Source organism: Acinonyx jubatus, chromosome B3 (assembly GCF_027475565.1).
Source record: "Acinonyx jubatus isolate Ajub_Pintada_27869175 chromosome B3, VMU_Ajub_asm_v1.0, whole genome shotgun sequence".
Classification (NCBI taxonomy): domain Eukaryota; kingdom Metazoa; phylum Chordata; class Mammalia; order Carnivora; family Felidae; genus Acinonyx; species Acinonyx jubatus.
Genome location: NC_069386.1, coordinates 143061086 through 143129675, shown reverse-complemented (window position 1 = coordinate 143129675; position 68590 = coordinate 143061086). Strand labels below are relative to the sequence as shown.

Below are 68590 nucleotides of genomic sequence, written 5' to 3'. Positions count from 1 at the left end.
ACCTCTGTTCCCCCGCCTTTGCCTTCAGAGAGGCTGTCGAGGGTCTGGGCCGATCTGCCCAAGACTCTAGACAAGGAGGCCCCCCTTCCCCTCTCATGGCCTGGCTGGGTGCCAGCTTACGGACAGTAGCGGCCACTGGAAGCTTCTAAAAGAAAATACTTGTGCTAAAGTCCAGGCTCCTTCAAGGGAGACTCCAATGCAGTCAGGCCCAAGGCCCTGAGCCAGACCCTCAGATCCCTAAATCCCCCCAGCCTCGGATCACATAGATCCTCAATGCTTCAGGCCCCCAGACCCTCGTAGTCCCCCAGACCCCGCCCGAGCACAGACCTCACACACACACAGGGGGAAAGTGACATGACTGCAGCTCAGGGCCGGGCCCCCAGGGCCCACTGCGGAATAGCTGGGACAGGAGTTGAGGGCTTGAACAGAGCTTGGGGTGAAAGCCTTAGAGCAGATGAAAAGCTTCTGGAAGCTTCCATCACCCACCCAAAGGAATAGCCCCCTCGCTCATGCCTCACTCAGGCCTCACCTACAGCCCTCCTCCTGCTGAGGCAGCCTGTCCCAACCGCAGCGCTGGGGTTGGGGACACAGAGGGCAGGAGACACAGTTCAGAAGGGGCTCTGATGAGGGTCCAGGCGGTGGGGGAAGCCAGAGCCAGGCAGACAGCTGTGGCAGGAAGCTGGTTCTGAGAGAGGCGGGGAGAGAGAGCCCCCCCCCCACTGCCCCCACCCTGCCTCCTGCCCCAGTTCCCCGGCCACCTGGGAAAGCCACCTGGCGAGAAGCCATCTTGTGATGTAAATGCCAGCACCATGCCTGGAAACCAGGCATGCCAGGGAATGCCAGGGACCAGGGTCCCTGGTCCTCACCCATGGCACCCCGGTCAGGCACGGGGACAGGTGACCGAGGCTTATGGCCGTCGGTGAGGGACACAGAAAGACCGCGGTTAGAGGTCCAGGCCTGACCCACCTGACTGCTCAGGAGGACTCAGCTGTGCCCCCGCCATCCTGCGCCTCAGTTTCCCCCTCCTCGCCCAAGGAGGCTACGCAGCCTCTGTGGTTTGGAGCTGACATTGGTGCCCGCCCCGCAGGCCCCAGGAAAGGAGCAGGGATAGCAGGAACGGGGCGGGGGCACCCGCGACACAGCGTCGCCGCAGGCACATGACCGGAGGCCTGGCAAAGGGCTCCTCCCACGCTGCCTGTCCCCACCTGATGGGCCACCGGTGGCTCCGGTCCAAGCACAGCCGTGTGTTTACTCAGCTTCTGTCTTGCCCTCCCCCCCAACCGTGTCTGCCACCCTGCCCTCGGCTCCCAGGGCCAGGCGCACAGCAGGGGACCTCAGCCAAGAAGGGCTTTGGCTTCTCCAAAACGCTGAGGCCCGCAAGAAGGCGGGTCCAGCACGGCCCAGCTGAGGGCTGACCCCGGGGTGGGGGGGGCTGTCAGCCAGGGGCCGGGCCGGGCCGACCCCCCAGCACTAGCCCGCACCCTGCGCTCTCCAGGGTCAGGCACCAATCTGCCCATAGCGCCGCAGGGGCCTCCGGAAAGGATCGTTCCTGGAGAAACAAACCAACCGGAGAAAGAATATGGAAATAGCCATTTTTTAAAAGGTGAGTGCCTTCAAAACGGCATCCACCAGGCCCATCAGATAGCTGCTCTCCCCCTGGCGGGTCCTGGTGCCTGAGTGCTCCCTCCACACGTCTCCTGCAGCCTCCCTACCCCTGCTCCTCCCAGCCCCGACGGCGGTGGGAGGAGGTGGGGGGGACCCTCAGAAAGGAAGGGTCTCCGGCCTCAGTATTCCCGCTGCCTCGGCCAAGGGCACCATCCCTTTGGAGCCGCCGCCGCAGCACAGAGCCCCGCCCCCAGCCTCCCTCCTCCCACCAGCTGCTCAGGGGCCGGCGGGCCGCTGCCCTGTTGGTCTGGAATGCGGACTTTTCGAGCAGACAGCCAGGTGTCCGGCAATGCCCGGTTTGGGATGCCCAGCCCGCCCATCCTCTGATCACATGTGGCACGCTCACTGCTCGGGAAATCACCTCTCTTGCCACTGAGCCCCTGAGTCTGCTGTCCCGCCAGGACCAGGGGATGTGGGGAAAGAGGCCGGGACCCGGGCTCTGGCTCTGCACCCGCTCTGGGCAGCAGGGGGCGGGCCCACCGGTCTTGGGGCCCAAATCTGCGGGCACCAACGCCAGGGTCCTCCCCACAGACTGGCCAGAAAGAACGGGCTGGAGGGAGGGCGGGAGGCTGGAGAAAGGATCCCCGGCCGGCCAGGACTCCAAGAATTCCGACACGACGAGCACGGAGCGTGGGGCGGCAAGTCCCACACGTGTGTGAGCGCGAGTGTGTGCATGAATGCACGCCCGTTCATAAGTCCGGCCTTCGGGGGGAGGCACGCTTCCCGCAGAGATCCATTTTCCTCCGCGGCTTATTAACAAATTGCATGGCCTGCCACGCACTCCCCCGGGACTCCACCTCCCCGTCAGATCAGCACAACTTGAAATAAGTGAACAGTGGGATACACAAGCCCCCCGCCACTCAGCCAGCCCCTCCTCGTCTTGACCCCGTGCCCTGCCTGGTCCCCTGGGTCCTGCCACGGGACTGGCTGAGTCGTCACCAGCTCTCCCCCGAACCGAGGGCTCAAAGCATGCCAGGTTCCCAGACCGAGCTGTCTGTCAGGGTCCTGGGGACTGTCCCCGGGGCCTCCTGGGTCCTCTCACACAGCTGCCAGACCAGGGACCTGCACCCACCTAGGCCCTCAGCCACTTCCCTGGGTAAGGCTAACTGTAGGGGTGGGGGGTGGTCCTTAGAGGCAGTCCCAGGGCCACTGAGATGTTTGCGAGGAAATAATGAGCTAAGAAAGGCCCCGCCCACTGCTGAGGCAGGGACCGCCCACCAGAACCCCAGCTACGGTTGGGGGGGGGAGGGCCCAACCTTGCTCTCCCAGCCCAGAGCACCTCCTGCTGCCACCCCTCCCAGATTCCCGTGCCCCTCCGTCTGATGGCAGAGGATAACTGACTGTCGTCTCTCCCTGCTAAGCAAGGTGGTCGCAGTAGGGAGACCCGACAGTGGGTGCTCCCTGACGCCTGGGACTCGGAGAAGGGGTCCGCCCAGCTCAGAACCTTCTGTTCTGCTGCTCCAAGGACCCCAGAGCCTGGGGGCCAGGATGTGCAGTTTGGGGGCCACCCTCAGGCTGGGGATTCCAAGCCCAAAAGCCCTGAGGAGGGGAGACTCCAGCTGGAGCTTGCCAGGCGGGGGGCATTCTCGGCATTCCCCCAGCACACGACGGAGCCTGGAATGTTCCGTCCTTGGGAAATCCTGGGCCTTTGGATACCCTCTGAGTGGACCAGTGGGGGTGGCCCTCGAGGGCACTGACTTAAGACATACGAACATACAAGCACCGTGTCCCTGAGTCACTCCTGCTCAGCCTCCAGAAAGCCCTGGAAACCCCCAGAAGGCTCCAGAAGCCTGAGCCCAGAAGCCACTGCGGGGGACATGGGTGCGTGCGGTGGCTGGCCAGCAGGGGCGGCTTGGGCTGCAGACTGTCCCCCCACCCCCCACACACACCGCCCAGGGTTCTCAGCCGAGGCTCATCCCGCCTCATAAAGACACCGGCGTGCCCCGCACCGGCGCAGACAGGCCCACAAATCAGGGCTGGGTTCTAGATTTAGAACTTCACCACTCTGCTCGGCGGATCAGCTTCCCCGGACGGCCACCGAGGCTGCAAGAAATACGGCCGATGTCTCCGCTGCTGGAGAAACAGGAGAGATTTATTCCAAACCACGGCGACCTATGCTCAACGTCTGGGGCGACTCGGACACAGCCAGGCGGCACCTCCCCCTGCAGGAGGGGAGCTGAAGGCACGGGAGAGGAGGACCTGCCCGGGGCCCACGGTGCAGCAGCCGTTCTGGGCCCCACACCCGGGGGTCCGGCCTCGAGCCAACTCATCCCAGAAACCCTGGTCCCTGCCTCCGAGCTGTGTGGGGCTCCCTTCAAAGGGCCCCGACTTGGGAGCTCTCTCTCCGTGGGGCACACGGTCCTCTTCAAGGAACAGGTAAAGGCATTTTATTCACCTAGGCCATGGCTTCCCGAATGGCCGTGCCTAGAGACTACGGGAGCAGGGCGGACCAGCTGACCTCGCATTCGCCACGCGGTGACGGCGTGAAGGCAGGTACGGGGTGACCTCACCCTGGAGCCGCCCTGCGGGTTCTCGGAGACGTCACTGCCTCTTCTCCAGCCGCCGGGCCCACCTGGGCCATTAGACAATTAGACGGACACCGTGGGCACCATGGCCGCGGTCCTGCGCCCACGCGGTCCTGCGCCCTACGCAGCCCGGCACCAACCAGCCAGCAGGCGCCTCCCGCACACCCCTGCCCCGTGGTCAGACACTGTGAGGGAGCCCCAGACGACGGCCCAGGCTTGCTGCGTTCCCCTCCGCCTGGACACAGACAGCACCCCTGGGGCCTCGCAGCTGTCATCTCAGAGCGCCAGGGCCTGCGGGCGCCAGTGCCGGTGGGTACCCGGCGAGGAGTCAGCAGAGAGACCGGGCCAGGCAGGGACCTTGTGCCAGAGGACACCCATCCCGGACCGCGCCACCCTGGTAGGCACAGGGGCCTCCGCGCGGCGGGCGAGGGCTCTAAAAATGGCTCTGGCCCGATGCAAGGCTCCCAGTGCCCAAAGCTGGAAGAAAATTAGGCGGTATTGGATTATAACCCCGAGTGTGAAATCGGTGTCCCCAGCAGCGAGGGACTAATTAACAAAGGGGAGAGAAGAGACGGGCCTCTCGCGGGAGTGAGTCCAAATAATCTGGGGAGGTGCCCTGCTTTGGTGTGCTGTCCTGGGGGAGGGTGGATCCCGGACCAGAAAGACACGCGGGGAAATGTGAACAAATACTGGCTTTAGCTCCTGAAAACGTATCAACACTCGCTCCATTACACTCTGTAAGACGTTAGCGTCAGGGAAGCTGAGTGTGGGGCGTATGGGAATTTGTACTGTCTTCAGAAATCTCCTGTAAACCTAAGATAAAATGTGTTTACTTATTTGCTTATTTCTTTATCTGAGAGAGAGTGCGCGCGGGCAAGCAGGGGAGAGGGGCAGAGAGACAGGGAGAGAACCTCGAGCTCCACCGTCAGCGCGGAGCCCGACGCAGGGCTCAGTCCCACGCCCCTGGGATCGTGACCTGAGCAGGAACCAAGAATTTGACACTCAACTGACCGAGCCACCCAGTCGGCCCCAAGATAAAATCTATTTTTAAAAGGTGATTCTGAAACAGATAGAGGCAAAAGACTGAGGTTGGATGGGGCTGGGCGGCAGGTGCATATGACATTCTGTGCTTGTCACTGGGGGTCTGTTTCACAAGGTGGGAAAGAAGGAGGGATCAGGGAAGGGAGAGGAGGGGAAGGGAGAAGAAGAGGGAGGGGGAGGGAAAGAAGGGCGGGGAGGGAGGGGGAGGGGAGGGAGAGGAGGGGAGAGAGGGGAAGGGAGGAGGAAGGGGAAGGGGACCGAGGGGAAAGGAAGGGAGGGAGGAGAGGAGGGGAAGGGAGGAGGAGGAAGGGCAGGGGAGGAGAGGGGAGAAACGGATGGGGGAGGAGAGGCGGGACAGGACGACGGGAGGGGAGAAGGGGGGCGGGGAGGGGAGGGGAGAAGCACATTCTTGGAAGGCTCCAGGACCCAGCTCAGCAGCCCACATCTGTTCCGAAGGCATTTGTGGTTGTCAGTCTGGGACGGGGTGACCTGGTCAGGAGGGGATTTGGGGAGGACGGTGAGGCTACGGCTGGGCCTGAAGCCCGGTGACCCTGGGGCAGGGCAGGGGGGCAAGGAGGGAGGGCCCATGGCTGCTCCAGGTACAGACACCGGTGGGCCCACCCCTCCCAGAAGGCCCCTCCCCTCCCAGAGGGCCCCTCCCCTGAGACCTCGGTGTCCCTGCACTCCGGCCAGCCCCCCTGGGCCAGGCCACGCTGGGGACACCATGCCCCTCGGCCCTGGCCCTGTCTAACTGCCTAATGGGGTCTCGGGGTCCCCAACCACAACACGGGCCGGGGTCACCAGGACGTCCGGGGCCCCCTGCCCTGGGTTCTGGGCCGGGAGGCTTCTGTCGGGGCTGAGGGCTGCGCCCCCCGCCCCCACGAGGCAGACCCAGCCCGCGGGAAGCCAGCTCCTCCGTGGCCCCCGCCCAGCCTCCCAGGCTTCCTGTGTGGAAACGGGGCCTGGATCCCGCCTTGGTAAACACGTTATCGGGAGGGAGAAGTCACCCTTCGGGCTTCCTGTTTGCTGCGGCCGACTCCAGGGCCAGGCCCCAGCCCCCCAGGGCCCTCGGGGACCCTGTCCGCCTCCGTCCCCCTAGCTCCTGTCCCAGTGGAGCCGCTGAGACAGGCCCTCCCCCACCCAGGGCTGCAGGGCGGCCCCATGGGAGGGGGGTGCTCAGACTCCCCGGGACAGTGGGGCCGAGGCGGGCCAGGGGTGAGCGCCGGGGGGGGCCCCGAGGCGAAGCAATGCCCAGCCGGGCGGGCGCTCTTGAAGCGCGAGGAAGACTGAGGCACCCAGACCTCGAGCAAGAGCCCAGGGCCCTGACAGACGGCGGCCCCATCACCTCAGGCTGCAGTGTGGACTCACCCCCATTCCCCCCACCACCCCAGGACACGGGCCAGGAAGGGTCGAGGCCCCATAGCTGGCCTCACGGGGCCAGGACCCGGCAGAAGCACAGCCCCTGCAGACACAGTGTGCTGCTCGGAGCTCCGGAAGGCCAGGCTCCCCCACCTCTGCCACCGCCATCCCCAGGATCACAGCTGCCACTGTGATGGCCCTACCCTGCCACCATGGCTATCACCGCAGCGGTCACACGGCCCTCCCCGCCGCCATCGTTGTGTGAGGTGACGGGAAGAGAAGCTCAGAGACCCAGCCACTCCCAAAGCTTCAGGCCGTCCCCCTGGCTCCTGAAATGCCCCCCGGGTGGCAGGCGGGGGCGGGGGGGGGGGAGTGGGGGGCATCATGCCCCTCTGCCCAGATTAAGGCCCAGGAAGGAGACGGCAGGCTCTGAACCCTGGTGGGGCTGCAGGCCAGGTACCCAGCTCCTGCCCACACACCTGCCCCCACCTTGGTTCCCAGCCACCACAGGTCCCTGTGAGCCCCCTGCCGTGGTCATCCAGCCCAGCCTGACCTCCACCTGGCCTCACCTTCCCGAGCGGCCCCCCAGTGCCCGGGGCCACGGTGGGCAGGGCGGGCAGAGCAGGCCTGGACTCGTGGAGTGAGTCAGGCGGGCACCTCACCCCCGGGAGTGGGCTGGCCAGGTGCCAGGCCGGCCTCGGAGGCAGAGACGCCCGCCGGGGCTGGCTCCTGTCCTTGTCCCCAGATGGCCCAGGCAGGCATCTCACCAGCTCTCAGGGCACCATCACTCCCACCCCTGGGGTTGGCTGACCCTGGCCCCCCGACACAGGAAACCCCCTCCCCCCGGCCCTGAGTGTTCTAAATCCGTGCCTCCTCCAAGAAGAAAGTCCAGAGGAGGAGCCTGAGGTAGCCCGGCTCACTGTGGGTCTCTGTGTCCCCACACATCCCATAAACAGGATGCCCACAGACCCCTTATAGGTGGCATCACACGAGGACCGCCTCAGCGTTGGTCCGAGAGCTGGGTCCCAGGCAGCTGCGGCTTTCCCATCCATGAAATGGGCACTCCCCAGCTCGGTTCCCAGCCTGTAATGACAGGGCTGAAGGCTTTGATGTCCCAGATGAAAGGCGGCCCCAGGCTCCAGCTGCCCCCAGAACAGGGGGTTCCCATCCAGAAAAGCAGGCGCCACCCTCCCAGAGCCTCCCCTGGACTGTGGGAAGGAGGCTCCCCTAGCTGGCCCCAAAGGTCAGCCACCCCCAGCAGTAGCTGGCGGTGGGGGGCAGGGGGGTCGGAGAGGGTCAAGGGCATCAAGGGCTTGTCTTCAAGGAGCAGGCTCTGGGCCCCTCCAGTGGCTGAGGGGTAGGAGAGGGAGGAAGGGGTGTTCTCTGCAGGAGGAAGGGACCCACACAGCACCCCCAAGTGCAGTCCACCCCCCACAACAGCTCTGGCCAGATGGTCAGGACACTGTGGCCTTGGCTCTCAGGCAGGCCTCCCCCAGTCTCCTGTGTGACCACCCCAGCCCCAACCCCGCCCTGTTCTCTGATGTGGGGGTGGCCCTGACCCCACCCAGGCCCCAACACTGTGCTGGTCCCTCAGGATGGAGGAGGGCGCCCAGCACCCCTGCATGGCAAGGTCAGACCATGGGTCACAGCCAACTGGGCCTGGCTCACCGGAGTCCCAGACCAGGTGGGCTTCTCAGCTCGTCCCCTCAGATATCAGGTCCTGAAAGCCTGTCTCCCATCCCACCCAGAGCCCCACCACAGCCACCTGGACCCCTCAGCGCCTCCCAAATTCGGTGGCAGACAAGCAGGCTTGGTGGCTAGGCCTGAGCCGGGAACCAGATCTGGCCTCCGAATAGAAAGGGAGAGCCCGGGGGTGCTCCGGGCTGCCGTTGCCTCTGGCTGACATGGGAGCCCAACCCCAGGGGCTGGGGGCCGTGCCATAGGCAGCAGGGAGCAAGAAGGCAGCCTGGGGCGGTTGGGGGGGGGGGGGGAGGGCTCAGTGCAGAGGCCAGGAGGGGCCGGGGAGGCATTCTGCACGCTGTCAAATGCTGTTGGGTGTGGGCCCTGCTTCTGCCCCCAGCTGGGCCTCCCCCCTGAGGAGAAACCTCGTTCCCTCGTTCTTTCCTCCAGCAAGTATCCCCTGAGGCCCCACTGAGGCCCAGCGCTGCGCCCAATGTGGGGGCACAGCAATGACTCAGACCCCACCCCACCCTTCAGAGGCCCCACGGAGGCGGGGAGTACAGGCAGAGACCACACGAGGTGTGGGGTGCAGGGCGGAACAGCCCCCGTGCCGGAGGGGGAGTCCCAGACCACACTAGGAAGGGCCCAGCCAGCTGGGAGGGGGGCCGGGGGCGCGCAGACGGGGTGGGGGCAGCAGTGGGGCCGCTCAGGACCAGGGTGTGAGCATCGGGCAGGGCCGCCTGAGGCCTGCAGCAGGTGCAGGGTGGGGAGGGCGGCCGTGCCCGGCGGGGGTCCTGCCAGCTCGGGGGTCCTGAGCCTGATGTGTCCTGTGTGTCTGCTCATCTGTCTCCTGGAGAGACAGGCAGGCGGCAAAGGAAAGAGATCAAGGGTCTCCCACTGCAGTACCTGCCTCAATTTCCCCAGCTAGCATGACCCCTGGGAAGGGCCCCGAGCCCGCCAGAAAATGCTGCTTCCCACCAGCCCAGCCCCATCCCGTGGACCCTGACTCAGTCTGTCCCTGCTGTCCCCTCTCGATCTGTCCCTGCTCTGTCCCCTCTTGGTCTGTCCCTCCTGTCCCCTCTCACTCTGTCCCTGCTCTGTCCCCTCTCAGTCTGTCCCTCCTGTCCCCTCTCACTCTGTCCCTGCTCTGTCCCCTCTCAGTCTGTCCCTCTCTGTCCCCTGTCAGTCTGTCCCTGCTCTGTCCCTTCTCGGTCTTTCCCTGCTCTGTCCCCTCTCGGTCTGTCCCTGCTCTGTCCCCTTGGTCTGTCCCTGCTGTCCCCTCTCAGTCTGTCCCTACTCTCCCCTCTCACCTGCAAGGTTGGTCCCTGCAGGGCTGCTGCAGGGCCGACAAGCAGAAGGTAAGTCCCCTGCTGTCCTGGAGATGCATCCTTCAATGCCTTGAGGCCACCTCACCCCAGGACCCTTGCAGGGCAGCTCGCCCAGTGAGCTCAGGAGCCATTTTAACAACCGATGTGTCTTTTATTCACAAAAGCTGCAGCAAGATGTTATCTACACATTTGTACAAAGGTTTGGACGCCCTTAGAAAATGCACAACGGTCAGAAAACAGAGCCCATTGTGCCAGGAACACATGCCTCAGCAAATTCACCCCTGGTCTGCATTTGGCAAGAAGTGCCTCCCAAGGAAGGACCCCTGCCCTGCCCAGGGTGCCCCCCAGAAAGAGCCTGGCCTGAGGAATACCTTCCATAGAAAACCATAAAAACATAGATCATTTGTCTCCAAATTCCCACTGCAAATACTGCATTTATAGGCAAAATGATATAAAAATATGAGCCTAACAGAACCTTTACAAAACCCTTATCCCCCACATTTTCTGTGTGAGTTTTCGTTTGTTTTGTTTTTGCTTGTGGTTTTGGTAAGAATTCCTGCCGTAGAAGAAGGCGCCGTGTGCCTTCAGCTCAGCCCGTGGGTGCTGCCCTCCCTGTGTCCTCGGGACAGAGCAGGTCCTCGGGGAAGGGAAGGTGGGCCGTCCCTGCCCGGAGGACCCCCAGTTCCATCTGCAGAGAGAACTACACGCAGACCCAGGGCCTGGTGGCCACTAGGGCCGGCTCTGCCGAGAGGAGACAGCTGTAAAGGAGAAGTCATCCCGACCCTTGGGCCTGCTGAGCCCAGAGCTGTCCTGCTACATGAATCTGCTTGGCTGGAGAGAGGCTCCTGCTGGGCACTCGGATGGCCACCGCGGCCGCCAGGCCACAGCCTGAGCACACTGTCTGCTGGTGTCTCGAGTCCTTAGCACCAAACGCAAAAAGGAGAGAAGTCCAGTTCAAGGTTAAAGGCACTTGTGTCGTTGTCTGGATGGCGACAGTCTCTGTCTCCGCACGCTCGTTCCCTGTCCGCTCACTGCACTCGGCCAGCCCCTCCCTCACGCTCCCTCGCCTCTGAGACCCCCCCGGTCCTTCAGCCGACCCTCTGCATCCTCCTCCCTCCGACCCCTACCACATCCTTGCTCCCTCCCACGCCCCCTCTGCGCACCCCAGTGCCCAGCCTCAGACGTCCACCTCCTGCGGCCCGGGCGTGGCGGCGGGGGTGGAGACGCTGATGTCAAAGCAGGTGACCATCATGACGTGGGCCTTACACAAGTTCACGCACTGCTCCAAGGCGGCCGTGGCGTGCTCCAGGGCCGCCAGGTACTCTGCTGACTCGGGCTCCAGCTCCGGGTCCACCTCGACTGGGGAGGGACAGCAAGCAGCTGGTCAGGCCAGGGGTTCCCACGGGGCCGAGGAAATGCTTCTCCCCTCCCGGCTTTTGGGTCCCTGTCTGGGCCAAGGTGAAGGTGAGCAACTGGAGTTCTAGAGGGAAGTGGCTGGCTTAGGGGCGCAGCAGGCAAGGGGCACCAGGGCGGTGGGGGCACACTCTAGAGTCCTACAACGCTGCGCCTCCTGGGATGGGGATATCAGTGCTCCTCCCAGCAGAGGGGCGGGGCTCACACTGCCCCTCCCAGCAGAGAGGGGCGGGGCTCACACTACCCCCCAGCAGAGAAGGGCGGGGCCACAGTGCTCCTCCCAGAAGAGGGGCGGGGCTCATACCGCCCCTCCTAGCAGAGAGGGGCGGGCCACACTGCTCCTCCCAGCAGAGGGGCGGGGCTCGCACTGATCCTCCCAGCAGGGGGGCGGGGCCACACGGACCCTCCCAGAAGAGGGGCGGGCCCATATTACTGCTCTCAGCAGAGAGGGGCGGGGCCACACTGCTCCTCCCAGCACCGTGGGGCCGGGGACTCACACTGCTCCAGCCAGCGGCCGGGCTCCACCATCAGCCGGCCCTGGGTCTCGGCCAGCTCCCCGCATAGGTGCTCACGCTTGGCCTGCACCTCTCGTAGCCTCTGCTGCCTGCGCTCAGCCAGCCGCAGCGTGGCACTGTTGCACGCCGGACCCTGGGGGGCAAGGGATGGGCGGGGTGGGGGTGCTCAGGCATGGAGGGCAGCCCACTCCCATGCTCTCCCACCATCCCCAGCTTTGGAAGGAGGGTCTCCCTCTAGCCCCCAGGCCTGGGCCAATGTACGGTGGGGCCTCAGAGGTGGGCAGGGGTCAGACGTGGGCCCCCCACAAGGTGGGGCTCCCACCAGGTGCTCCCAAAGCAGCCTGCCAGTGCCTGGGCCCAGGTTGTGGGAAACAGCTGTGGTAAAAGCTCCATCAGATGCAACTCCAGGGGACAAGAGTGGTGACCTCAGGACCCCTCGGACCACCCACTCTGCCCAAGTGGGCATCAGCGGCCACCACAGGTTCAAGGTTGGCTCCTACCTTCTCCACATCCTGGGAAGGCTGAGGGCAAGAGGGGAAAGTAGGGTCAGCTGGCCGCTGGGCCACACCCTCCAGGGCCCACCCTGCCATCCCAGGACCTCTCACCACCAGCCGCCCAGCCGCCCACTGGCCCTGACCTCTGGCGGATCCTCCCTCGGGAGCGGGCGGTGCCGCTGCAGCCGCTCCACATCGTCGATCTCATACACCTTGATCTCGAAGGGCTCCTTCAGGGAGCCGGCCAGGGGCGGGGGCAGGTCCACCCACTGCCCGGGGAGGCTGGGCTTGCGGCCCAGGGCAGCCGTGTCGGGCATTGGGGCTGGGATCAGCCGTCTCCTCTGCAGACCTGGAACAGAGAGCCGGGCCCTGGATGCGCGGAGACTGGGGGCCCAGGCCCAGGCCCCAGCCCCGGCCCAGCCTGCCCAGGGCCTGAGAGAGAAGACAGCACCGGGGCCAGATCCAGAAATCCCCAGCCTCTCCAGGCCACTTGTCACCTGGACAGCCACTCCAGCTGCCCCTTACAGCCTCCTGGTTGGCCCTCCCCTGAGGGCAGCCCTCAATACCCCAGCCAGCCAGGCTGAGGCCCAACATAACACTCCCTAGCCCAGCTGCCCCAGGACAGACTCCTGAGCCAGGCCTGAGGGGCGCCCCACCCATAGCTCCCAGGATGTCCCTCCCTGCTCCCCACCCCTACCCCCACGCCCCACCCCCACGTCCCAGCCACACACACACACACACACACACACACACAGAGCAAGGAGCTGGCCCTGTCCCCCCAGGTCAGGGTAGGAGGCAGGAGCAGCCATGGCAGGGGGCTCCCATGCAGCTAGGCCCGAGCCCAGGGAAGCACCTGACTGGGAACCCCAAATGCAAGGCCTCCCCTGGCTCCCGGTGCCCCGCAGGGGTGACCCGCACAGACTTGCACTCGTCAGCCTGCTCTAACAGCACAGCCCCAGCCTCGGAGGTGGCAGGGGGTCAGAGGAGGGCACGCGGTAGGTGCCAACAGCGGAGGGCAGCACCCGCACCCACCTGTGGCCCTCTTCTTGGGAGACCTGAGGCTTCGAGAGCGAGCGCCAGGGGAGGCGGCCCCACTGTCGCTCATGGAGTCGGGGGCAGAGGAGGCACTGCCGGTGGCCTCGCTGTCGCGGAGCACGCTCTCATAGCCGCTGCTGCCACCGCTGTGGTAGAACAGGGCGGTGCGGCCCATGGCGGGCGGGAGCTCGCCACTCAGCACGCTGCTGTTGTCGCTGCCGTGGCCGCTGCTGCAGCGCTGGGGCCTCCGTGGGGCAGTCACCTTGCTATAGGGGGAGGGCAGCGCCGGGCCCGCGGGCGGCCGCTCCTCCCCCACGTTCACACCGCTGTCACTGCCGCTGTCCGAGTCCACTGAGCCCCAGGGGGGGCCACCTCTGCCAGGGGCTCCGCTGGCTGCCAGCTCATTGACGCGGCTATGGGCGGCTCGGAGCGCCTGCTTGGTGCCCATGATGGTGCCGCGGCTGGCCTTGGCCCCCATGCCAGGCACTGCCCGTGGGGCCACCCGGGGCGCCATCACGGGGCCACCGGGGGTCCTGCCCACTGCTGGGGTTAGTGGCTTCACGGGAACACCCAGAGCCCTCGACCCACCAGCTGCTAGGCTGCGGCCCTTGCCCCCTGCGGCCGGGGGCTTCGGGGCCCCCACTCCCTTGGCTGGGCTGCCCCTGCAGGCAGGAGCGGGCCCAGGCGTGGGGCTGGTGGACGGTACACCCAGCCTGGGCACGGCCCGGGCTGGCCTGCCGGGAGCTTCCCTGGCCTTGCCGCTGCTGTGCCCCAGGAGCTCACACCGCTCCAGAGAGCCGTGGGTGGTGGGACGGGACACTGCCTCCGCCTTGCCAGCCCTGGCCTTCAGGCTCGACGTGGCCCTGGGGACGGAGTGGTCAGCCCGGCCACCGGGCCTGGCCTCCTCCTCCCCTCGGGGGAGGGCGGCAGCCGCAGATCGCGAGAGGCCCCCGGCCTGGGGAGCGGCCAGAGCTGGGCCACTCTTGTGCTCCAGGCTGGATTTGCGCACTGGAGGGGCTGGGGGGGCCGCCCCGCTGGGTCTCGGGAAGAGGCCTCCCTTGGGGACCACACTTTTCTTGCGGCTGGGGGCATCCTTCGGGCCGCCCAAGCAGGCAGCCGCATCGGCCAGGGCATCCCTGCAGGATGCGGTGGGCGTGCTCACACCCAGTGTGGTGGCTCCCCTCCGCAGCGGTGGGATCTGAGCCACGGCCTCCAGCCTGTGGCCTGCCCTGGCTGCCACCTCACAGCCGTCCACGACCCTGCGGGCACAAGGCAGCGCGGGGGCCGGGCTGGAGGCCCTGCCGGCAGAGACCCCCTGGAGGGCACCACATTCATCTGCCCGAAGCAGCCAAGGGTCCTCGAACAGGCCTCCGGGGCCCGGCGGGCTCGGGGCCAGGCGAGGGCAGCCTGCGCGGCTGGCCGCTGAGGGAGTCCTCGGTTTCCGGGGAAGGCTGGAGTGGATGGTCTGCGCCGGGGCTGCCCCCCATGGGGACACGGCCGGGCACTCCCGGCCAACTCGGGCGGGGGCTGCGGTGGCCGCTTCCCCAGGACGAGGACTCCGGGCTGGGCCAGGACTGTCCGATCGCCCGTGCTCCGGGAACCGACAGCGGCCATCATCCGGGGAGCCGCCCAGGACAGGGGGGCCCGGAGGGTCGGGCCTTGCCGGCGAGTCAGGGCCGGCCCCGAAGGGAGGCTGCGGCGCGGGGCTGTGGCGATCGTCCACGCGCACGCTGACCTCGCTGAGCCGAGAGCTGATAGAGGAGCCCTGGCTGCTCCCGGCCCAGGCTGCGCCCTCTGAGGGCCCGCCGGGCGCCTGGGTGGTGTAGGCATCGAACTCGTCGTTGATACTGCTAATGATGCTCACGGGCCTCGAGCCGGAGGCCAGAGCCTGCAGAGAGCAGTTGCTGCCGAAGCTGGCCAGGCTGGCGGGGCGGCCGGAGCCGGTGAGCCCGCCCAGAGACAGCTCCTCCACCACCGTGAACACCAGCTCGTCCTCGCCATTCAGCTCCACGGGCTGCTGCAGGGTCACCGTGGTGGTCAGCAGGCCCCGCTCCAGACGGCGGCCTCGTGCAGACGGGCGGGGGCGGCCGGTCTGCCCGCTCATGCCCACGGGCGGTGTCCGTGCCGCACCATCCGCGTCAGCGCCCCCGGGGTCCTCGGGGGCCGGGCCGGCTTCTGGCTGCCGAGGAGGCGGAGGGGCCGGGCCGGGCAGTGGCCTCCCGCCTCCGCCCGCGGCGACCTTGTCCGGCCCGGGCGGCGCAGGCCTAACGCTGCCTCCCTCCCTCTGGTCGGCGCTGGCCCTGGAGGGCTCTGGGGCAACCCAGTGCGTGTCCCGGCCGGGGCTGCCTCGAGGTGTGCTGGCCGCCAGCGGGGAGCCCACAGCCTTCCTGGGGGCGGCGGCCTCGGGCGGGGAGGGCCTCCTGGCCCCGCGGGCCGGGCCGGGCTGGGCCCCACTGGTGACGCTCAGGGTTTCGGAGGGGCCCTCGCTGCCGTCAATGCCCTCCAGCCGCTCCTGCAACTCGGCGAAGGTGCTACAACGGAAGTGGTCGGCGTCTCGAGGGCCCTGGGAGGGCCTGCGGCGGCTCAGCGCGGGGATGATGGGCACGAAGTCGGGCGGGCCCTCGTTGTCCGTGAGCTCGCGGTCGGACAGTGCCGTCCCCCCAGGCCCCACGTAGATGACGGTGTCGCAGGACTGCTCACTGCTGGACGAGCACTCGGGGTCTCCGGGTGAGCTGGGGGCCAGGCGGCCAGGGTCAGGGGCCATGGGGCGGCGGAAGGGCCGCAGGTGCGGTGGGCGGCGGGCCCGGCCTTCCTCACAGGAGCTGTCCCCGCCCGAGGAGCTGGACGCGTACTGGGGGCAGAGCAAGCGGGTGAGCGGCCGCCTTACCCACCGCTCACCGCCCCCCCCCCCGCCCCCACGCCCCGGCGACACGTGCCGCTCACCGCCCGGGAGGACGCGATGGCAGCCACGGCACTGGGTGGCCCCTGGGGTGGGGCCGCCGCAAGCACCAAGCACAACCGCGCCTTCTCCGGAGCCCAAGGAAATAGCATTAAGCCGAATCACAGGGACGCAAGGACACGCGGCCACAGCCACACCACCCGTAACTGCGAATCCAGGATTCAGACCCAGGTCCATGTGACCCCGGGGTGGCCCTCACGCCACCCTCCTGCCCCTCCGAGGGCTGCCCGGGAAGTTTTCTGCTGGTTGGCGCCCGGGTGCCACGGGGACCCCGCCGAGTTGCCCGGACCCCAGGCCTACCCCTGTGCCAGAGACACAGAGGCCAAGCAACCCCAAGCCCCCCTCAGGGACAGGCTCCAGCCCTGCGTCAGATGCCCAGGGCTCAGGCCCGGCTCCCTACCTTCTCTGGGCAGAGCCCCACGGGGCCAACCAGAGATGGGCAGCAGGCTCCCCACCCCGCCAGGCAGGGGCCCTCAGAGGACGCAGGACCCCGGGGGGGTCCTCAAGGCGGGAGGGGCAGGAAGGAGGCGGAACAGACCTTGACCTTCTTCCTGCGCAGGCGGTGAATGCGGGCAGCCAGCTGCACGGTGCTGAGCGTTTCGGCATGGCGTGCTGGCGCGTCCGAGACGTGGGCGATCATGGTGGCTCGGCAGCTGGGGGCGGCCAGGGACTCACGCAGCAGCATGGTGAGCCTGTGCTCCCTGGGGGCGAGGGTTGCTCAGAGGCTGAGGGCCTGAGGAGGGGACGTCAGGGTGGGAGGCTGGGCGTGCGGGGTGCTACGGGGAGGGGGGCAGGGGAGGGCAGGACACAGGCCCCTCGCCGGGACGGGGCCGTGCCTGGAGCCCAGGCTCCGGTCAGGCAGCCACCCCGTGGGCCCCACCCCCCCCCCCCCCCCCCGACAGCAAGTCCCGGCAGACGGGGACGAACAGAGGACCAAAGAGCTCAGGGGTCCAGACGTACTGGGCAGGCCCGCCTTGCCCTCGGCTGGTTCCCGGGGGCCACCCCAGGGCCGGAGCCCGCCCACCGAGGAGCCCGCCGTTCACCTGTAGGGCACGTGCTTGGCTCCGCTGACCAGGGCCAAGATGACGCTGCCCAGAGCCGACAGAGACAGGCACGGGGGGCCCCCGGAGGCCTCGCCACCCCTGCCGGGCGCCCCCTCACAGCTGCCCAGGTCGATGAGATGCAGGCGGCTGCGGCCTCCAGACACTGAAACCACAGGGTGGGAGGGTGACGGCAGGGCCCCAGGGCACCCAGACACCCCCCCCCCCCCCCCCGCCCAGGCACGGCCCTGTGGACGGGAGCCACGCCGGGCGGACACCTACTTCCACCGCGGCCGTACTTCTCCATGCGGTACTGGTAGACGTGCAACGTGAAGAGTGTGTGCGAGCCGCACCGGGCGCCCTCGCTGCAGCCGGGCCGGCTGGTGCTGCGGGCCGCCAGCGCGGCGTCCAGGTAGAAGGCTGCCTTCTCGGCCGTGGGCGCCCGGAGCTCGCTCTGGTTCTGGAGCTGGGGACAGGCGGAGGGGACAGCGCCCCACAAGCTGCGGCCCGCGCCTACCTCCCCACGGCCCCCTCGCAGCCCCCCGAGACCACACGCGGGGCCGCGGCGTACCTGTGCCCCACACCCCGGGTCCTCGCGCAGGTACACGCCCGGGGACTGGGCGTCCTGGAGGCTGCCGGAGGCCACCTCGGCCAGCAGGTCCCGCAGGCTCTCGTCGGGGCCGCACACCTCCGCGGCCGACACGCGGACGGAGAAGCGGGTGCCCGTCCTCTCCTTGCGCTCGTCGATGAGCCTGAAGAGCCAGGAAATGGCGCAGGGCACGACACCCAGGCTCTGAGGCGAGCTGTCCTTCCCGATCATCGTGTAGGACTTGCCTGGGGGCCACGTGGGCGTGTCAGGGCCCCCCCACTCAGCCCGACATGCCCTGGGAGCCCAGCCACACCCGGCCTCCTCCCTGGACCTGCCCGGGGCCCTCGGGGCCGACTGGGGGCCAGTGAGACCTAGGGGGCCTCCTCCAGTCCAAGGCCCCCTGCCCTCCAGGACGACAGGGTTTGGGCTTTCCCGGGTTTGGGCTTTCCCTCCATGCAGCCCCCTCCCCACCGGGAAATGAGGCCCAGAGACTGCAGAGAGGGGATGGGGGGGGGATGCTTACCAAGGCTCATGTGGCCAAAGGAGAAAATGCAGCCATCAGCCCCCCCGACCACTGCCTGGAGCACGTCAGCCACTGTCCCGGAACAGACCTCAGCCTGGGAGGGGCGGCCCCGGGTGTCAGGAAGGCACCAGAATCGAGGGAGTCGACACCCAGCCTCCCACCACGCCTGTCTGTCCCCAGCTCACAAGGTGGCCAGGCCGGCACGCACAGGACCGAGGACACAGACCTCCACGTGCACACGGGACACACACGGATGGGATACAGACACACAGCGCACAGGGCGTGAGCCGCCAGGCACACAACTCACACCGCCGTCGTGGAGACCACACCATACCCCAGGCGCTCACGCACACCTCGCACACAAGGCTTCCACAGAGCCCACCAAAAATCGTGCACTTCCCCAGGCCAGCAGCAGAGTCGGAGACCTCGCTCTTGCTGCCCTCCTCCTTCCTCGCTGGGCACCAGGAGCAAGCACAGGCCCGGCCCCAGCCCCGGCCCCGGGGGTGCCCGCCGCCCTCACCTGCTCCGAGTCCTGGGGGAAGACCGCATCGAAGGCAAACATCTTAGGAGCCACAGCGGCGGCTCGTCGGGGGCCCGAGCTTCCTGGGGGCCCAGCGGCCGGGTCGTACAGGGTCACCTGCCTCTTACGCGGGTCCACCTTCAGGAAGGACGTGGGCTCGGCCGAGTGCTGCGCCCCCTGTGCCGGCCAGATTCGCAACATGACCTTCACCTGGCAGGGGAGGCGGGAACGGGCATCTGAGCAGCCGCCCGCCCAGCGGCCGCTAATTACAAGGCAGGAGGAACTCGCGCGAGTTGAGACAGCGGGCCAGGCCCCGGCACGGGGATCCCCACCGCAGGAATGTGGATGCCCGCACCCCAGCTCCAGCCGGAGCAGATCCCGTAAGAGATCAGCCAGGCAGGCAGAACGCGAGGCTCAGTGACAGGATGGGAGCCTGGTGTGGGGGCAGTCAGCACAGGAGGAGGAGCAGGGGCCAGGACAGGGGAGCACGGAGTCAGGGAGCACAGGGTGGAGCATAGGAGGAGCATGGGGTCAGGGAGGACAGGGCGGGGGAGGGGGTTGGGTGGTGGAGGACAGCAGGGGGAAAAGTCAGGAGTGGGGGAACAGGCTTTGGATGCCCCCGTGAGCACAGGGATGGAAGTGTGGCACCACAAGTGCACCCGCCTACCCTCGATGTGGGGTTTCTGGCCCACTCACTGACTCAGATGCAGAGCTGGAAGCTAAGCGAGCTCAACCCGAAGGCACAGAGCCCCTGGGACCAGAAGGAGCCCCTGGCACACACACAGCGCGGCTCTCGGCCCAGCGGCCCCCTCCCAGGCCCACCTCCATCCCAGGAGGGAGGAAACACTGACAGGTCACACAGCCTGAGACCCAATCCCAAACTGAGGGCAGAGGGAGAAGGAGGGAGGGAGGGGCAACCAGAACAGGCCGAAGGCACAGCCACCCCCCCGCCGAAGGAAGATGCACAGGCCACACTCCTGCCCACGGAGCCCGGCCCCGGGGTGCTGCCCCGCACCCCCACCTCAGCGGCCCCAGGTCAGCAGGCCGTCAAGTGCAGCTCCCAGGAAAGCAGGCGCGGGATGGGGACTGGGGCAGCCCCCCAGCGAGGATTCCCTCCCCACGGCCAGAGCAGGGCGGCCCCAGCCCCCATGTCGGTCCAGCCTCTGCCTCCTCCAGGGAGCCCCTGCCTCGAGCTCCTCAGCCAGGGTCCGGCACAGGGAGAGGAAGAACAAAGGCACAAAAGGGGGCTGGCTGGAGAGCCATGATGCCCTGGGAGGGGAAGCTGGGGGAGCCAGCTGGGACCCAACCCAAAACCCCACACACTGGCAGGGTCCCGGCCAGCAGGAGGACACGGTGATCCTCCCCAAGAAAAGGCTCAATTCTGCCAGGAGGTGTTGGCGACACTGAGGCCTGGCCAGGGGGGCACGGGTGGGGGAGTAGAGGAGAAAGAAAAGGGCAGGATGGGGGAGGGTGTTCGCCTGGGGGCTCTGGCAGGTGACCGCGCAGCCTCAGCTCCCACGTGACCCTAAAACCAAAAATAGACACAAAGGTGTGCCCCCCCATCCCCCACCCCCCACCCCTGTGCCGGGCTCCACGGAAGACTGGCATCCACACAGCTGGACCACCAGCCCCGTCGCCCCCAAGGGAACAGAGGCTCAGCGGGGAGGGGGGCCGGGACCTGGCCCCAAGAGCCCAGCGCAAGCTGCACTGCAGACACCCCAAAACCTGCGTGGAGAACAAACACCCCAAACTACATGTCGTGCAGGGCCGTGACCACGATGTGCCCCCCGTGAACTGGGGCGCCTCCTGGGAGGGGCGCCAGACCCCACTTTCTGCTGAAGGACACCACCTTCCACTCCCCAATGAAGTCTTCAATTTCTCCGCCACAGCGTAAATCAAATTACCAGACTCATTTCAGAGCCAATATTTTTCACGGATTTAATTGTAAGTGACAGATACATACGCGGGCAAGATTGGTTTACTGTGGGTAGTTCCGCGAGGCCCGTCCTCTCCCCTTCAGCACGTGGCAAATTGACATGCAAAATCGCTCCAGGAAGGGGGGGGTACGTTCTCAGGGGAGAAGCGGAAAGAAAACACTTTTCTGCTGCACTCCCCGAACCTGGGCTCCATCGGGCGAGAATCGATTCCTTTATTCCCCGACGACACGAACAAAACTATTTCATTTCCAAATGCTGCTGCCAAGCAGACGACAACGTGCACTTCGCGGTAATTTCTGGCAATTTTTTTTTCAGCATTGAACTCCTGGCCACTTCAGGAGCCAAATGGGCTGTGCAGATTGGAGGGGGTTCCTAGGGGGTGAGGCCCTCCGCCTGGGCTCCTGCAGGGCAGGAAATGCGCCCGGTGCTGCCTTCTGGAGCCAGCGATGACATTCATCCCCACTCAGGGACCCACGGCCTGGCCTGCGGGGAGGGCGCAGAGCAGCCGCCCGGGGCCGTCGCCCTGTCCTAGCCGAATGCACAGGCCATTGTCTGCAAGGATCCTGTCATCACAGCCAGGAAATGACAGGGTCTTTGCACCAGACAAGGGCATCAAGTCTCTTCCCCAAATGTTCAGATATTACAAAGAGCCGCGGAATGCTGCCAGGTAGGGAAAAAACACGTTTTGCATAAAAAAGGGCTTCCACTCCTAAGAGGTGGCCTAGGCGGGCGAGGGGGGAGGGGCGCCGCTCAGCACCCACAGAAGCGATGTCTTTTTTAATACTGCAAGATGATGAATTACCTTAAGTAGCACATTAACGTCAGGAATTGAGTGTAATCTAACTTCTTTTCTGTGACAATATTAAACGCCTTTCAAGACGCATTTCTGACTATGCGACATTCGTGCAAATAACAGCCCGGGAGCCAGGGAGGGGGCACTGGGTGGGCAGTGAGTGGACTGGGGGACAAGGGCTCCATGTGGAGGGACGGGGGCAGGGGGTGGGGAAGGGGCTGGTGTACCACGGAGGAGACCCTGCTCCAGAATACTTGGGTGGGGACCCCAGAAGGAGGCGGCAGAGGCTTGCTACCCCCCATAACACGCCTGAGACACGAGGCCCGCCCTGCCCACCACCCCCCCACTTTCAGAGAGAGCTGGCCGAGGGAGCCAGCGACAAGGGAGGAGGCCAAGGTCAGAGCTATTAGAGACCTGTCCCGCAGCCGCTCTGCTCAGTCGGGGTTCGTGTCCCCGACACATACACCTGCACGTGGGCGGCGCTGAGGTTCCCAGGACCACCTAAGCAGCGAGGCTTGTCGGGACGACAGGCCTGAGAGAAGGCTTCCAGCAAGAGCTGGCTGGCAGTGGCTTGAGGAGGAGGGGCGCAGCGGGAGGGCCGGGGGGGCGGGGAGCGTCAGGGGAGTGGTCCAGGGAGCAGCTCAGGCCCCGGGCAGGGGACCCTCTGTGAACACATCAGACCCCTCTGCAGCCCAGGCAGGTGGGGCAGACCGAGCCCAGGGGAGCATGGACCCAGCCAACCAGCCTCTGCAGGGTGAGCCTCTGGGCGCTGGAGAGGCTGCGCCCAGTGCCCGGGGGGGTGGCCGGCCGGCCGGCCGGGGGCAGGGGTGTGTGGCAAGGGGGCCACCCCAGTCCCAACCACCCTCGGGGAGGCACCTGGGAGTGGCTAGCACGCAGAGTGTGGGCAGGAAGTCAGGGGAAAATGTCGGGGTACACACTCAGGGTCAGGTCCAATGCTCACCCCCACGGCTGTGTGACTGTGCCTCAGTCTCCCCACCCTCCATGGGCACAAAGAGCCCAGCTAACATGCTCACACAGACCCCACACATGCAGGGCCCCGATCCGGCCAGGGTGTAGTTCCCAGCAAACCACGTGGGGCCAGGACGGAAACCCAGTCTGGGCAAAAGGCCACGGGAGCCAGGGGTCAGAGCCAGGGGCCAGATGGCCTGTTCCAAGACCAGGCAGCTGGGCCCCTTCCCCCCTCTGGGCCTCAGTTTCCCCACCTGAACCAGCTGATCATACGTTCCCCTTTCCAGGGGTGGTGGCAGCTGGGATCTGCCCGGACTCTGAACAGCGAGGGCAGCGTCCCAACTGATACACGGTAGGGGGGCTCCTGGGGGCCAGACCCCAACCCCCAGCCCCAGGAAGCCCTGGCTGTCCCACCCCACTCTGAGGCCACAACATGCCCCTGGGACCCCCACCGCAGTCTCCTAGGCTCTTGTTGCCACCCAGAGCAGCCAACGTGGGCCTGGGCCTCAGTCTCCCCGTCCGTACCCCACCTCATCCAAGCTGGGAGAAGGAAGCAGGATCCTTCCGCCTCCTGCGCCCCCTCCCAGCACCTACTCAGACACCCCTGGCTTCGTCCCAGCCACCAGCCCCCGGGGTCACCGCCAATCAGGAGCAGGCCTACCTTTCCGACACCGCCGAGGTTGTCCTTCACCTTGGAGGCGGCCCTGAGCAGGCAGGGGGGTGTGGGGGGCGGCCACAGCTGCAGGACCCCGCTGAAGTCCGTGGGGTAGGGGGAGGCGCCGCGGGCAGCAGGGGCTGGTGGCGGATGAGGTTTCTTGCGCTTGGAGGCCAGGCTGAGCTTCTGGGCAGCCCTGGGGAGGGGAGGACGGGGGCCGTTGGGGGCACTCAGTGCTGTCCTTCTCACCTGCCCCGCCCCGGGTGCGGCCCCACAGCCCGGTACGGGCCCCCGGGCTGGGGTTGCTGTGTCCTATCCCTGGCGGCTGGCTCAGTGCAGGCCGGGTCTCCTCCAGCTGCCCTGGGTCCCCTGCCCAGTAGCTGCTGGGGGGATGGGGAGGGGGGTGGCTGCAGCGTGCTGGGGTCAGCCACTCCTAGGCCGGGGCACCCAGGCGTGTCGACTTAGTCTCTGTGCCTCGGTCTCCCCATCTCTAACATGGGTTGCCATGACCAGCACAGGCTCTTGTGTGCAACCCTGACGAGCCGAAGGGTTCGAAGCACCCTGCAAACCGGAGGAGCTCAACAAAACCTAGTGTTCCCATGGTTACCGTGGCCCCCGGCCCCCTCCCCACCATACCGGCATCCTCAGCCGGGCACTCGAGCCCTGCACGGTGTAGCCCCACTGACCCCACAGCACCCCCGGGGAATGTGCAGACCCCCTGAGTTTTAACCCACCCCGACATCTGGTGCACGTTTGAGAAGCACTGTTGTGAACCCCCAGGGGACCGTCACAGGCACACGTGCCCCACGGGCCCACCACGCTCCCACAGGGGCTCCCGCAGGGGCTCCCGCAGCCGTCCAGCACATCCTCCCCTGGCACCACGTTAGAGTTGGCTCGCGTCAGCCCCCGGAGCCCGCACCCTCCACTGCAGGCCACCAGGCTGCCCGGCACCCACCCCAGGCTCCCAGCACGGTGACACCAGGTGACACAGATACAAAAAAACACACCGTGGGCCCCGGAGCACGTTCAGGCTCCGTGCCCGGTGCGCAGATGGCCTGGCCTCATCACCTCTCCACGCGGGTGGGGCCCCCGTGAGAGGGGGGCAGCCGGGATGTGATCCGAGCTCGGGGCTGAAGCACCTGTGGCACCCGCGGCTCCTCCTCTCTTCTGCACCCCGCGGTGCCCGCCCAGCCCTCAGCCAGCCTCCCGCTCAGCCATCTACCGCCAGCGTTTTGCTTAACCCCACTCATCTTTAATAGGAGTTGTCTTTTAAGAGGCCCCAGGGACGGCTTTCCTCCTAGTGAGGTGTCATGGCGGGAAATAAAAGTAATCTACGATGCGTGGCGGGTCCTTAATAGAGCGGTGGCCGGTGGTGCCGATGCGTGCCCGGGCCGGGTGGGGCGGGGGTGTGGAGAGTGGAGCCCACAAACTGTCCAGGAGGAGCCCAAGCATCTGGGGGCGCAGGGAGCCCCGAGCCGGGCCACCGGGCTTCTCTGGCCACAGACCAACAATAACCCGATTCCCGACTGAGCCCACGTACTTGTAAACCTCAGAACTCCCTGCAAGGAGAAGACCTTCATCCCACCCCCCACTGCCTGAGAATCACAGCAAGTCAGGGGCAGAAGGGGCCTGGCAGCATCGCCTGAGGGCAGGGGACAAGAGCCACTCTGAGAAGGCAAGGCCTCGGCCACAGCCCAAACTTGAGTGTGACCTGTCCCCGGGGGTCAGTCAGGGCCGGCAGGGCGAGGACCAGGGAGACCTGGGCAGGGGCTGTGGGAGGAAATGAGGCCATTTCATCAGAGCCTCGGCTCCTGGGACTCCTCCGCCCGGCCCGCTGCCCAGCCTTGGACTCCTGTCCTGGACCCCAGCCACCCCGGGTTCCGCAGAGGCTTCCTGCCAAGCACTCGGGGGTGGGGGGGGGGGGGGCTGTAGCAGGACTTGGAGAACATTAGCGCCCAGCAGGCAGCCCGGCCCCACCTGCCCCACACTGCCCCCAGGGGCTGAGGTGGCCAGGGAGGGTGGGACTCTGAAGGACTACGAGGCCCCAGGATTCATTTCCTCCTCTGTAAATAGGTACAGTGGTGCTCATTCCCAGGATTTCAGGAAAGCCCAGCACGGACGGGCCGCCCAGCACAAGCGTGTGGAGGGTGTCCACCAGGCCCTCAGGCCGATGGAACAGGTCAGCAGACAGCCCTGGCCAAGGCAGGCCTCCCCCACGCCAACTGCCAGTTCCCTGCTCCTCCCTAGGTCGGGCAAGGTCGGCCTGGGACCCTGGCGCTGTGGGGGGCGGGGCATCCTGAACCCACACTCCTAAATCTCTGGGGGACGTAGGGGCTGAGAAGGACCCAGGGTTGATGGGTAAGGTGGTGGAGGAGCACGGAGCAACTCCGGGTCACAACCTCCAATCTGCACGACCAGAGGGCAGTGCTTTCTTTGCCTGGTGGGTCACACACGAGGCCAGATGGCTCCTGTTACCTCCATGATCCTCTCAAGAGCCAGGGGTTTGCGGCACAGACCTCAGCACAGCTGGTCACCCTCAGGGCCCTGGCAGCAAAGCACGGCGAGGTGTCCTTCCCCCAGACACGTTCCGGTCGCGCCTGGACAGGGGCTGGGCCTGGCACTCTCTGAGGTCTTGCCAGCCCTGGGAGTCGGGAACGCTGTTGGCCAGGGCTCCACCCTACGGTCTGACCTAACTCAGGGCACCCTGTCCTCCCTCCTCAGCCCTGCGGTCGGCCCCCAAGGGGCTGGGAGCTGAGGAGCTGGGCCCTGGCCCGCCTGGCCCTCCAGGTCCTGCCCTTACAGGCTCACCCCACCAGGCATGACTCAAAGACATGTCACTGCATTAACAAGGGCCCAGGACGGGCACTCTCTCTTTTGATGAAATCCAGGCCCCTGTTAACAGGGACAAACCCAGCAGCCACACCTCAGTTTCTATGGCCTGGGGGAGGGGGCCCCTGGGGGCCGGGCTTGTCATTAAGGGCTGCAGATTTCTGGAGGCCCAGGCCTGGTTTCTGACCAGGGAAGGTGGAGAGAGCAGTGGGAAGGTGCCACCAGGCCTCACAGAGGCTAAGAGAATACACAAGCACCACACCCAGGACCATGAATGCCCACTGCATTGTTGGAGGTGGGGGACCAGGGTGGGACCTGCAGGGGGATGAGTAGTGGAAGGCGAGACATGCCGGGAAGCGTAGGCAAGTCTGAGTGGTCTGGCTCTGAAGAGAAGGCTTGGAAAAGCAGGAACTTCACCTGTGCATCTAGCTCTCCGCATCCTCAGAAGCTATTCTTCCAGGAAGCCTGCCCTGATGCCCCCAACCTGGGCTTCCCAAGTCTCTGCCTCCTGCTACTACAGGAACCAGTCCCTGTCCTGAGAAACAAGTTTATAAGGCCGTGTCCATCCACCAGGCAGAGTCTCAGAAGGGAAGGTGTTTGCCAAGCCTAGGCCAAACACCGGGGAAGCTCGGGACGCAATGACATGGCTAAGAGTGAGTGAGTGAATAGATGGGTGCATGGGTGAGTGGGCAATGAGTGCACGGGTGCAGAGGTGACTGGGTGAGTGTGTAGATGAGTGGGTGAGTGCATGGGTGCATGGGTGAGTGGGTGCAGGGGTGAGTGTGTGGGTGGGTGGGTGCATGGGTGCATGGGTGAGTGAGTGCATGGGTGAGTGGGTGAGTGGGTGCATGGGTGAGTGGGTGCAGGGGTAAGTGGGTGCGTGAGTGCATGGGTGAGTGGGTGCAAGGGTGAGTGGGTGCAAGGGTGAGTGGGTACGTGAGTGCATGGGTGTGTGGGTGAGTGGGTGCGGGGGTGAGTAGGTGAGTGGGTGCATGGGTGAGTGTGTGGGTGCGTGGGTGCAGGGGTGAGTGGGTACATGGGTGCAGGGGTGCATGGGTGAGTGGGTACATGGGTGCAGGGGTGAGTGGGTGCGTGGGTGCAGGGGGTGAGTGGGTGAGAGGGCGCAGGAGTGAGTGGGTGAGTGGCTGGGGGATAGACCCCTCCAACATCCCTCGGGGAATATTTTGCCTTTTTACAAAGAACAATTGCCTCTCACAAACGAGGTGACTGCACAAGCAGGTGGGCTTGATGGTGAGGCCCTTCCCTGTTCGAGGAGGCAGCCAGGGCTTTTTGGACACGTGTGTGGCCCCCACTCCCACAGCCGCATCGTGTCACCTGGGAACTTCACCTCGCAGTGGAGACACTCTCGGCAGAGCCGTCTTGCTCGGGGTACCTGGCTTATGCTGACCGCGTGCCCCTGGGCGGTGCCCCCTCTGGCTGAGGACCTCTGCCTGGCACCAGGCCGGACAGTCCTCGGGTTGGGCACCCAGGCAGACACCCAGGAGGGGCTCCACCGAGGTGGCAATGTGGGGGCATCTATGAGTGCGGGCGGGGGTCCTGGTACCTGAAGGAAACCTCACCCTGCCACCTCCCCAGCCCCTGCCCGGGAGACCCCAACAGCTCTTCCAAAGCATGTACATTCAGCGATTTGGGAGCTGACCCCCAGAAAGACCCAGGAGGGTGGGCGAGAGACCACTAGAGGAGACATCTTGGGAGGAGGGGAGACGGCAGAGGTGAAGGGCAAGGGCACCCCACGGTAGGAGCAGGAAAGCTGGGGAAGGGGGTCAAGGCCTCCAGAGAGAATGTAATTATGCCCTCCCCACGGAGCCCGGCCTTGTCGGAGCTCTGGTCGGTTGGCACTCTGAGCTCTCGGCCACAGCTGTGGCCGCCATGTGTGAACGGCCCATCCAGGCCCAGCTGCGGGGAGCAGGGCGCCAGGCCTCAGCCCTGAGCCGTACAGCGCAGCAACATTAATGAGGTCCTGGGCACCCGGCGCCCACGCAACCACTCTCTGCCTTGGTCTCCCAAATCGGGGTGAGGGGCTCAGAGGTCCTGGGAAGGCCCGGGGCGAGGCTGGCCCCCAGCGAGTGGTCCAGGACCAAAGGAGATCCCAAACTGCCAACGGCTACCCCATTCCGCCTCCCCCGGCCAATGCCAGGCTCCTACTCACCCCTCAAAGTCCACCTCTGTGGCGCTCAGCACCACGGACAGCACTCTGCCCTGTCCCTTCACAGATGCCACACGGCCATCACAGGCTGTCCGCACAGATACCCACCCCCGCTGGCCAGGGGGCAGGGCGTGGGCTGGGCTCAGCTCTGCCCCTGTAGGAGCCCGGCGAGGGGCAGAGGTGGGAGCACAGAATGTACGCTCAGCACATGCCTGAAGCCCCCCCAGGCCAGGATCCGGCAGCTCCACGGCCCCCCAACACACACACTAAACAAGAGAGCGGACGTATGGTACACAGAACTCCCATCCCACCCAGGGGGCTGTGGCCCAAGTCAAGCACAAGGTCCGATGGCCTTCCTGGCCAGACACGCACCCCCCCAACTTGGCCCGTGCCTCTGCAAGACGCTGCTACGATTCAGGGCTGGTTCAACAGGCTGGAAGTAATGGCAGCGGGCAGTGCACAACCCCCCCCCATCAGAAAACTTGCCTCCCGCTGTCCCCACACTTGTTTCTATGGTAACTTCCCAAGGTCAGCAGCAGCCTTGCTCCGATGGAGACAAAAGGCAGCCGGCACCTGCTTAGCCGGCCACGAGGTTACTAATGAGCCAGCGTGGCCCCCAGAACCTGGGACCACTGGAGCGCTCCTTCCTTTTCAGAAGGCTTGAAATCCCCCTGCAGGCACGGCCCAATGCAGCAAGCCACCACAGAAAGGCCTAGACACGGCGGCTAACCAGGTGGGGACGTGCCCAGCTCGGCCCTCTCGTCCCCTGCGCGGGGACTCCCCCGCCGGCCCCACAGCCAGTGTTCGCCAGCCCATCAGCACCCCCCTCCCCGCCCCCCGTCGGGCCTCACAGCCCAACAGCCCGTGCTGATAAGGCACCTTGCCCCTCCACCCACATGTGATTCATGGACAAGCTTATCAGTGCCCGCCAGGGCTGCTAATGGGACAGTGACCCGCATCTGGGCCTGCCATTACCACTCATTACCACCATTACATCCTGTAATCCACAGTCCTCCGCCGTGTCTGTCCTATCTGCTGAATCCCAGGGCCTGGCGGGAGGGGCAGGGGCAGGGGAAGAGAGCCCCTCACCACGCACCACTTCCCACCTCCAAACCTGCCGGGCCTGGGCTACACCAGCCCCCGTCCCCAGCACCTGGGGCCTGCAGGGCCGCAGCTAAGCATCTGGAGGACCAGAGCTCAGGCCGGGACTGGACCACCCAGCTCCTGGCCGACGGGGGAGCTGGATCTAACAGGGACAGGTGTGCCGGCAGCCCCCCGGGGAGGGGAGGGCAAAGCGTGGGGTCTGGGTGCAGCCTGCCCTCCAGGACGCCCTCCTTCAAGCCCCGTTCCACTCCCCCGCCCCCGGCTCCCCGACTGGGATCTGCCTCTATCTGCGGCCCCGGCCCACACCGGCCCAGGGCAGGCCCCAGCACACCCGTGGCTGCAGCCCACCCCTGGTGCCAGAGGCCTCCACCGCCGTGGACACGGTGCCCGTCCACCGTGGCCCTGCCGCTCCCTGCCGCCCTACCAGGGCAGATCGGCCACAGCTCTCCCAGGGAAGGCCCGCAGGCCACGGGGGCCAGCGGCCCAGGTCCCCACCTGCTGTGTGTGTCCCAGCACCCCCGGGGGGACGTACCTAATGAAGAAGGAGGCTGCCGCCGACGGGCCTGTGGAGCCCCCAGCCGGGGCGCCCGGGGCCGGGGTGACCAGCGCCGTCGTGCGGGCCCCACCGCGGCCCCACGTCTTCGACGCGCCATCAGAGCTCAAGGTGGGGGAGCCGTCCCGGACCGTGTCTGCCACTGCCACCGCAGCCACCGCCGCCTCAGCCTAGGGGGAAGGGGGAGCCTGCGTGAGGAACACACGCCTGCTGGGGAAGCGGACCGCACACCCCAGGGCCCCCACATGCTCCCCGGGGCCCCCCCCCACAGGACCCCGGCTGGTGGCCAGCCTCACAGGGCCCACGGAAGACAGGTGGACACAGATGCCCACCCAGTGACCCCCACACCCCTCACCCCTGGGTCACCCACCTGGGAGCACGCAGGGGCACGATCAGAGGAGAAACCACAATAAATATTTGTCAGCAGCACTAATTGCCCCGTGTATGATAATGTATGACGCTCCCATCATCTGAAATACTACTCTGGCATTTCCAGCTAATTAGCTAAAATAAATTCTAGAAAGAGAGACAGCCTCGTAATGAAGCACAAATGTAATTAAATGCTCCCTAGGACGGCACCAGAAAACCTGAGATCCGTCCACCATATATTATGTTTATGTGCCCACGTCGGGCCCTGGACCCCCAGGCCAGACCTGGCCCCGGAGGGGGTGGATGTGGCTCCTGGCAGGAGTGGGGGGTGGGGGGGAGCAGCCTGCCTCCGCCTGGCCACTCCCAAACCCATTCCCCTAGGAACCCCTGTCCCCAGGGTTCAAGCCTCCCCAGGTACCACACTGGTCCCTGGGCCCCCCCTGCTCCACTCGGCCCCAAGGGCTGTGGACAAGCACTGCCTGGGCCACCTTCTACGCCAGGCCTGGGAGGACCAGGGTCCTCATGCTGATGGGACATGGGCCTCCCTGGTGACCCTGAGGGTGAAGAGCCACATTCTGGAGGGCCCAACGTCCTCGGGGTCTCCTAAGGGACGTAGCCAGAGGCCACCACACGCCTTGGGAGGAACGTTCTGAAGAAGGTCCTGCCACCTCGCCACGGCGGAAGGTCCCGCCCTGCCCAGCCCACGGTCAGCACCAGCTTCCAAACCCCTCTTGGGACACAGTAAAACCATGTCTGCAAAGGAAGTTCACAGAGAACCCCAAACTTCAGGCTAGATAGAAGCCATGCACTCCCCCCGGGGGCCCCTGGTGCACCGGCCGCTCCCCCAGGAGATGGAGGACAGGTCAGTAGCAGAGAAGGGTACACCTGAAACAGCCCAGGCCCTCACCCTCCGCGCCCTGCCACCTGCCTTGCCTCTGCCTAGAGGGCAGGAACTCCTATGCATCCCTCAGAACCCAGCCCAGCCAGCCCTCTCCTTCTCCAAGGCACTCCCTGCACCTGCCCCAGGTGCCCTGTCCCGGCCTCCCCCAGTCCTCTGACCTCAGCTTCCCTCGGGCTGTCTAGTGCTTCTGCACCCCGCCTACGGGGCCATGCCCAGCACCATACTTTCTCAGTCCTCCGGCTTCCGTGAGCACCTAAAACATGTCAGGAATCAGGAAGACCCTGGGGGGTCCTACCGCACAGACCTGGTCCCCTCCACATCCTTGTGCCAACACCTTGCCTGGGGCACGGTAGGTGCTCAGTAAATCTGTCTTCCAGGAGCACACAGCCTGGCAGGGACGCATCTTCTCCCATGGCTGGGAGGCCCCCTGTCCCTGAGGGAATGGGGCTGTTGGAGTGGAGGGGGCACCAGCTCCCGGAGAACATTCCAGGAGGGCCAGCCAGGCCTCGGCCTGGACGATAAGAACGAGAAGCTGCTTCTCCAGGAGGCTGTGGAGACCCAAGGCAAACGTGTGGGTAACGCAGGGCAGCCCGGCCGGAGGACTCCCGTACATGCTCACACCTGCCCTCAAACGTGAAGACCTTTCTCACCACTAGACGCAAGTGCTCCCCACAAAAGACCCGGCGTTGTGGAGCAGAGCGGGTGGGAAAGACTTGCCACCTTCCGTCCCATGGACGCTGACCACCGGGGCCCCGCAGAGCAGAGCAGGGTTGAGCACCCACCGTGCGCCCCAGGTCCGGGGAGGGGACCACCACCCGCAGCACCCCCGTACCCACCCCTGTGGGCATCCTGGCTCCCGCCAGCCCCCCGGGACGGCTCTGCCGCGGGGCCCACGCCCAGCAGCACGGGCCAGGCCGTCACTCCACTCAGTGAGGCCTCCCGGCCAGCGGGGGACCCAGGCATGGGGTCACAGAGGGGGCCCTCCACGGCCCCTCCGTCCACTCCCACAGGGCCCGGGCCAGCCCACCGTCGCATGCAGCCTCTCCGCCTCCAGCCAGAGGGTTCTGGCACCACCTGGCGATGGCGCGGGTCGCCCACACTGACCTGTCTCCGGAGTCCCGCACGTGCCTCGGCTCCGCCGTCCCACGAGCTGCCGAGACACGGCCCCGGCCATCGGGACGGCCGCTGCCGATTCCTGCCAGGAGCAGAACCCAGGCATGCCAAAAGAAGCCGGAGGGGGCGGGAGGGAGGGCGGCCAGAGGGAAGACCACGACAGGAGGACAGGAGAGGGGGGTCGAGGAGGAGAGGGGAGGGCGGGAGGCGGCCAAACAGAAAACAACAGGGAGGCAGGAGAGCAGCGACGAACGAGAAGCACGAAGAGAGGAGAGCATGAGGCGGCCGCACCGGCCCGGGGCCCAGCGCGCAAGCTCAGGGCCGGTCCCGGCAGAGGCGCCCGACGGCAGCCGGCACCGACGGGCTCCAGGCAGCGCCTGCCGCGGGGCTCCGGGGAGCACCGTCCGGGAAACACCAAACTGGCCCCCGGGGCCCGAGCCCCTCGGCCTGTGATACTCTGGCACGTGAAGGACGGCGTTCGCCAGCTCCTCAGCACGAACCCCTCACTGGGGGCTCTTCTGTGCCACGAGGCGGGGACGGCTGGGGGGCAGGGGGCGAACGAACGGCCGGAACTGAATCCCGCAGGCCGTCACAGCCCGCCGTGGGGTGCGGCCAGTACTGCTCGCCGGGCCTGCGCCAGGTACCAGAGGCTCCGGGCTGGGAACGACCTGACCCCTGCGGGTGCCCTGCCCACCCCTCCCCCCCGCACCCCATCACAGAAGCAGCTCGGCTGTAGCACCACAGGGAAGAGGGGACCATCTCATCCAATGTCTGTTCCATGGAGGGGTAAACTGAGGCCCGGAGCGAGGGCACCAGCAACAGGCCAGGTCAGAGAGACAGGCCAGGACCGTCCACTCCCTGCCACCCCAGCCGCATCCCTGAGGATGGGCGGGCACCTACCAGGGACCGTGAGGACCAGGGGAGGCAGGCAGGCTGGTACCGAGGTCACCGGCGGCAAACTCCCCGGCCGATGCCACACAACCCGCTCCCCGGTCTCCATCAGAACGACCTCAGCTCCTGTTCCACACATCACCTCCTCCAGGAAGTCCCCCACCCAGGCAGGGCCTCCACTGCCCCAGCCCCCATGGCCAGCCTGGAGCCCTAGGCTCTGGGTTCTCCCCTCCCCGCCGACCGTGAGCCCTAGGGCGCGGGGTAGGGCCCGGCCGTGGATGTCTGCAGGACTCGGGAAGGTCTGCACAGGCTCCATGCAGCCCCGCCCCCGGCCGCCCCGCCATGCAGGCTCGTGGTCTCCGGCTAAGAACCAAGCACAGGAGTCCTGTGGACATCTCATGGGTGCTCCGTCAGCACGGAGGGACGTGGTGCAGTTCACGGCCAGGACCCAGTGCAGCAGGTCAGGGCGGAGGACCTGGGCTGGCCCCATGGCCACCACCCAGCATCTCGGGGCAACCAGGGTGGTGACGGCCGGAGCCTGGCTCCCGTGGGCACCTCCGTCCCCTGTGGCGGCAGGTCTGCCCCTCGGCCTGACGGTCCGGAAAGCATCCGCCAGACTGTCCCGCCGGGTGGGCCCCACAACCAGGAAGCAGCACTGGACACTCGGGAGGTGGAATTAGCTGGGAAGGGCTGAGCTCCGTGCTCCCAGACGAGGGAGGCGGGTTTGGGTTTTGATTACAGCTGTGGCTGCCGGAGGGCCGCTCCCTCCAGACACGGGGCTCTCCGGACGGTCCCCCAGAGAACACGGGGCGGGCTCCCAGCCACAGCGCCCAGGATGTTCTGGGCCCTCAAAGTCCTGGCTCCCGGCCTCCCCCTCCAAAGACCATCCCTCTCACAACCTGCCTCCCCCTCTCCGTGCTGAGACACGGGGCTGCAGCCCGCCCCCCAGCCCTCCTGGCCAGCTGGAGCCACGTCCGCTGGAAACAGTCGCACCCTGGGGCCGCCGGTGGGCACCCCAGCACGTCCTCCAGAGGTATGTACACGCGAGACTTTACCATCCCAGAGCCACTTCTCGCTATCGATGCCCTGGTTCCGGGGAAATTACCTCATCTGAATCCTAAAGTTCTATTTACGCTTCTAATAATCTCCCCATCGATCGCCAGGGCTGCTGTCTAATTACAGATCGTTCCCACCCACCCCAAACGGAATCAACGTGCACATAAAACGGAGAGGGAGCCTTAAACGCCCACGTTTTACGACGTGCTGGCTGCAGGCAGGACTGCCCAGCAAGAGGACAGCAACCCCCTGCCCGGCGCGTGAGACATAGACTCTCAACGGCTGCACTGACCCCACGGCCCCTGCGGTCAGCTCATGTCCCTCCTCTACCTCCTGGGCACCCTCAGAGGGAAGGCCGACCCCTCCCTCTGTCTGGCATTCGAGGCCCCTGTGAGACATGCATCCAGCTCCCTTCCCAGGAGCCCTCCGGCTATTCCCCGCGGCCCGCACTGACCCGCCACAGCTGGGCCCGCCACGTCTGACGCTTCGCTCTGGGCCCAGCTCAACCTCACTTCCTCCGGGAAGCCACCCAGCTCTCCTGAGCTGCCTCCCCAACTCAGTGCTGCTCCCGAGGCGGCCCAGTGCTCAGCCAGGAGGTACCAGGCATGCGTGGCAGGGGCTGGCCTCCCCCTTCCTGGCCTCGCCCCGGGACTTAATAGAGGAGAAGTCAGAAGCAGCAAGGCCGCACCCAGGACCCGTCATCACACCAGCTGGAGGCTAGTTCGAGACCCAAGTGCTTCCCTGAGCCCCTGCACACCCCACCCCCAAGCTGCCAAGGGCCGGGGAGGCCCCAAGGGCAGAGTGCCGCTCCAGGACTGGCCCCAGCAGTGGTCACGGGGTCCAACTCCCAGCGAGGGCAGGATGTCATCAAAGGCACTGTCTCGCTAAACTCAGAGTGGACGGCAAGCCCAGGAGTGGGGACCGGACAGGGGTCTGTCCTGCTTTGGGATTATGTGTGACTTTGTCCCAGCAGCTGGGGACCCTCCCTGTACCTCCACGCCCTGCAGCCCCACGAGGCAGAGTCCACGGGGCAGGTCTACCCACCACGCTATTTCAGAGACGCTCACTGGCCGGGCTCGCACGGCTGGCTCTGTAGTCACTGGAAAATGGACCAACAAAACTAGTTTCCACAGCGACCCCCTGATCTCTGTGCCCCGGGAGTGAGTGGTGGGGGAGGGGGCAACAAGGGGGCTTCTCCATATACCCACAATCACCAAGGCAGCAGCGTCGGGATGTACTTGGCCCAGACCCCCGCCCCTCTCCCAGCTCCCTTCCCCCTGCAGTCCTTTGTCCTGATAAGGCCCCCAGGCTTCACACCTCCACCTCCAGGGAGGCCTCCATGCTTCACACCTCCAGGCCTCGGCCTCGACACAGAAGGCTCCTTCTGCCTGGAAGGCCCTTCCTATGTGTTTGCCTGGCGAACTCCTACCCTCGGGCTCTTAGCCTCAGTCCTCCACGAAACAGACGGGCACAGCTGAGGGCCCAAGGCCCCGGGAGAGGGCAGCCCCGAGGCCTGGGCAGAGCAGCCAGGCGCATTCTGGAGAAAGGCCTTCCCAGGACAGCACGGTTAACCTCATTCATCACCCAAACCCAAACGGACTCCCTCCAGTGTCCCAGGAGACCCCTAATCCAACAACCCTCACATCGCAACTCCTATCCTGGTATACTTTCTGCTTGAGGGAAAACCGGGGGCACCGCAGACCCCTGGGAGAGACCACCCCCAGCCAAGCTCTGTGGCCAGGGGGAACGCGGCCGGTCCCGGCTCCGCCCTCCAAGGCTCGCCTCTTCTCCACCTGTGTGGGGGACACCGGCCCAGCGCTCTGCCTGAGGACGCCCAGCCCAAGTCCATGGCACCCACAGGGCCCGCTGGTGCCCAGAGCTGGCTCCATGGAGGCCACGCCCCCTGGTGTGGGGGACCTCGAGGAGGGCCCGAAGAGGAGAGCCCTGGGGGAGGGGACACTGCCGCCGACTGAAAAGATGTGCCCCCTGAGAGACCAGGGGAGTGGGCACAGAACGCGGCCACCACCTGCAGGCCCCTCCCCCTAACGCCAAGCCCTGTCGCGCAGTCCACAGCCTCGGGGGCAGCCCGGAGGGGAGGGGCCGCTGGACCCCTCCCCACGAGATGCTCCCTCTGCCTCTGACCCTGAGGAAGAGGGCCCGACCCTGTCCCAGGAGCCCTCCCGTCAGCCCACGCACCAGCCGGTGCTCTCAGAAGCAGGAGCGGCTGACACCACGCCCGGCCACGCATGCTGGTGCTGCGTGGAACCGACGTCCCCGGGGCCGCGTGAGGACCCTGCCCACTGTGACGTCGCCAGCACACTTGACGGGGGCCTCGGGAATGTCCGGGGGCCTCCCCCAGTGTTCACGGCCCCTTGCTTAAGGGGGTGCTGCTCAGTCTGCACAACGTGAGCCACGGTGGGATGTGGGCAGGGCCCCTCAGAGGCCAGCAGCCCGCCCCGCCCAGGGGACTCACCAGGCACGACGGTGGCAGGAAGCTGTTGACCCTCGAGACGCTCCACATGCCCTCCAGGCACTGCTGGGCCTGGATGGTGACCGTGCTCAGTGCTCCCCCGAGGCCAGCAGGTGCCACCGACACCTGGACGCTGGGTCCGGACGGCCAGGCCAGTCCCTTCCTCCTGTCCGGCCCCACTCGGCCCGGCTGCCTCCCGGCCGGGCCACCGGCCACTGGCACAGCCCGCGGGCTGGTTACGGTGCCCGGGCCGGAGGGCACGAGGCCAGGGCCTCCGTGCGGGGCGTCAGGGTCCTCGCGGCTGGCAGGTGCCTGGAGCAGCCGCAGGGCCTCCCGCGTGAGCTGGTTCAGGTGCGTGTCACAGACGTCGCAGCGGCGCTCGGCCTCCGGGCGGCATGTTGGCAGGGCCCCGGGTGCTGGCAGCTTGTCGAGGAGCAGAGCAGAGAGGCAAGGGTCCTGGGGGGACAAGGACAAAGGTGGTCGGTGCCTGGGCGCCAGGACCCAGCCCCGCGTTCCTCACCCTCCACGGCGCCAGGCCAGCTCACGCCGTGGCCGCCGCATAATCCATAACTGATTAATAAGGCCCCAAACGGTTTCGTCTGCGAGCACCCAGCAGGAAAATAATTATCGGAGCTTAACAGTGGGGCCTACGGGGCCCTTGACAACTACCTGCCTCCTCCCGCCCTCATTACTGTGCTCAGTCTCGGCTGACGAGGCATCTGCGTGTCCCCAACACCCGGGCCGGCCGCGAGCAGCCAAGGCCGCAAGGTTGCGGAAGCATCCAGGAGGCGGACACCCCCCACCCTGGCCCCGGGGCCCTTCCACGCTTGCAGGCTGCAGGCGCCCCAGGGCTCTACTCGAAAGCAACACCGTCCCCCACCCTGAGGGCCGGCCTGGCTCAGCCCCAGGCGAGGTGGGGTTTCCCTGCCCTGGTGAAGCCTGGGCCCTGGTGGGGATCTGGAGGAAAACGCGAGGCGGCCCTGCCGTAAGTGTGCCAGCAGAAGTCCCGCCATGCAGGGACACTCCGCGGAGGCGAGCCAGGTAGTTCCAGGTCCACGGGAAGACGGAGGCACTGGTGCCAGCTGGCAAGGGGGCAGGAGGCTTGAAGCCCACCCTGCTCGCTCGCAGGTATGGACGTGGTGCCCAGGGCGTGCGGCGCCTGGTGACTCCTCCCGCAGCCCAGGGTCCCGGCCGTGCGCCGGGGGAGGGGGGCACACGGTTCTCCCTCATCGTGAGCCTGGCATCCAGAAGGGGCTAGGGACAGGAGCCAGGTCAGCCCGAGGGAGGCCCTCACCCCGCCTGGAGGTCAGGGAGGCCTTCTGGAAGAGGGAACACCTCTGGAAGGAGGGAGAGGAGGAGAGAGCCAGTCCTCAGAAGGAACCTCACTGGAGACAAGTTCTCAAGAGTCATATCTCCAGGGCCCACACCCGGTCCCTTGACCAAGGCTCTGCCTTGGCGCCCCCCTGGGGCAGCCCTGGGGAGGTCGGGGTCAAAGCCAGAGCCAGACCCTCCACAAAGCACTGGCCCGGCCCAGCTGTGGCCGTGACCATCCAGGGCGTTCGTCCTCACATGGCCAGCTGGGCCGCTCGGCTGGGGCTCCTCCCGCCCCCGCCTCGGGACCTGCTATGACCCTCCAGACTCCGAGTTTCTTCCTCTCCCGGCCACCCCACCCCCACAGGACTCCGGCCTCCCCAGATATGCCCCTTACACACAAGAGGAAGCTGAGGCCCCCCTCCAACAGAGGGCATCTCATTCACCCCACCCAGGTTCCCCGGGCCTGAGCGGTGGCCAGCCCGACCCCTGCACCGAGGCCTGGGAAGCTCAAGGGGGCCCGCTGTGGCAGCGTGGGCTGGCTGACAAGGGCCACTGCTGGTCAGCCCCGGGGGCCATGGCTCTGCCCCCGCGTCACACTCCCTGCCCGGTCCTCCCCGGCTCAGCCGCAGCCCAGACCACTGCCCCCTCCCACCGCCCCCCACATACCCCAGGGAGACCGGGTCCCACGAAACTTGGCCAGGCAAGGTACGCCAGCTGCCGGACCTGTGGGTCCCTCCAGAAGGCCTGGATTTTCTCCGGCCAAGGCCCGGAGGGCTCCAGAGCCTCTGAAGTGCTCCGCATGCCTGGGCCCAATTAGCAGACACCCCCAGGGGCTCCTGCAGTCAGGGGCGGGGGGGGGGGGGGGGGGGGGCAGGCCCACAGAAACCCCGCAGGAGCCTCCACTCGGGCTGGCACCCAGGGCCACAGATGGAATCCAGACGCCCTGTCCCCAGCCACAGGCAGGGCTCACACGGGGCCTGGCTCTGTCACTTGTCACTTCCCGCCTGTTTTCCAGGTCCCAGCTCTGATTACTCTGGTTTTTCCACTCAGCAGGAGGCTGCTAATGGTGGCCGGGCGTGAGGGGAAGGAAGTGCCATTAAGAGACTTGAAAGGCAGCCCAGCCCCACCCAGCACCCCCCCAGCCCAGCCCCCACCCCCTCAGGCCCGGCAGCCCTTTGTTCCAGGGCCGAGGCCAGCCTGGGGACCTCAGGCCTGTGGGGGAGCCCTGTGGCAGAAGGAGGCAGGAAGGAAAGCTGGGGGGGGGGAAGGGGGGGGACTTACTGACCTGAGCACGCACCAGACCCCCACAGGCACACAGCAACCCCCCCCCCCCACCAGCTGTGTCATCAGGAACGCACATGGCAGCTGTCAGGGAGGCCCCAGCCCCACCAAGGCCTCAAGCTCTGCCATCAAAGCCCCAGGAGGAAACTAGGCAGGTCTGCTCCAGTTGGGAGCAGGGGGTACTCACCACACCCCAGCCCTGCTTCGCCAGCCCCCCAGGAGGCCCGGCCCAGACACACCTGGGCCCACCCCGTGGCCCAAGCCCACTGTGGGGCCAACCACCCCTTCCCAGCACCGGCAGTCAAGCGCGCCTCTTGGGGGATCCTCACCTGGGCAGGGCAGAGGGTATCTCTCCCAGCTCCATCTCGTGTCACACACACGAGACACGAGAGGAGAGCCCTGCCTTGCGTGACCACGCAGAGACCCTAGTGGGGCCGAGAGCCCGCCCGGCCCTGAGCCCCTCTGGCAGGCCGGGCAGCACTGGGCTGGGCCACTCGCTGCTCTCACTTGGAAGCATGCGCCCCACACCGGAGGGACCTATGACCTCGCCAGGCAGCCGGACCAGCTCGGCAAACAGCAAGCTGTGGCCAGGACAGGCTCCCCACCCCCAGCACCCTGGCCCAGTGCTCAGGACTCCGGGAGGGGGAGCTTCACCCACACCACCTGCCGCCCCTGGGCGGCCTCCACAGAGACAAAGTCTGGGCAGTCCTTGCGGCCCCGCCCGCCTCCCCACTCTGGGACCACGGTGGCCTTCCCTTCACAAGCCAACAGCCCTCAGACCTTAATGCCGGGGGCTGGGAAGGCCCTTCCCCGAAGCCAGGTCTCCCCTGCAACTGCCAGGGCCCACAGGCCCAAGCCCATGAGAGGTCACTGGCCCAATTTCAGGAATTCTGACCCCTGAAAGGCCCAGTCACCATGCCATCTACCACCCACCCCCTCTCTGGAGCCCAGCACCTTCAGAAAGACAGTAATTACCCCACTGCAAGATATTACCTTTCGCTCTCCTCTGCGGTCTAATGAAGCAGATATCTTACTTGCATTTGGAAAATGTTTTTTTAATTTGATTCCATTTAGCACTGCAAACCATCTACCCATCATGCCGCCAGGGTTTTAGGGAGGCTCCCCCCCTAAATGCAATGACTTTCCATTTTTCATCTCCTTTCTGGGGTCTCCAAGTTGCTTCAAGTAATCCTTCCACTTCCTCCTGCCTTGGAGGCCCAGAACGACTGCTCCAGGGACGAGCTCGCCCGTCATCCCACCCAGAGGGGCCTCCCCAGCCCAGGGCGAGCAGCGCCCACCCTCGGGGCAGGACAGGAGCTCCCAGATCCCCACACTGAGGCCGACACAGGAGGAAGCGGGGACCGTGCTCCCCAGTTGGGAAAAAGACCCAGACCTCAGAGCTGCGAGACAACCCTCTCTGAGCCCTCGTCGCCCCGCCCTTAAAAAGGGGGCTCAGCACCCACCGGCAGGGCCTCTCGGAGGGCAGACGGGGCCAGAGGCCAAGACTGCGGGGGGGCCCTGAGGCCTAGGGGCTCCCTTCCCCAGCCCACCACTCTGTGCGCCTGGAGCCAGGGTCCTCGCTGGGGTCCCTCTGCCTCACCCTCCCTTCCCTCCACAAACAAATGCCCCGGGCTGTGACCCTGGGCAGCCACTGCTTCGGAGCTGACCACAAGTCCAGGAAGGGACCCCTGGCTGCCGGACCAGGCGCTGCTCCAACCTTGCAGGCTCTGTTGGCGATGACATTTCGATGTCGCGTGCAGCCCGGGGGACCCAGAGCCGGGGGCGGGGGGCGGTGGGGGGCAGGGGTTCAGTTTGCCAGCCAGCCACACCTGGGCCGCCCCACCCCTGCCTCCACCCGCCACGCACCTCACCAAGGGCCCAACTCTCAGCCAGAGGCCCTGCCCACCCACATCCCCTGGGTCCGGCGGGAAGACAGGAAGACTGCACACCCCCGGGCCAGACCCTCCCCCACCCGCCAGCCAGAACCCCGGACACTGATCCGGTCCCATCAGGCTGCAGTTCCGAAGGCCCCATAGCTGACACAGGCTCCCCTCCTCTGCCGGGGAGGTGGCGTGGGGGAACGGGGGGTGCTGCCCGGCCCACCCGGCGCCGACTGGCACCCGTCCCCAAGGCCCTGTGCCAGGCACCAGCCAGCTGGACAGCTCGGGGCACACACTAGTTCATTGAGACCCCCTCCCTTCAATGGCCTCCCCTGTCCTCCGCCCGATGCCACAACGCCACGCGCGGGCGGTGGGGACCCTGATGGCTAACAGCCTGACCAGCAGGACGGCCTCGGCGGGGGGGGTGGGGAGCGGCGTAGACAGGCTGGCTTCCCGGGGGCGCTCCCCACTCAGAGGGGGCTCTGCACACGCTTTGGGGGGCCTGGAGCTCACCCAGACACGGCTTTCAGTCCAACTCTGTGGGGGTGAGCTGCCACTCTCCTGGACCCCATTCTCCTCATCTGAGCCACGGGCCACAGCACACTCTCAGGGCCACTCAGGAGGGCCCAGAGCCCCAGGGAGGCCGGACGCTGCCCTGGGTGGCCCAGCCAGAGGAGGCGGCCGCTGAAACGGAGTGGAGCCCGTGCCCCTCAGCTGGCCCCGGGCCTCCCAAGTTCTCCTGCTGGGAACCTCTGCGTGCAGGTGGCCAGCCCAGATGTGCACCCAGCCACCAGGCCCCTCCGATGAGGCCGCCGGGGGGACCCAGGGCTGCAGCGCTCTCGTGGAAGGACTTCCAGGGCTCAGGGCTGGAGGGCGAGTCCGCTCCCCCACACCTCCTGACCTTTGACCTCATCCCCCTTCCCCTCCTCCCTCTACCTGGCATCCCGAGACAGGCATCCCCACCCCAGAAGGCCATCCCTGAAGGCCCTCACCCCATCTCTGTGGGGCTAGTTCTGAGATCGAATGCCACCTCGTCCAGGAGGCCCTCCTGGATGCCCCTTTCCAGAGTCCTCTCTCCCAGCCCCACAGCACTTCCGTTATGAGCACAGACACGGGAGGGTCACTCGCCCCCACGCGTGCTGTTTCCTCCCTCACCGCATGGGGTGGTGGAGTTAAGCGTGTTTTGCTCAGACAGAGGTCAGCCAACGGCTCGCAGGCATCGGCCCTCCCGTCTGCCCGGCTCCCTGTCCCCCCCTCCCTTCCCAAAGCACCACCCACAGCCCAGGGTGGTGTGCACCCCAGCCCCTGACCTAAACAAGCCCCAGGGGTGTTCTGAGAGGAGGGATCCCACAGCACAGACCCAGCCAGCCCTCCTCACCCATCACCCAGCAGAGAGGACAGACACGGGACAGGACGGGTCCCAGCATCATCTCGACATCCGGCGCCCAGACTGCCAGGCCCCCCCCAGGCCCCCCGCTGGCCCACCATGCCGGCCGGATGAGTCCCCTCAGACCCGTCTCCACAGACACCCAGCCGGCCACAAACCATGCTCCTCACCGGCCACCATGAGCCTGAGGGGCTCTTGGATCAGACCACCAAGCTTGGGAGGCACGGCTGGGGCCCAACATGCCGAGAGTTCAGGAAGGGACAGGGCAAGGAGAGGGGCCCCCAGCGACAAGACCAGGAGGGCCCGTGGCTGCACTTTGGGTGGCCACCAAGCAAGCCAAGCCAAAATGGTTCCCAGACAATCCCTCAGGTTTTAGACGGGCCGAGTTTGTGGGGCCGGTCGGGGTTCCAGGTGGCCTGGCATCATGGCTGTGAGGGTTGGACAGGGACCTTCGGGGACGGGTGGACCAGCATCCATCACGGGGTCAGAGGTGAGTGCAGAAGGCCAGCACCGGGCCCAGCGGGACCATCAATCTGTCAGCCCCAGGCGCCCGCTGAGCCCACCCACCCCTGCCCCCAGCCCAGCCCCCACAACTGAAGCCTGGGATGCTGGCGGGAAGCCCCCCACCCACAGGACACCCGGACCCCTGCAGACAGCCCTCAAGCCACCCCAGCCCCACAGGGGATCCCCCAGCCACAAAATGTGACACCGGAAGTGAAAATGCCCCCTTTTAACCGGGGGTGAGCAAGGCACTCAGCCCCAGGACCCTGTTCGCAGATGGGGAAGCAGAGACCCTGCAAAGGGGTGATGCCCCAGGCTCCCGCTTCAGGCAGTGGCCCCACGCCCTGGGTTCCCTCCCGCAGGGGAGCGTCTCCAGCCACCCCCCCTCCCCCCTCCCCCATCGTGGAAAGGGAGAGCTCAGAGCTCAGGGGCAAAGTAAAAGGAGTGGCTCCCAGGGGCACCTGGGGGACTCAGTGGGTTGAGCATCCGACTTCGGGTCAGGTCATGACCTCAGTTCATGGGTTCAAACCCCGCGTCGGGCTCTGGGCTGACAGCTCAGGGCCTGGAGCCTGCTTTGGATTCTGTGTCTCCCTCTCTCTCTGCCCCTCCCCTGCTCAAGACCTCTCTCTCTCTTTCTCAAAAAATAAATAAATTTTAAAAAAATTTTTAAAAGGAGTGGCTCCCAGAGGCCCAGCCACCTTAGCTGGCTGCCTCCAGGAACCCAGAGGACAGCCTGGCCTCAACTCCACTCCCCCCGGCCCCCCACAGAATCTTGCTCTGTTCCCAGGGAGTGAAGGAGCAGACAGAGGCCACACAGGCCAAGGGGACACTCAATCCACCTCTATTCTATTCATTTACTCACACTCCACACCTTTTTGCACAAAGCACCGGCCACGGCTTTCAAGAACTACACAGCAGACGTCAGATACAAAACCATAGAGACAGTTGCTTTAGAACAAATAGGAATGATCAATTCCCAAAAGACACAAGAGAACACGCCCATGTCATTGGCGGAAGCTGAAGAATCCACTGGCCTGAGCTTCCCCACAGGCATAGGGAAAGGGAAACTCGAGTTGCCTTGCTATTTAAAATAAGGACTGGCTCTTCTGACTCCCAAATGAGATCCTTCCGTGACACTCGAGGGATCAAGGCACCCAGGAAAAGGCCCCAGATGCATTTCCTCGGCCCATTCCAAACCATCACAAGTCTTGCGGCAAGGCTCTGAGCAGCCCGGCGGGGGGGTGACCTGTGGCCTCCCTCCCTGACCCTCCACCTCTCACTCTCAGCAGACAGGCAGCAAGGCCGATCTCCCTACACACGCCCCTGGCTCGGTCCCACCTCTGACTGTAGCGGGACCCTCCTCGTGCTCCCTCCCACGGGACACAGGGACTGGCCCGCACCAAGGCCAGCTCCCGAAGCCCCATCTCTGCTTGTGGCCGGTGCCCAGAAGGCAGGGGTTGGCAGCCCTTCAGCTCAAGCCCACCCGCACTGCCCACCCTCACTCCCTGAAGCCCTGGACCAGCAAGGAGATGAGACAGGCACAAGGACCCTGTCATTCCATTACTGGACCCAAGTATACCAGGGGGCACTGGCTGCACCACCGTCTATCCCAGGGAGGAGGGGCCAGCTGAAATCTCACAGAGACCTAACCGGCCCCCCTCCCTCCCCCGGCACAGGCTCGGTCCCCCAGAGTGGCCTGGGAGCCTCCGAGGCCCACACACTCATCCCTTCCCGGCTGAGTCATCATCGGGGCCCCTGCCAGATGGGAGACCAGCCCCAGGGAGCTCCCGCCCCTCTCACACCTCCCCAGCCCCTCCCCAGCCGCCTCCAGAGCCTGCCAACACCTGGCTCAGCGGGGGTGCTCTGCTGAGGCCGCCTGCCCTGCCCTGTGGAGCCCCAAGGCAGACACCCTGGTCCTGGCACGGGGGCGGCCCCAGAAACAGGTGGAGCCCAGGCCAGGCTCCCGACAGCGTGGGAACCAGGGGTTCAGGGACCCTGACCGCAGGCAGCAAACGTCCCACGCCAGCTGAGCTCAGCCCCTGCCCTCCCGGGACCACAGGGCAGCTGGGACAGCAGACCCAGGGGCCCACTGTTGCAGTCAGAGCTGGGGGCCATGGACACAGAGCACCCAGGGGACTCAGAAGGCTTCCTGGCGGGGGAGTGACAGCTGAATGTCGAGCTGGCAGAACCCCACCCCCAAGCCAGACCCCAGAGAGAAGCAGGAGGCTCTCCAGAACTCCAGCCTTAGGAGCCTACTTCTGTCTCCCCTGAGCCGTGCACTGGACAGGAACCCACGGCCTCCCCAGCAGCCTTCAGACCGACTGTCCAGCTTGGTGCAAAATGTAAGCTAGCACATGCCTGGGGCTGCACCGGTGGGCAGGGACCTCGGCAGTGGCTGTGGAGCTCATAGTGGGTAGGCGGGGGTGGGGGGCAGGAGGGTGGGACCCCCTGCCAGGTGAGCAAGAGGTTTCCAAGAGCCGAATGAGAATTGATCCCTTTCCCTCAACAGGGGGCGCTAATCAATCCCACACCGGTACCGACACGTTGAAGGTCATGGGGTCTCTGGAGAAGTCGTCACCTCTGCGTGATGCACCTGGATGGCAGCTGGGATGGATCCCCAAGCAAGAGCCCTGTCCCCACTGCTGCAAGGGGAGTTAGGATGGCCATCCTCCATGGGGGCTGTCACCCGGGTGGGGGAGGGGAGAGCAGGAATCCAGCCCAACAGCCATGGGGGTGAACACAGAGGGGTGGGTCACTCAGTCATTCAACAAACATACAGGGGTCACCCAGACCCCAGGCCTGCCTGGACAGAGCTCCTGGCCTAGGGGCAGCACAGTGGCCAAGGGGTGTGGAAAGGGCCGAGAAAGGCCCGGGTCGGGTGGCCTTCCAGAGTGGGGTGGGGTATGGGGGAGGGAGGCTCAGCGACCCTGGAGGAGCAGTCAGAGCCATGAACGTGGAGGGAAGCCAGTCCACGCAGGCTGAGTCTCCCAGCCACAGTCAGCAGTGCAGGCACCAGAACCGGGGGCGCTGGCGACTTGGGCTGCATAGTTCTGCCACGTGAGCGCGGGGAGGACGGGGGCCGGGGGAGGACGGGGGCCAGGGGAGGACGAGGGCCGAGGGTCTGCAAAAGGAATGCCTATGACAAACCACCTGGGGTGAGGGACAGGATGGGGACTTCAGGCAGAGTGGCCTCTGTGGGCAGGGGTGTCCCTTTCAGTGAGCCTCTGTCTGATGGGGCCAGGACAGCAGCACTGGGACTGGCAAAGACCCCTCCTGATGAGAGGTCCCTCCTGGCTGCACTGAGGGTGGGAGCTGGGGGCGGGCAGGCGTCGGGAAGGGACAGAAGGGATGCTGACAGCGGTCTGCAGGAACTCACTGACCAGTTCGAGGCAGCGGGTGAGGAAACCAAACAGTGTGGACGCGGCCCCAGTTTCTGCCTCGGGGGAAGGGGGACACAGCGGCCAGTGACTAAGCTGGGGGGCACTCAGCTGCAGCAGAAGAGGAAGACCCAGGTTTGGTCCCTTCGAGGGACGTGTTGCGAGCCCCCGGCAGACTTTTCGGAGACAGGGGCACCCGGGAGGGGCACAGGGAGATCAGAGCAGACAACTGGCCGGATTGCCTGGGGATGAGAAGGGTATCTGTAGCTGGGCCCACAGTGGGAAGAGTCCGTGAAAGGGTCCTGAAGGGTTCATCTGGGGAACCTGGCGAGAGCTGAAGGAGGCAGAGAGGGGTGCCCAGCCTGGAGGCCCCCATCCGGCCGTCTGCTCCACACCAAGGCCCACTGCCCTTCTTGGTTCGGGTAAGGACAGTCTCCCAGGCTCCAACCCTCCCGTGCCCTCTGGGGGCATCAGGACACAGTCCTAACCCCTCCACGAGAATGCTGTCCCTGGGTGGGGACTATGGTCACCTTCACTCCCCGGACGGGGAAACTGAGGAAGACACAGATTGAAAAGAGGACACAGCAGCAAAGGAGAGGAGGGCCTTACACCCGGGACACCTGATGGCTGGGCAAGGCTCCAAATGCCCCACTCAACCCCACGGGCACCAAAGACCCGGGCACAGATGACCCTCGAGGCCCACATCCCGGGAAGAGCAGCAAGGGCCAAGGGGTTCGAGCCGCCCTGTGCTGGCACTGTTCTACCCACCTGTGAAATGGGTACACAGATGGTCCCGGATCTCAACAAACCTGCCTGAGGTCCCAGAGCAGGGAGCCGTCTGCTGGTGGGAGGGTGGGCAAGGAGCCAGCTGGGCGGAGCCCTGGCGGGGATGCCAAGGGCAGAAAATGGGGTGACCTTGAGCTGGCGGAAAGATCAAAGTCCCTCCACCTTCTCAAGCCTTTCTCTACACCGAGATCAAGCAGGGACCCCCAGGGTGAGGGCCTCCGATAGCCAGGCTCCGGTCCGGCTCCAGCCCCACCGCCCAGTGTCTTTCTGGCCTCAGAACAAAGCCCCGTGCTTCCCTGGACCATGGGCCAGACTCTGAGGAGGACTGGGCTCACCCGAAGCCAATCACACACAGCCCCCACCCCCCCAGCTACCTCCCAAACCGAAGCAGAAGCAGGTCCGTGCACGTGCCCTACGCACCAACTCCCCAGCCTTCCCTGAAGGAAGTTGTGGGCCAGGACGCCAGGGAGAGCCCGGGCTTCACAGGGCAATGACGCCTACCAAGGCCCGGAGGTCTCGGGCCCAAACCCCTAGGTCCCTGGGCGTGGGTGGCTCAGCCCAAGGGCCTGAAGGGTTTCCATCCTCTGGGGAGAAACAGTGGATCATGGGGCCTTCCCTCCCGCGGGCACAGCACTCTACAGGTTGGACCTCACTCCCAGAATGGCCCCGGGGAAGACTTCACTCATCTGACAGAGGAGGAAACGCAGCGGGGGAGGGGCCGCGGAGCAGGAACAAAGCAGGGGACCCTGGTCTGCTGGGTGAGCATGCCACTGGGTACCAAGGATGGCCAGGAAAGGGGGTGAGCCCCCACCTGGCACTGAGGGCTACTGCCAAACCCAGGACAGGCCGGGGCAGGGGGCAGGTGAGCCCTCTGGGTGGTCAGGACGCTTCCCTGCTCAGCATCAGCAGGAGGAGACCAGTGAGCCACGCCCACCCTTGATGAGGGCCTCTGTCTCTCTCTACCGGGATCCCCCACCCACCTGCAACCAGCTGGCCGACATGCCCAGCACCACCAGCCACGGAAGCCCCTCCTCTCTCTGGCCTCAGTTTCCCCTAATGGGGTAATAAGATGGCCAGGCAGCTCTGACAGACCCCCGGAAGTCTGTCCCAAACCACCCTCTCGTGGGGCCCTGAAGGTCCTCTGCTGTCTTTTCGACCAGATGCAGGCCATCTGGGTCACAGAGCTTGGAAAGCCTTCACGCTGCCCGGAGCAGCAAGTGAGGAGGGTCCAGCCCCACCCCGGGGGGGCAGGCCGCAGGTCCCCTCTCCCCACCGCAGAAAGGGTGCGCCCAGGACAGAAACGAGACTCCCCTCCCTTCCCCCACCTGGCCGAGACAGGAACACCAGGGGACCCCTGGAACCCAGGGCCTGGCCCCCACCCCAGACTTCTAAGCCCCCTTAGAGACCTATATTTAGATTCAATGGGGATTGTGCGGACTTCCCAAGAAGGCTTTCAAAAAGACTGAAGGTCTGGCGGGAAGGGCTTCCTCTGGAGACCCCCACCTTCCCAGGCTTTGCAAACTTCCAGCGCTCATTGTTCCTTGAACAATGGTCCCAGCTCCTTCCAAGACCAGGGCAAGCCCATTGGCTGGAGAATCTGGCAGAGCCCTCTCCCAGGGCAAACACCTAGGCGGCTGGGGCCCAGGCACTCGGTTCCCAAAAGGGTGGCCCCTGCCTAAGGTGAGCAAAGCCCCAGGCCATGTCCCACACACCATTCTCACTCACGACCCGGGGAGGGGGGCAGGCAGGGCCCCCCTCACAGCGGCAGGCCCACCCTCTGGTCCTCCAAGCCCTCCTGCCCCAGGTGTGCAATTTCCAGACACCTGGCTGGGGGCCCGGGGGCCCCAAGGGCGACCGCGCACCGAGTAACCTCTGGCTGCCGGCAGGGCAGGAGCTGTCCCGCCCTGGGTGGGAGCTGTCCCGCCCTGGGTGGAGTCCCTGCCGGCTCCCTCTCTCCCCTCCCCCTCCCAAACACAGACTGCGGTTCCAGCTGTGCGACATCTGCGGCTCCGGGAGAAGCGCCTGCCCTACCGGCCTCCAATCCCACCGCGGAGCCTCTTAGGATGAACTGCTACAACCCACACGCACCGCGTTACAGAAGGGGAAACCGAGGCCCGGAGAAGGGAAGGAACGAGGCAGAAAACACTCGGCGGAACCTCGCCTCCCTCCGGGGCCCCGAGGTCTCCCCAAAGCCGGCACGGGCCCTGCCCGGAGAAGCGGGTCCGAGAAAGGCTCACTTACCCGGAGGGGTGTTCCGGGCCCGCTGACCAGCTTCCACGCCTGTCGCTTGAGCTCGGCGAGCTTCGTGTGGCAGTGGCGGCACCAACCGCCCCCGCCGGCCGAGTGGCCCTGCTCTGCGCCCGCACCGGCGCCCTCGGGCGCAGGGCGGCTGCCGCATGGGTCCTGCTCGGGCCCGTTGGGCAGCCTCTTGCGGGGGGACACCTCCAACAGCTGCAGCGGCTCGCGGGCCGGGCCGCCCTCGGCCACCTGCGGGGGGTGGGGGCAGAAGGGGACGTGAGCCTGGGCCCCTGAGCAGTGCCACGCCGGGACCCAGCACCAGTGACTCCAGATCTCAGCGTGTCCCGGCCCCGGAGTGAGGCACGCGACAAAGTTCGGAGCGCGGGGCGCGAACCTGCCGCCCGCCCTCTCCTTCCACCCGGGGGGGTCCGGATCGGGGTCCCTCCCAGCAGGGGGCCCGGCGCCCCCAGCGTTCCGCTCCAGGCCCGGCCCCCAGGGGGCGCAGCGCACCCCGCGAGCATCCTCGGCGTCCCGGACTCCGTCTCGGGGCGCCGGCTGGCGCCCCGCCGCCCGCCTCCCTCTCGGGGCCCGGCCGCGCGTACCGCGGGTGGTGCTGTGCACAGCGGGGAGCCGCGGCCGCCCATGGCCTGGACGCCGGAAGGGCCGGGAGGGTGCTTCGGGCCGCGAGGGCTCTCCGGGGTCGCCGAAGCTACGTGATCCGGCCCCGGGGCGCCCCCATGGTCCGGCCGGCCGCTCCGAAGTTGGCGGCGCGGGCGTGTGGGAGGAGAGCGCGCGACGACGGCGGCGGTGGCGGCGGTGGCCGCGGCGGCGGCGGCGGCGGCGGCGGCGGCGGGCGTGCAGGGGAGGCGAGGGCGGGGCGGGGGCGGGGCCCCGGGGGCGGGGCCGGCGGAGCGGGGCTCGGGGAAGGCCGTCCGGCCCCGCCTAAGCCCTCCGCACGGCTGCGCGTGGGGGAGGGAGCCCTCTGCGCCGCGCGGCCCCTCCCACTCCAAGGACCCCGACCTGTTAGGCGAGTCCCGGCCCGAGGGAGGGGCGCTGGGGGCCCCCGTGAGATACTCGGTACACTTGCGCGCATGCGCCTTCCTGCTCCTCTCCCGGGACAGTGGGGTCTGCGCGTCTCCTGGGAGGCACCGACCCACTCCTCACGTAACAGGCGAGGAAACTGAGGTCGCAGAGAAGGTCTTGCCCAAGGTCACGGTGCTAGGCGGGACGAGGAATGGGCTGAACCCCGGCCCAGACTCCCACTCGCTTTTTCCTGCAAATACAGCGCACTCCGCGTGTCGCTGGTCGCCCTTCGGGTCTAACAGTCGCAAGTAGGTGAGTTTCGCCGCGGTCCGCGCCTCGGAACGTGCAGTGCCTGCGCCACAGGGTCTCTCTCTGGGCGAGTCTGCAAGCGGCACGCGTGTCTTTGCAGCCGCGCGTGTGCAGGACGATGCGTGTGCGCGCTGTGCGCCCGGGAAGCGGGAGGAGGTGGCGCGGCTGGCCCCGGGCGTGTGCGCGGGACCTGTTGTCAGCCGGCCTGGCAGATGGGAACTTAGCTGCGGAATTAATTGCCTGTTTGTCTCCGGCTGAGAGGTCGCCCCCCATCTCGGCGACCGGTTGCTCCCGCTCCAGCCCGGCCCTGAGAGTCGCCGCGATGTGAGGCGCAGGCGGCTGGGGGTCTAGGCTCCCGCGCAGCCAGAAATCCCGGGTCGCGCTCGGAGGGCGCGGCCGCGGGCTTCCCGTGACGCGAGCGCCCCCTGCTGGCCGCCGCGCGCTCTCCGCCCCGAGGCTGGAGAGACACCGGGCGCCACGAGTCCTGGGCAAGAAGACGCGCCCCGGGAACCTAGAGGAGCCCAGCCAGAGAAAGGGCCGGCTGGCGGGCCGGGGTCCAGTCGGAGACCCCGGCCCGCGCGGCTCCCCGCGCACACGAACGCTCACACAGATAAGAACTGCTCCTCGCCTCGCCTGGGCCCCTCCAAGCGACCCCTCCTTCATTACGTTTTGCCCACCACCCTTTTACTTGGAAGGTCCTCCCTGCCCACGCACGCACTCCCCAAAAAGGAGCAGTGCATCGTAACACACGCCCCCCCCCGCCCGGCTTTCCGAGTCATTTCTGACCGTGGGCGGGGCGGGGGCGGGATAAAGTGGGCAGGGGGTCCCCACTCTCACTCCGCAAACCCACAGCCCCCAGCCCTTTCCCGCCGACCCGGGGGCCGAAGCTCTTCCCCTCTCCCATCTCATCTCAGCCTCCCGAAGGAAAAAGGAGGCAGCCCCCGTCCGCCTCTGGGTACCGCTGGGCACTCCCCACGCCGCATCGCCAGCCAACAGCCCGGTTGCCCGCCCCTCAACTAGTCCGGGACGCGACACACACCCGGGCCCGGGAAGTGCGGCTCTGCCCCCCCCCACACACACACACACTCCCCACAGTCACCCGCGGGAACACACTGATGCCGAGCGCCCGGGTCCGACGCCCGGGCCGGCCACGCCCGCAACTTCAGTTGTCCGCGCAGCTGCGGCGCTCGGGGTGCACACGCTCACACCCCACACCGGGTTCCCGGGGAGGGGGGCGCGCACACAGCCCGGCAGGACCTGGAGTCACCTCAGGGACTCAGGGTCGGCCGCCAGGCCCCCGACCCCCAGCCAGGCGCGCCGTGGGATCCGGAGTCCCTGCGCTGCTCTCTCCGCCCCGCTGGCTGCCTCGGCCAGGACGCAGCCTCAGTGGGAGACCGGGGCGCCGGCAGCGGGGTGAAGTGCGGCAGCGAGTCCCTGGGCCGGCCTGCGGGACGCTGCTCGTGACCCACTGCCTCCCTCCCGGCGCCGCACCCTCGGCCGCGGGAGCCGCGCCGCAAAGTCGCGGGACAGCGCTTCCGCCGCCGGCGCGTCCCGCCGCCCGGCCCTCACCTTGGCTCGCCGCCGCAGGAGGTGGCTGGTGAAGCCCAGGATGACCTCCGAGTCCAGGCAGAGCGCCCCCATCTCCAGCAGGCTGGGCACCTTGCGGGGCGCGCCGCGGGGCGGCTCTGGCGGCCCGGGCAGCGCCATGGAGGAGCGGAGCGCGGGGAGCGGCCAGGAGCTCCTCCCGCCGCCGCCGCCGCCGCCGCCTCCCCGCTCGCGCGCTCACTGGCCGCGCGCCCGCCGCCGCCGCGCCCCGCACCGCGCAGGGCCGCCCGCCAGGCCCCCGGTCCTCCGCGGCCCCTGCGCTCGCGCCGCGCGCCCCCGCGCTCCGACCCCGCCCGCCCGCCCGCTCGCGCCGACAGCGCCCCCTCCGCCGGGCCGGCGAGCCAAACGCCCGGCCGGGCGCACCCGAGGAGGAGGGGCGCGGGGAACCCAAGGCCCGCTTGCTGGGGGGCGGAGGGTGGGGGCGCGGGGACCCCGCCTGGGCCCGCATTCCTTGCCTCGTAGGCCCCTGCCGGATGCGCCTGCCCGGGAGCGCAGGGCCGGGGGCGGGGGAGGCGCTGAGCAGGGCTCTCGTAAACCTCTGCCGACTGGAGACGTATCTCGGCTCTTCCCCCTTTGATCCGATCCGTCCCGCGGCTCCCAGGCCCTGGAGACGCGTAGGGAGCCCAGTGGCCTTGTGCACCCCATCCTGCCCGTGCTCCAGGACGCCCCCGTCTGGGGCGGCTGCTGGGAAGCCCCCATCCCACGCCCCAGCCTCGGCCTATGGACCTCCAAGGCCGGCCCCCCCCCCCCCCCCCCCGGCACCAGCAGCTCCTCCCCTCTGACCGACCCCTCTGGCCCCTCCAGTAACTCCCTGCGGACTGGGGGATTCCCGCTAGTCTCCTGGCAGGGCCAAATTGTGTTCGGAGTCGAGTCGCGTCCAGTCGGATCCAGGGTAGATCTGCCCGGATTCCAGCTCCCAGCCAGACCTGTGGCTCCTCTGTGCGCAGCCCCTGGGGAGGAGTTAAGCGAAGAGACCAGGTTGCCTAAATCACCTGGGCCCCCGAGGAAGGTCTTTGGGAGTTATGGGGGAGGTGTCAAGGGACAGAGCTGGGGGACGGGCCTTGAACAGGACCTGGAAGGGGAGAAGACTGGAGAGCTAGGGGGCCTGGAGGTCAGAGGGCTGCCCCCTCCAGAGGCCCTGGTGCTTAGACTGCAGGACGCAGCAGCATGGCTAGGGCGCTACCATGGGGCCAGCCAGACCCTCCTCTCTGCCCCATGGAAGGATCATGGAGTCTCCCCCGCCCCCAACTCCCCTAGGGACCAGGAGACCCTCGTGCCTCCCCAGCTTCTTCCCCTGACTCCCACAGAAGGCAGCTGAAGGACACTGCTTCCACGTGACCGCACCTGACAGACACATCGTAACCACCGCATCTGTGGGCCAGCAATTGCCAGCACCCCGCCCCCACCCAGCTTTTGCGTGAGGAGAGAGACCCTGGGAGCAGCTGACCCCCTCCCTGCCGCCATGGCCAGACCTGGCCTGGGGCAGAGATCAGGGCCAGCTATCAGAGGGGCCAGGGTCGCCCTCACGCCCCCTCTCCAGCCCCTTCTCCTGGGCTCCTACGGTCTGGGTTTGGGAAGAGCTGTGCTCCAGCAGGCCACCCGGGAGACCCCCATCTTCTCCCCTCCCCCTCAGGCAGGCACTGGAGAGAACTGTCCAGCCCCCCTCCTCCAAGACCCGAGCCTGGGGGCGGGGGGCTCCCTCCAATGGACCCGGCTCTTCTGGGAGGAGGCTGCCCGCCATCTCAGTGGATTGATTAAAGTCATCGTGGAGACGTTTTTCACGTTTAATTTACCAGGCACGCAGCGCCGGTCAGAGCTGTCCCTGGGGAAATCTAGGCCAAGGGAGCAAAACAGAAAACCCCCTGCAATTGAACGGAGTTCTGACGGGATTAATTGCTGGACTCGGCCTCCAATCAGACCCCACGTGGCCGTATTTCAGGGAGGCAGGAGGACACTGGGCTGGAGTGGTCAGATTCCTGCCTCAGGCGTGGAGAACCCTGAGCCTAGCACACCAAGTCGCCGGGATTGCTGGGGACCTTCGGAACCCCCCTGGTCCCACTCCACACACAAATGAGTCCGTCCTGGGCCCAACGCCCTGTGGCTGGCCTCCAGCTCCACCACCCCAAGCCAGCCTTTAAAAGAAGGGGCCAGTCCTTTTAGCCAGCAACTGGAGAGCTGGGAAGGCACCCCCACGCCCCCCTCCACGGTGCACCCCCGAGAACGAGCACGCAGCAGCCCTCTCTGTGCTGGTGGAAAGCTGGACCAGTAGAGAAGTGGACAATGAATTCTAACACGGGTCCTCCATGATAGTGGACGCAGGTGAAACCTGGGACTTCTTGGAAAAAGATGCCCCCGACACGTGTATGGCACGGTCAGGTTTGTCTTTCTAGAGATTTCTGCCCATAAAGCCTTGGACCCTTCCTCGGAGACACACAGAGACTGGTAACAGCCTTTGCCTCTGGGAAGAGGAGAGGGTGGAGCCAGGGAGAGGCTTTCACTTCCACTTTATATCCCTTTGCGTGGTTTTAACCCTGGCTGTTAATATCTGCTAAGGAGATAAGAAAGTGTCAGAGTGCCTGCAGTCAAATGATCCGAGGCCCACGCACTAGGACCACCTCAGCATGGGACAGACCCTCACTCCCTCCAAGAGTGGAGAGAGAAAGAACCTTCCCCCTGCATCTGAACGGGGCCTTGAGACCCTCCTATGCTTCCGCACGCCTGGTCAGCTCAGCAGACTCCCCTCGGCACCCCTGCAGAGGCTGGGCTGGTGTCTATAGTGGGGGAAGGATGCCTCAGGAGAGCAGCCGGGGATGACAGCCCAGCCGTGTCCATGAGGGAGGCTCCTGGTGAGGCTGTGGTCTCCCCACTCCTCGGCTCTGAGGGCAGCCTTCGGGCCGGGAGAAGAAGGCCGCCTTCGCACCAGCCGTCCTACAGGGGCACCTGAGTGCTGGCAGGAAGGCAGCTAGCAAACCCTAGCATCTACTGTGGACCAGACTCCCTTTTACCCACTTGACAATATAGGAGTGTTCTTGTGATCACGATTTTGAAGATGAGAAAACAGGCCAGAATTCGTCCCAGGCAGTCTGGTTGGAGAGTCTGTGCCCCTATGATCAAGAACCCCTATGTCCTGCTGCCTCTTCGCCCCCTTTGCCCCCAGGGCCTGGCCTCAGTGGCCTCAGGAGTGCAGTTGTGGAGCTGCGGGATGGAGGGGGCCCTCACCTGGCCAAAGACCGTCACCCCCACAGGGTGATCCCTCAGGGCACTGTGGGATCAGAGTTTGTTCAAGTAGAGAGGGGGACTGGCAGTCCGGCCGGCTCCCTGTAGAACGGGGACCCTCACTGTGCCAGCCCCACTGACCCTTCTGCTGTCTGCCCACCCCTGCCTGGCACCCCACGCCAGGAGGAGCCCAGAGGGACCCAGGCCGGGAGCGCTCAAACCACAGCAGGCGCTGTGGCTTCAGCACCTCGGCCAGCGCCAGCAGAGGGGCGGTGCTGCTCAAGGGCCCACCCGTCGGCCCTTTCTTCCAGGCGGTTGGGATGGGCTCCAGGAAGCAGGGGGGGGGGGGGGTGAGGGGGAGTGCGGGAGTGCTGGGTTTTCCGTTATTCATTTGCTCCCTCACTCACTCAGTTCAGTCAACCGGGAGTCAGCCTTGACCCCTGCTTGGTCTCGTCGGCACCCGTCCTATCCACCAGACCTTCTGTCCCCACTACCTCCACAGTTTGTCCAGAGTCAAAAACTACCCTCCACGGCCTGCGCTGCCCAAGCCCCATCTCTGCCAACATCGTATTCACTGCAGTAGCCCCTAACGGAGGTTCTGCGACCAGGGCCTCCCCCTTCAGTCGGCTCTGGGCACAGCATCCTGGGGAGCCTTTAAGGCGGTGGGTGAGACCACACCCACTCTCCGCTCAAAACCTCTGCTCCCCATCTCTTTCCCTGTGAGCCCCGGTGACCCCTGTGCCCCGCAAGGCCTCCCCAACCTCCTGGCTCTGCTCCAGCCCCACGGGCTTCCTCAACAGTGGGCCCTAAACCTTCCTGACTGGCTGTTCCTAAACACTGGGCCCACCCACCTTGGGGTGACGGCTTCTGATGTTCCCTCTTGAAGGGGTGCTGTTCCCCAGATGCCCACAGGGCTCTCTCTCTCCCTCCTCAGGTGTCTTCTAGTAGGTCACCTTAGCAAGGCCTTCCCTGCCCACCAAAGCTAGAACTCCAGCCCCTCCCAACATTTCCCAGATGCCCCTGGCCTTCATGTTCCTCCGTAGCACCTACCGTGAATGAGTATAAAAGTTTCTTCTTTGTCTGCTTATTGTCCATCATCCCCATTAGAATATCAGCTGCTTCCCTAGTCCGTGGCACAGAGGAGATACCCCCTGACATTTGTTGAAGAAATAAAGGCATGGGTGAATCCCAGGCGTGCTCTTTGTTGCCGATTCCTTTGTGAATTCCCATCGCAGAGGGGCGCTTATCTCTCCAGCCCTCCCGGCCCCCAGCCTGGATCTCTGCTCTGGCCCAAATGTAAGCAATTCCTGATCAGAATGCTTCCCAGCTCTGACCCTCGTGCCCAGCCTGCCAGGGCTCCTGGCCTCTGGTAGAAATCTGAGCCCAAAGTGGCAGTCGGCCAGCCAGCCTGCGGGATGCCCGGTCTGGATCTCCTACTCGCATGCCCCCAGGACTCAAGCCCTGCTGGTCTCCTGTCCTCTTTGCCTGGACTTCTCCCTCAGAGCTGGCCAACTCCACCTTCAGGTCAAACTCAGGTGCCACCTCTCCCAGGAAAGTCCCAGCCCCAGGCAGGACGAGTCCCCCAGTCCTCGTATGTCCGCTGCACCTGGCACGTGCCTGTGCCCCTCCAGAGCGGAAAGTGGATTCCTCTCTGGGTGCCCAGAGCCCAGCTCAGGCCAAGCATTCATGGGTGTCGGTGAATGTTTAAGGAAGATAGGCAGCCAGTCGGGAAGGTTGACAGGTGGCAGAGGCAGACGCCCTCCTCCCGGACTCCCTGGTTCCCAGCGGTCAGAGAAGAGGCAGGACTCCAGGGAGACAGTCTTCCGTTTTCCCAACCACATCTGGAACGGGGGCACTGCCACATACGGCCAGCAGATGGCGCACCTCGGCCACAGTCTCTGGGTGAAGGAAAAGTATTTTGGAGACCACCTGTTTTGAAATTTCGAAACAACACGAGGAACAAACGGAAGGTTCTTACGCAGATAGGGAAACTGAAGCCTAAGAAGAGACGGGGGCTTGCCCTAGGACCCTGAAGGTGAGGGGTGCAGCAAGAGGCCCTGCCAGCCCTGTGGCCTCACCAGCATCCCCTTCATGGACCTCCTGTGTCCCTCCCACCCCACCCCATGCCACTGACTTCCTTCTCCCCTCCTGTTCTTGCTCCCTCTCCCTCCACCCCCCGGAAGCCTGAGCTCAGCCTCTAGCTTGAGGACAGGCAGTGACGGACACAGGGACACATGGTGGCGGGGGAGGGGGCAGGAGTCCGACTGGGTCCCCAGGGGGCTTGCCTGAGGGTACAGCCTGGAAAGCCTTGGGAGCCCCTCAGCGCTGCCGTGCCAGAATCTGCCTCGCTGCTTCCCGAGGAGCCCATACAGAGCCCCCATCCCCCAGCTCTCCGGGCCAGGGGCGGAGTCCAGGGCAGCTCTGGAGCCACAGGTACCAGTGTTGGGCCTGAAGGCAGCCTCGTGAATATGAACTCAGCACGCGCATGTGTGTGTGTGTGTGTGTGTGTAACACAGCTTACGCAAGAGTGCACTACTAGGTATTTATGCAAAGGATATAAGAATGCTGATTCAAAGGGGCACACGCACCCCAATGTTTACAGCAGCCCTATCGACAATAGCCAAAGTATGGGAAGAGCCCAAATGTCCATCGATGGATGAACGGATAAAGAAGATGTATATACATACAATGGAGTATTACTCGGCAATCAAAAAGAATGAAATCTTGCCGTTCGCAACAGCGTGGATGGAACTGGGGGGTGTTATGCAAAAAGAAAAACGAGTATCATATGATTTCACTCATAGGTGGAATTTCAGAAACAAAAACAGATGGACACAGGGGGAGGGAAGGAAAAATAAGATAAAAAGAGAGAGGGAGGCAAACCACAGGAGACTCTTAAATACAGAGGAAAAACAGGGTTGATGGAGGGAGGTGGGTGGGGGATGGGCATTGAGGAGGGCGCTTGTTGGGATGAGCCCTGGGTGTCATACGTAAGTGATGAATCACTAAATCCTACTGAAACCAATACTACACTGTATGTTAACTAACTTGGATTCAAATTAAAAATTTAAAAAGAGTGCACGGCACTGGTGCACCACATAGAGAATGAAAGCTTCATGAGCTGAGTGAATAAAGAGGGGGCGGGGGCGAGGGAGCCACTCCCTCCAGACCCTGGGGCCCCAGCGCCCCTGACGATGCAGAGAACAGGTGCACCCCCACCGGGGCATGGCTGTGGGGGCCCTCCGCGGAAGAAGAGAAAGCACTGAGCCCCTTGAACTTAAGTACAGACGCAAACCAGAGAACAATGAGGAAAGCACTTGGAAGATAAAAATATGATAACAGCAATAAAATTCAAAAGAAGGATTGAAAAACAGAGTCAAGAAAATCTCGCAGGAAGTAAAGAGACAAGAGGGGAGAAGAAAAAAGAGGGGAAGTGGGGAGTGAAGTTTTCAGTGTCCGCGGAGTCCTAAGGGGGCCGGACCCCCAGGACACTGGACAGGGAGGCCTTCTGGAGAAAGGAAGGAAGGGGCGCCTGGGTGGTTCAGTCGGTTGAGTGTCCAACTCTTAATTTGGGCTCAGGTCATGCTCCGGGGGTTGTGAGATCCGGCCCCTCGTCGGGGCTCTGTGCTGAATGTTAAGATTCTCTCTCTCCCTCTGCCTCTCCCGGCTCCCCTGCTCGCACACACGCACTTGCGAGTGCTCTCCTCTCTCTCTCTCTCTCTCTCTCTCTCTCTCTCTCTCTCTCTCTTTCTCAAATAAAAATAAGGGAAGGAAGGGAGAGAGGGAGGGAAGAAAGGAAAGAAGAAAATAGATTATGTAATGTATTTGAACACACTTAGAAAAGATTTAAACTTCAAAGGTTTAAACATCAAAGAGCATGGAGTTACTCACAATGACATAGAAAACTATGCAAATTTTTTAAACGAGGTAATTATTTTTTTTTTAATTAAAAAGCTGAACCAGAAAATATCACAGTATGATCACAGTGAACACAGTGTGAGCTAACTTGGGCAGGAGGCTCCTGTGTTTCTTAACAAGCTTCATAATTACTATTTGAGTTTTTAAATGGCATGCGTGTTTAAATTTCATTTTTTTAAAAAAATGTGTTTAATTTAGACATGTAGATAAAAGTAAAAATATACTTCTGAATAATTGCGGAGAAAAATCCCAAAGGAAATTACAAGGAAAGCAACTGAGTACGATATATCACCGCTCATCGTCTGAGCTAAAGTGGCTCCAAAGGAAAATTAAATCCTTATAATGTATGTATTACAAAACAGGAAAGACTACAGACTAAATAAGCCTGACTTAGTAAGATGTACGACCAAACGTTGCCTTGGCCATGGGCTGTGTCCTTGGCCGTCAGCACGTCTTTCCAAGACACCATTCAGGCCTGAGGGGGATCTGAATGACGTTCTGCCTGCAGGTAAGGGAAGGCTGGTGGATGAGGCTCAGGGCAGGGGAGAAGGTCCCCAGAGAGGTCCCTCTGGAGGGGCTGAGCCAGCTCTGCCACTTAGACACCAGAATCGTCACTCCTAGAGACAGACCCTCCATGCTCCCCCGGGAGCAGGGGGGTTGTGTGCGCGCGGAAGGTGCTGCACCTGCTGTCGCTGGGCTGTGACAGAGAACCACACGCCCCGCCCCTGGGCAGGTGGGACGCCCCGGCCCCCACGAGGATCCAGCGTCAGGTGGACACGGGGAGTCCAGCAAAGACCTAGCTACAAATGAGGGCATGTCAGAGGCCACCAGAGTATATCTGCAACAACACCAGCACGCCCTGAGGACAGCCAGCAATGTCCCCAGGAAAGGATCATGGGAGGAGAGTGCCAGCAGTCCACAGGTGGAGGTTTGAGCTACTGTTGTCGGGGTCACTAGGAGAAGGCGAAGACTCACTTTGGGCCAAGGAGGAGTGACAGGGACCAGATTCACACCCCCACCAGAAGTAACTTACAATTTTTTTAAGTTTATTTATTTCCTTCGAGAGAGAGAGAGAGAGAGAGCATGGGTGAGCGGGAGAGGGGCAGGGGGAGACAGAGAATCCCAAGCAGGCTCCGTGCTGTCAGTGCAGAACCCAACTCACGGCTGGAACTCACCAACTGTTAGATCATGACCTAAGCCAAAATCAAGAGTCGGTCGCTTAACTGACTGAGCTACCCAGGCACCCCCAGAAGCAACTTAAAAACAGACAAAATATAGGGGCACCTGGGTGGCTCAGTCGGTTAAGTGTCCGACTTCGGCTCAGGTCATGATCTCACAGTTCGTGGGTTCGAGCCCCGCGTCAGGCTCTGTGCCGACAGCTCGGAGCCTGGCGCCGGCCTCGGATTCTGTGTCTCCCTCTCTCTCTCTGCCCCTCCCCTGCTCACACTCTCTCTCTCTCTCTCTCAAAAATGAATAAGCGTTAAAAAATTTTAAGAAAAAAAACAGACAAAATATGTAAGACAGCAGTTCACAGACGCTGGCTATCCGGCAGGACACGAGAGGGGTCGGCTGAGATGGGACACAAATGAGGTGAGCCCTGCTTGCTGCCTGGAAGACAGCTAATGGGCCCAGCACAGGGAGGGCGTGCCCTGGAGGAGGTCTCAGGTGTCACTGGACAGAGACACCACTATGGTCGAGAGAGTCTGGGGGAGCCAAGCTTCCGGGTCCGCAGGGACAAGTGTCCCGGGAGAAGAGAACGTGGTCCTGGGGGTCTGCAAGGGCTCCTCTTGAACGTTCAGCTGAGAGCAGACCAAGGCACGAAGGAAAGGAAACTCTCTGAGGCCAGAGAGGGAGCCACGTGGAAGGAGGAGAGGGAAAGGTGGCAAAGCCACCTGTGTCTCCAGCCATGCTGGGGACCGGACACACATGTGCGCAGCCACGTCCCCGGTAGCACTGTCACAGCAGCCAAAAGGTGGAAGCAGCCCCCGCGTCTGGCGCTGGAGGAAAGGGAGAGACTAACTGGTCCACCCATGCAGTGAGGTCCTTACACGGAGGGCTGCTCAGCCCTGAACAAGGCAGGGGATTGTGACACGGGCTGCAGCCCGTGTCAACCCTGACGACCTTGTACTCAGTGAAATAACCACTCACAGAAGGACAAGCATCGCGTGGTTCCATTTGTATGAGGTACTTAGACGAGTCACATCGGTAGAGACAGGAAGCAGAAGGGGGGCCCCAGGGGGAGCAGGTGGGGGTTTGTGTTGAACGGGCTGGGGGGGGGCAGAGTGTCAGTTTGGGGAAGATGAGAGAGTCCTGGGGACGGATGGTAGTGCTGGTTGCACAGCCGTGTGATGCATTTCACACGGCCGAACTACACACTTAAAATGGTTAGTGGTAAATTTTACGTTACGTACGTTTTCCCAAAATTCATCTTAAAAAATACATGCTGGGAGTGGTGTGTGGTCCAATCCATCAGAAGGAATTAGGCTCGTGGTTCACAAGACATGGGGGACAGTGCTCACAAGGGCTGCCTCCCTGTTGGGGAAAACTTTACCCTAGAATAGAGGTGGGGCCGGTCCCAACGAAGGTAACGGGATCCTCAGGGGGATCAAACACTTCACAATCAGCTGACCCATGTCCCAGAACAAGGCTCATAAACACTTACAGGACGCAGAATTACACAGCAGCCACCAACACAAAATTCACAATGTTTCCCAACCGATCGAAAACTACCAGGGATACAAAGAAACAGAAAACTACAGGATGAGGAGAAAAACCAATGAATAGAAACAGATCCAGAAATGATGCAGATGGTAGAATCAACAGGCGAGAACTTTAAAACTATGTTGTAATTATATTCCTATATGTTCAGAAAGATCTAGGAAGGCTCGGATACATTAAGAAGAGCCATGAAAGTATAAAACAGATCCAATCAAACTTCAATAGATGGAAAATATAACATCCAGGATGGAAATTACACCCACAGAATTCATTGCAAATTGGCCACTGCAGAAGAAGCAAGTGTCTAGATAGAAATGGAAACTACCCGATGTGAAACATAGAGAAAACAAAACACTATAAACAATGGACAAAGTTCAAGTGGCCTAATGCACACACACCACCTTAAGAAAGTAGAAAAGCAAAGCGCATAAACCCAAAGTGAGGAGAAGGGAAATCATCAAAGTGGAAATCAACTGAATAGAACACGAAATATAATATGGAAAAATAGAAAGTCGGTATAAAAGTAAACCTCTAACCAAGCTGAAAAAGGGATAGAAAACACAGGCATCAATATTAGGCATGGGAGAGGAGGCAATGCCACAGACCCTACGGATATTAAAAGAATGATAACGGAGTATCATGCGTAACTTCACAATCTGACAACTTCAGGTGGCTGAAATTCACCTGAGCCAATTGAAAATCTTCTAACAAAGCAAACTCCGGGGACAGGGAATTGGGAAGGGAGGAGGGAACCACAAGGAGCCAGATGAATCCTGTCAGTGGCCGATGTGTCCCTCACCTTGATTGTGGGGGTGGGTGGCTTCATGGGTGTACACATATCCAAAGTCATCAGATTGTACACTTTAAAGGTGTACTTACGTAAACTGGAACCACCTTATTAAACTGGAACCACCTCTCAGAACCACGGCGGAAGTTCAGAGAGCCCGTGGCACAGAGCCCTCGCACAGTGGACAGATCTGCTTCCCACGGGGCTCGCCAAGTCGCCCAGGGTGTGGAGGAGGTAAGAAGCCATCATCCGTCCTTCCCCATCCCTGCCGTGATGAGCTCCACAAGCAGCTGAAGACACACGGGGGCAGCCTGGTGTGGGCCCCCAGTGGGTTGCCTGCGGGGTAGGGGCTGGGGGCATGGGTACCGAGAGACAGAGGGGGTCACAGGCAGGTTCTGTTCGGGGGCTCCCCCTCCCCTGGGGTTTAGTGGCCTGGAACAGCTCCAAAAGCCACAGGTTCAGGGTCTGTGTCCCCTTCCTCCATCCTGTTTCTCTTGATGAGGTCTACTACTTAATGACAGTTGTTCTCAGCCTCAGGCCTTGATCAGAATCACCAGGCAACCCAGTAGGGGTGTGGATTCCTGGCCCATCCTATCCACGGGGCCCAAGCCTTGGTGCTCTTCACTAGCCCTCCCTTGATTTAGCCACACGGCAAAGCGTAAACACCACTGACTCAGAATACTGGTTTAGCCACCTTACAGAGACCAAAACTACAGCAACTTTAACAAGACAGGTTTATTTCTCGTGGAAAAGATGGGCTGGTCCAAGGAGCTAGGGTGATGTGTCTCCCGAGCTGGTCCCCGGTAGAGTGACCAAGTGTCTCAGTTTGCCCAAACGGAGGGGCCTCCTAGGCCATGACACTTTCAGGGCTAAAACCAGCAAGTCCCGGGCAAACCGGGGTGATCCTGTGGGCACCGTCCAGGGAGGCTCTGCCGTTGCCCACGGCGGCCCTCCACCTGCATAGCGAGAGCGGGCTCAGCACCACAGAGCCCAGTTCTGCCCGGAAAGGGGAAAGAGGAAGTGGGGACAATGTCCTCCGGAGGCAGGTCTTAAGTGGTAGCTGTCTCTCCGGGCACCCCGCTCTGGGCAGGGCCTCCCGCTAGCAGCGCAGGGGGCTGTGCCCTCAGCGAACACTCGGGGCTTCCGTAATTAAAGAGAACGAAGACTGGGACCCAAAGTAGGAGCTGCCTGTCCTTGTGGGGCCCCCAGGGACCGAGGGGGCCATTGTGAGTGCCCAGCCCCGTTCGGGCTCCCCCTACCAACCCGCCCGCCAGGAGGTACTGCCACCCCTGGGGTGAACCCTCGCTCCGTCCCACATCCGCGCTCCGGGAGTCTGGCTGCATGGTCCCCTGGGCTTTCCGGCAAGTCCTGTGAGGTGGGTACCACCGCCCTTTTTGCAGGGGTGAGACAGGAGGGCTCTGGGAGGAAGGGGGACCGGCCAGGGTCACTTGCTGGTGGGCGGCAGGGCTGGGATTTGAAGCCACGACTGACTCTCAGTCTGTGTCAGGATGGGAGAGCAGAGATGGTCCTCCGTCACTCCAACCCCTAAGCCCTCCACCCTCGCCCCTGCCCATGGCCAGAGCCCCCTGCCAGGCTCGGGTGGCAGCTGGCCAGGGGGCCAGTATAGGGTGAGGCCGCAAGCAGGCCCCCTCTCCTCAGCCTGGCTCCTGCAGCAGGCGGGTGTGTGGACAGGGGAGGTGCAAGGGGTCTGCTGGGTCCTGGGGGTGCCCCTCCCCCACTACAAGACGGCTGCCAGCAGGCTGCGGGCCTTGCTGGGAAACTAGAAGGCCGGAAGCAAGGTGAGGCTGGGAGCTGGGTGCAGGGTGGGGACCTGGCCACCGCCACCCACGACCACTTCATTTCCATCCCTCTGGGATTGGAGGGAAGAGGGAGGGGTCCCATCAGGTCTGGGGAAGAAAGGACAGCAAGCCCCACGACAGGGTGAAGCTTTGAACACGTTTATTTGCGTCAGTCTGTAATGCATATACCCACACTGGACGACATGATTCCAAGCTACAGAACACGGAGGACCCCATAGCAAGCCCCCCACCACCACTACCACTCCCCCCCCCCCCGCCCCGCCCTGGCCCTCACCAGCCTCAGCAGGGGAACCCAGCTCACTGCAAACATGGAAGAGACACCCTGTAGAATTAAATCGCCACCAGCTGACTGGCGGTCAGGGGGCCGCACCTAAGATCCTCGGACCCTTCGGCGCCACGGCCCCAGCCTCCTCCTCCTGCCGCTGCTGCTGAGAGGTGGCCACGGAGCAGTTTGCTGGGCCACAGGGGAAAGTGCTGGCTGCGGGGGTGGACCTCCCGGAACACGACCTCCTCCACCCAGGCAGCCAGGGGTCCTGCACTGTGGGCGGCGGCCACACCCTCCTGCAGCCAGCATCCCACCTCACCTCTCCCGTCCTCACACACCCACGTGCAGGTGGGGCTCGGGGAGAGAACTGGCCCGAGGCCACCCAGCCGGGCAGTGCCTGGTGACCTCAGACCCAGACCCGTCCGACCTGCCATCCAGGCTGTCCCGGAGCGTCTCTAAACACTGGGCCACGGAGGCAGGCACCTGAGGGACGCCCCCACCTCTCCCCAGAGGGTGCGGCCGGACCAGCGGGCCAGGCAGGCTCCGGGAAAGTCGGCCTCGTCTCCCCGGCGGGAGCGGGGCGCGCAAAGACCCTGCGCTCGGCCCTTCCCGGGGCCGGGCGCGCCCGGGGCTTACACGCGGAGGTCCCGCGAGACCTCCCCGCACCCCGCGCGTGGTGTGCGGGCGTCGTCCACCGCGTCCCCGTCCACTTTCTGTCCGCCAGGTCCCGGCTCCGTCCGCGCGCTCGCCCGACGGGGCCCGGGCTCCCGCGGCGCGGTGCCCAGCGCTCCCAGCGAGCCCGCCCGGCCGACCCTACCCGGGGCGCGGCCGCCGCGGCACCAGCTCCGGGGAAGGGGGTGGGGGGGACGCCGCCGGGTCCCGGTGGGAATTCGGCGGACTTTCGAGAAGGGTGGGGCCCTCGGGCGCAGGAGCCAGGAAGCGTGGGCCGGCCGGCGCGCCCTCTGCCCGCGGTTCCCAGGCCCGGCCCCGGCGTGCGGGCGCGGGTGCGGAGCGGGGTCGGGCCGGCGGGGCGCCGCGCCCCCGCCCCTGCCCCTGCCGCCGGGCCGCGTTCGTCGCCGTCGCCGCCAGGCCCGCCGGGTCTAGTGGTCCTAAACATTTCACAATTGCGCTACAGAACTGTTGAACTGTTAAGAACCACTGGACCCAGCGCGCCGGGTGAAGTCCGCGGTCGGCCGCGCTGCGGAGAGAAAGCCCGGCCGCCCGCCGCCCCTGCCGAGCCCCGCGAGCTCCGGCGGCGCGTCCCCTCGGCCCGCGCCACGCGTGGCCGGGCGGCTGCGTCCGTGCGGCGGCGGCGCCTTTTAAGCCACGCGGCCGCCCTCCCCCGCCTCCGGAATGCGACCGCGCCGCGCCTGCCCGACCGGTTTTTCCGGGCCGGGCGGCTCCCGGGCCGACGGGTCGCGCGGCGGGTCGTCCGCGGCCCGGGTACCTGCTCGGCGCGCCCGCGCGGGGGTGGCCCTGACTCACCGGCCCCTCGGCCCCGCCCGGCGTCCCCGCCTCCAGCGCCCGGCCGGGTGGCACCTGGCGTCCCCGGCTCCGCGCTGCGGGCCCGGGGACCACACCCGCTCCCTCCGGCCCGCCCCCTTCCCCCCCCTCCCCCCTCCCCGGCACCCGGACTCGCCGCAGGGGGCGGAGGCCGCCACCGGCCCAGCTGGGGCGCGGGGCAGCCGGGCAGGTGAGGCCCCGAGCCGGCAGCGGCCCCGAGTGCGCTCCCCGTCGGGCGGGGGGAGGGGGGAGGGGGGAGGGCGCGGGCCGGACACGCCCATCCCTGCCCCTCTCACTTCAAAGGGAACTTCGTGGGAGGGGGGAACAAAGAGAAAGTGAAACTAGACGGAGGACGAGAGGGAGGGAAGGAACGCGCCCAGCCGGTTTCTGGTTCTCAGACCCTGGTTCTCAGAGAGTAAGGAGGACAGCCCGGCGCCCCCCCGCCCAAGCCCCCAGGGCCCGCGCTGGGAGCCCCGTGCTGCCCCCACCCCCCACCCGGGGCCACAGCCCACGCCATGCCCCCCTCCCCCCCAGCATGCGTCAGCACAGCCCCAGGCGCTCCGGCCCACTTAGTCACCTGGAGATGTTGGGGCCCGACCGGCAGCACCCTCGGGGGACTCTTGCAGGGAGCTGCCTGCTGCGGGCAAATGGGGGCTTGTGGGAGTCTAAGCTTTAGGAAAGAGAGAAAGTGTGGACGGAAGTAACCTGAAGTCCTCAGCCCTCATTTTGAGCCGCTGGTGTGGCCGCCTGGGGGAGGGTGGCGGGGGCTGAATTCAGGGCGACACACACACACACACACAGCCCCAGGAGACCAGCGTCCTCTTGGCTCAGGGGCCTGAGTTGGTCCCAAGCCAGGACGCCGCAGCCACCGAGTCACGATGGCCACTAGGCATTTTCACCAGCGCTGTTTGTGGTTTCGAGCCCTACCCCTGCAAAGGGCGTAGCGAAGGTTTTCCTTTGCCATGTTGCAGCTGGAGAAACGTTCACAGAGGGGCTGGGACTTCTCAGAGGCCAAACCGCTCATGGTGGGGACCCAGTGCCCAGCACCGCGGCTGAGTGCACGGCCTGAGCATCTGTGTTTGAGGTCAGGCACCAGGGCAGGGGTGGGGGATGGGATGGGGGGCACAGAGGCGTGTGACCGAGGGGACAGAGCTTGGGAATTTCTCCCCGTCACCACCACTGCCATCACCACATGGGCCGGAAGAGCGCACCTCTGCGTCTCCAGCAACCGGGCGCAGCCCTGGCCCAGGGCAGACCCCTCCCCACACGCCCTACCCCCGCCCCCCCCAATCCAGCAAAAGTGGGTCACTGTGTCCAGCACCAGACAGGACTGGTGACAGAAGGGTGACATTACAGGAACCTGTGGACCCCACTTGCAGCAGAAGATACTGAGGCGTGTCCCGAAAGGGAACGTCCTGCCATGAAGAGAAATGAGTGGGGTGGCCTGGGGGCCCTGAGAAGTCTGGCTTTATGATGGAAAACACTGGGTAAACACAGATAGTGGCCTAAGTGAGAAACAGATGTTTCCCAGAGATAGCCCTGGGATCCCGGTGATCTGAGATGGGCCGCTGGGAGCTGAGGCCTCTCCCAAAGCGAAATTAGTGGGTGTGAGCAACGCAGGTCTCCTCCTGGTGCCACCGCCGAGACCCCGTGGGGCTCAGGATGCCTCCCACGTCTATCCGGCACCGGCTCCCACAGCTCACCCCAGCCCCCGTGCCGTGTCCCCCGGGGGCGCCTTCAAGAGGTGAGGAGGCTGCCCCAGTGCCAGGCGGGGTCCATAGCCCGGTGTGCCAACGTGCAGCCTGAGCGCAGGACCGGGCCTTAGTTTCTTCAGCTGTGAAAGGGGAGAGAAGAGAAGCCCGTGCCCCTCCAGCAGCCTAGTGGGGACGTAATCAGCTAGCACGTGGCAGAAGGTGACCCTCCCCTGCCATCCCCAAGTGGCCACTCCAGCTCACACGGTGCATGTTGGGACCCAGGGGACAGGCCCTTTGCTGCCCTGTTGCTACTGGGTGATTGTCAGAGGAGCTGACTACAGATCCACACCGGCCTCTTCCCAGGGACACAAAATGGCCCTGAGGAAGTTTCCAGGCACGCGCCTGTGACTTTCCACGGCTTTCTGAGACACACACGCCCAGCCCGGGAGCCGCTCCTTGTGGGGCTTTGTGTCCC

The 68590-nt window shown here is 64.9% G+C and overlaps 1 protein-coding gene across 12 annotated transcripts; it reads right to left on the bottom strand.

Annotated features, from left to right (window-relative positions):
- Positions 1-9728: 9728 nt before the first annotated feature.
- On the bottom strand, positions 9729-52334 carry KIF26A (kinesin family member 26A). Of its 12 annotated transcripts, none has more exons than XM_053225026.1 (18): positions 52159-52334; positions 49261-49506; positions 36497-36949; positions 32068-32158; positions 31122-31216; positions 29673-29863; positions 23047-23236; positions 18687-18896; positions 18167-18260; positions 17626-17888; positions 17337-17520; positions 17058-17220; positions 16553-16715; positions 13053-15906; positions 12164-12369; positions 12027-12047; positions 11509-11659; positions 9729-11042 (listed from the first exon to the last, which is right to left on the bottom strand). In XM_053225026.1, exons 1-18 carry the CDS (start codon positions 52294-52296, stop codon positions 10861-10863), a joined length of 5895 nt encoding a protein of 1964 aa, XP_053081001.1. In that variant the 5' UTR covers positions 52297-52334; the 3' UTR covers positions 9729-10860. The 12 variants fall into 12 exon arrangements, with proteins under 12 accessions (XP_053081001.1, XP_053081000.1, XP_026922546.2 ...); XM_053225025.1 differs by having other exon boundaries at positions 9729-10957; XM_027066745.2 differs by lacking the exon at positions 52159-52334 and adding an exon at positions 49860-50115 and having other exon boundaries at positions 9729-10957.
- Positions 52335-68590: the final 16256 nt, after the last annotated feature.

What these genes read in the sequence shown, in the direction of transcription:
- KIF26A (XM_053225026.1), bottom strand. Translation starts at nt 52,296, where the DNA reads ATGGCGCTGCCCGGGCCGCCAGAGCCGCCCCGCGGCGCGCCCCGCAAG. An exon ending in TCCTGCGGCGGCGAGCCAAG is followed by an intron (nt 49,507 to 52,158) that starts GTGAGGGCCGGG and finishes CACCCCCCGCAG; the next exon opens with GTGGCCGAGGGCGGCCCGGC. An exon ending in CTTTGGCCACATGAGCCTTG is followed by an intron (nt 17,889 to 18,166) that starts GTAAGCATCCCC and finishes CGTGGCCCCCAG; the next exon opens with GCAAGTCCTACACGATGATC.